Below are 72089 nucleotides of genomic sequence, written 5' to 3'. Positions count from 1 at the left end.
CCTCTCATACAGACATGGGTGTGCTTCTAACTTTTTGTACTCTGTGTACTGCCACTGACCTGAGTTTGATCTGATGAACTCATCCCTTCATGCATCCAATATCTTCACTAAATACATCATTTTCTTGCTTCCTTTTAATTATGGCCGCTATAGTTTTTCGTTCAGGAAATGCTTCTCTTTCACATGAATATACAACTTCATCTGCATTTGGGGCTAATCTCATACCAAGTCTCTTCTGGTGCGACCAATTTCACAAAGGCGAGCTGCCCTTGCGAGACACATACTTTTTCAACTGCATAAAAGTCTTTAAATATTATTTTATGTTATGTTATGGGTATCTAGTCATTGCATCGAATACCTTAAAATCTAAAAAAAAAGCATAGAAAAAAAGCATCTAATGCAGTTTTTTTTAAGGTAAAGGGTTTATTTTAATTGTATTCGGTTTTAAAGGTTAAAAAAGGGGTGTTGTGGGGGGACCCCCCCATTAAAAAAAAGAAAAAAACCTGCATTAGATGCTTTTTTTTCTACGCTTTTTTTAGATGGTAAGGCATTCAATGCTATGACTATAAACCTATGTTATGTTATGTTATGTTATTTGCCATTTATATAGCGCTCTATATATCATTGGTAGGACCTCAAAGTGCTGGTAGGTTGAACGCCCTTGGGGGCCGCAGTCCAGGTCAGTTGAGAGAGTAGGGTGTTGAAGGGTGGCTAGGTGCACCAGTTAAGTGTGAAGCTGATGTAATTGCCTGATGGTAGCTGCATCCTAGCGTTAGGTGTGGTGGTATTAATATTGGTTCAATGTGTGCAGTCTGGCGGGTGGACAACAAGACTGGGTTATGACTGCGTTAGGCCTGTGAGACGCTTATGTGTGCAGCTAGGCCGGTTTGTCGTGGGGTATAGCCGTGTTTTATTAGAATGATGAGGTGTTCATGGGATAGTGTTCGTATGTGAGCAGCAAGTCCGAATTGATCGAGGGTTATAGCTGCACTCTAATTGTGTGATGATGTAGAGTAGAGAGTTATCATAGTGATATGATATGATAGTTCATCTATACGGCGCGCAAACACAATGCGCTTCAAAGCACCTCACGACAGGGGAGGGAACATAAAACCATGTCTACTGGCTAATATTTCCTCTTGAATCTAAATGTGGCACTTGCAGACATTTACAGTCTTGTCTGGATGTGATGGAGGCTAGTGTTTAATGTTCTATCTGGGTGAGGCTGTCGCTTACAATCATGGTTCTATCTAGTTCCGGTGCAGGCTAATAATCCAGTAACCTCCTGACCCCAAAATGGCAGCCGAAAGACTTTGTTTTGGGATCAACACGAACCTCACAAAGCAGTGGAATGGGGACATCCGATCAATTAGCACCAACCAAGGGTGCTGTGGCAACGAGGAACTTAGCACAGTGGTGGGGCAGGTGCATCCTTCAGTCTCTGGAACGCTGCAGTCAGGAGCAGGCGCTCAGTTCAGCCAAGGCCAGGTGCTGCTGCTGTCTTCCCAGCTGATATTCGTGGGCACTCCAAACAAATGCCAGGCTGGGACTGTTGTGCCTTTTTTGATCCTCGTTGCCAGTATAAAGTTAACAGATAACTCAAAGCTGGTAAGACTCTGCAGCAGCCCAAACCTCTTTAGCAGGGCAAACAATTTCACACCAACTGTATACATAAATACCACAATTGTAACACAGGCATCTATTATGTATGGAAGTGCAATGTGAAGGTAACAGACATAACACTATGCCCTAAAGCCTGTGATACAGGAGAAGAGGCTTCAGTGCAATATGAGATTTTCGGGGATGTATGGACTTGCGCTGATATGTGGGAATGCGCCCGTTTCAACGGCTGTTTGTCTTTCGAAGCACTCTCAGTGGATTGAGCAGTACTAGAAATGTGCGTCTGTTCAGCGCATGTTTAGGTGTGTGCGCTGTCAACATTTATGACCCATGTTTTATATGCACAATGATTTTTCGCTCTATTTGTTTTGTTGGGCTGTCATAATAAACACGTGATGTGGGAGCAGAGGACTGCTTCGAGGTAGATTGTTTCTGTGCTGCGTCGCCAACAAATGTTTCATCAAAAGGTTTGGGGTCGTATGCTCATCTTTGGAGTGAGCGCAAAAACCTCCATGTCTTTCATGTGCGTGTGTGCCACTGTTGCCGGGTGTTGTGTCCATAGCGATGCTGCCGGCATGCCATTTGGAACTAACGTACTAGTTCTATGTGCTTGCCTCCATAAGCTACCAGATTTATGGCTATCTGTCATGTTGCGACCCTGGAAGTGCTGGCAGCGATGGAGAATCCCAGCACGGGTGATAACACAGCATTGTGCATCCACAGTGAGCGGTCTAGCTCGCATTCAAGATGGCAGCTGCAACTTTATCTATGTGCCGTGTAATAGGCACGGTGCGTTGTATCCGACTTACTAGGATTTCACTGCCGTTACTCTTAAAAGTTTTTTCCCGTCATCTTGCCTCAGTTACTCAGTGTTTCACCTCGCCGGATCTCTGCCGGTTTTGTTCCAGCCCTCCTTTCCGTGCTTGTACTCTACTTGCCTTTTGTTCCGCATTTCTCCGCGTCCTGTTTTTCTCCACCGACTCTCATGTGGCTTTCTGTCGGACTGCTCTTCCGCTCCTTCGTGGGCAGTTTTACTTCCTATGCAGTCTTCCAGCTTTCTAGTTTTGACTAGTCTCAGGTTTGTTCCTCCCAGACTTGTCTTTGGGTTTCTGACTATCCTATACCTAACTCATCTTGTATCCTTGCATTCCCGGTGCACACCTGTGTATCTTATATCTCTCTTACCTCTTCTTTGTTCCGAACTTCTGCCATCTTTCACTCTCTGTGTGCTTATCCCTCTTTCACTAGGTTCTTTCCTTACGCAGTGCAGTTCTTCTTCTTTCCGGACTGCATAGCCCTGCTTCTGTTCCTGGCCAGACTTCCTTCCCGAGGCTGACTGGCTTTCACACTTTCCATTTCTTCGAACTCTCTTCCTGAGAAGACTGCTTACAGACTTACCGTTGCTCTTCTTGAGGAGCCGCCATCTCTGCTGGGGGTTCTCCCAGCTAACTACCTGGTTTATTCTAAGGACTCTTTGTTTCATTATCAACACCATCGTATATCAAGGACTTCTAACGCATTCAATCATCCCGCAAGGACTCCCATTTTGGATTTCTTTCCTTTTGTAAGTCTGGCCTACAAAGTCTTCATTGTACCATCACAATCAGGGTTTTTTGTGCCAAGAGGCTTTTTTCCTGTGTTAGGGGACTTGCTCCTCGGAATTCCCTTAGACCTGGGCTTCATATTAGGTCAAGGTGGCCTCCGGGGAGCTCGTCCCTACCTTCACGACAAAAAGGAGAAGAAGGTAAAAGAAAGGAAGGAGAAGGATTCCAAGAAGCCTCAAAGGAAGAAGCATTCAGAAACACCCAGCAGTACGCCTGAAGATCAAGGTGAGGAGGAGATTCGGGAGGGGTCACCCGTGCATGACAATATCTCTCGAAGACTGGACCTGTTTTGGAAACATTTGCTTGTAGATTTTTTCCTGTAGTAATGCATACATTGCCCCGTACTCTGTCACAATTTCTATGACTTTGCCTGCTATACTAATGGGAGCATTGGGCTTAACAGCGTTTCCATCTCCATATTCCACTGAAAATACTGAATCAGCAAATACCTCTTTAGCACACAGAGCCTCTCTGACCCAGATCTCCCTCTATTCAAGCATAAATTGATCTCTAAGATGTTACTCAAGATTGTTTCCAAATTCACATGACACAGCTAACCCTCAGAGTGTTGTGATATGTTGTTCTATAAATTCCCCCTCTGTTGTGTCCGTTTACCAACAGAGGGGGGTCCGAGTCTGGGTTCCCTGAATGGGGAAACACCTTGGAGGGCCCGGTATTTCCCCATTCAGAGAACCCAGACCTGGACCATCCCCATTCGCATTTGAGCCCCCATAGGGCTCAAATGGGAATGGGGAGCATGCTAACAACGGTCCTGTTAATGATGGGCCCGTTGTTAGCATGCTGGGCCGCTCGCGGGACACGCTAAGGACGTCTGGTAAAACCAGGCGTCCAGAGCGGGTCCCGCAAGCTGACCTCGTAATAGGGTGGTAAGGGGTTAACGGCTCCGGCACCTTTACCGGCGCCGTTAACCCCTCACCGCCCACCTCGTAATGAGGCCCCATGTGTCCCTTGTACAACATTTTTTCAATGGAATTGCTGGTTCACCTTGTATAGGTACAAAACAAAATTGGAGGCAGAACGCACTGCATCCTCAAGGGATTCCTTGATGGATATTCGTTGCCTGCCAGTGTCCCAGGTTGCCTGCTATATATATATATACACTGAAAAAACTTTGTTAAATGGATGTTATGGTTAAGTTGCACTAATAAAAACCTATGAAATTCAATGAAAAAACTTTGTTAAGGGGACATTATGGTTAAGTTGCACTAATAAAAACCTTTGCAATTCACTGAAAAAACTTTGTTAAAAGGACGTTATGATTAAGTTGCACTAATAAAAACCTATGAAATTCAATGAAAAAACTTTGTTAAAAGGACGTTATGATTAAGTTGCACTAATAAAAACCTATGAAATTCAATGACAAAACTTTGTTAAAGGGACCTTATGCTTACAAGTAAAACCGAAAACCCCCTGAAATTCGCCAGCAACCATAACTTGCGCCACCACCATGCACTGCTAAGACTAACACCCAGGACATCAAAGATGTCATCACAAATGTCCCGGTGTAGGAAGGAAAATCCTTTTCCAAGATGGCCCCCATGGAAAGGGAAGGTGGTGTTCCATACAAGGCCTCTCTTTGCTTTCCATGTCAGCCTGCCGAAGGTAAAAAGAGAACTCTGTGTCCATATTACCACAAGCACATTTTTCTTCCTTTTCACATCTATCCCAATTTCGAATAACTTCACCACAAAGTCCCAGGTGGACATGGCCACTTTAACCCCATGTTTTGTCCCTCGTGGCCATGGCCATTAGCCAGATTGTCCGGATCATGACCTTATTCCATGACCCGTTCAATCTGGCCACTGCACATGGCCACAGGCTACACCTCGGTCACCAAAGTTATATCACAATTTTTTGTACCTACATTATGGCACATTTGCAAAACCATGCTTTTAGGTCCTTCTCAAGGCTCCTTGCACAAGTTTGCTGGTAATCCATCCATGTTTTATTTTTTCAAAAGTGTCAAATATATGCACATACAATCATCATTTAACCTAGCCCCCACTTGACAAAATCCATTCAGACTTTACGAAAACATTTATATCTAGATCTATAATCTTTTTGCAAACCTTTGTGTAGATTTGTCAAATGGCACCACATTTATAAGCCTTTACAATATTTTGGGACCCCCCCTCTAATTCTGCTCCCTCTTGACAAAATCCCACATAACTTTGCACAAACATGTATATCTAGATCTATTATCAGTTTGCCAAATTAAGTGTATATTCGTCCAATGGCACCTTATTTATAAGCCTTTACATTATGTTGGGACCCCCCCTCTAATTTTGCCCCCTCTTGACAGAATCCCACCAAACTTTGCAAACACATTTGGGGATTAGGTCGGGAATATAATTGCAAAATTTGAAGCAGTTTCATTAAGTGGTGCCAAAGTTATAAGCCATTCAAGAACTGCTTTTCACCAACCCTGTAATGCAGAGGTGTCTGCAAACTTCACAGGACCGTTCGCAAACATCCAAACTGTTTGCGGACTTTCGCAGTGAAAAACACCCGTTTTTTTGCTTCTTGCAACCATATTTCATCCCATCCTCATCACCCCTCTCCTCCCCAGATATTATTTGATAAGTTTGACAAGTGCAATGTTGTGTTTTTTAATATGTTTTTACCGCGATGTCTGCGGACACCGGCCGATGTCCGCGAATCCAAGATGGCGGGCATTTCCAAAAATCTGATGCACCTCATGCTTCACTCCAACGAATCAGCGAACACGTTGTATGTCCGCGGACATGGCGCAAGTCTATTAGCCAATCAGTGTCCTGTCCACGGAGCGAACAGGGAAGTGTGTCCGTGGAGCGGACATAGATATCAAACATTTTTTTGCCTTACATGTTGGTTGTTTAAAAAAAGACTACTGGACCCATTTACACCAAATTAACAAAAGCATGCTTTTCGGACCAAGCTGCTGCTCCTGCCGAACATTTTGTGAACATCTGTCCAGCGGTTTGGGCTGTAGGTGTGAGCAAAGTTTTTTCCCATTATGTCTATGGGAAAAAAATAAATTTTGTGACCCCCCTGACCAAAAAAATTCAGAGTGTGCCATATACTTTTTTTGCAAAGTTTGGTGAGGATTCGTCCAGGACGAGTGAAGTTATAAGCCACCCAAAAGGTGCTCTTCCTATGGGTTTAGCAACTTGACCATAACTACATAGCCGCTACCGCAGATTTGTGAAATGAGATTTGTGATGACATCTTTGATGTCATGGGTGTTAGTCCTTCCAGTGCACATTGGTGGCAAGAGTTATGGTTGCTTAGCTTACCATAAGTGTCAAATTCCGTTTTTTTTTTTGGTTTTACCTGTAACCATAACCTTCCTGTAACGTTTTTCAATTTGACTTTCATAGGTTTTCGCTAGTGCAACTTAACCATAACGTCCCTTTAACAATGTTTTTGTTAGTGAATTCCATAGGTTTTTAATAGGGCACTGTAAGCAGAACGTTCCTTAAGCATAGTGTTTTCTGTGAAGAGGATAGGTATTTGGTACAGCAACATAACCATGACGTCCCGTTAATAACTATTTGTTACTGATTACTTGGCTGCCCTCATGATAAACGTGTGGAAAGGACAAATTGTATGGTGTATGTATCCATTTGCACTACCCCTTACTTTTCCGAATACTGTTGGTGTACCGTAGCAATTACAGATGTACATAGTAAATGTTGTTTAATCAGTAGGCTCTCTTTTTGTGTTAACAGTGCATGATAAATATGTGCCGCACACTACTGGCTGAGATGACTACAGATGAGCAATATGGACATTTCCTAGGGAGACTGGACATGGTTGGCGTATGTGCAATCACACTGCAAGTATCCGTAGGACTCCATTAGTGACTGCATGTCTGCATCTTCGAATTCACTTTTAAGTAATTGTGGAAACACACGTGTTTCCGTTCCACACCTAGAGCCATGCATAGGTCATCCACTGTATGCTGGTAACACCGCCCTACCGGTTCATGCAGTAGGCTACCGCTTTTAAAGAACTGCTGCCGACTTCGTGGGTAGCTCTGCAAACTTACCAATGTGTGGCTAAAGCACTCTTAACTGTATAACGGCCACTGCTAAACAAGGAACAACAACCTGCAGTGTCATGTGGGCGTGTTAAATGTCACACTACTTTGATTTATCTGCTACTTTCCTTTCCATGACCCCGTGAAACAGACACATTTTGTCTGCACTCAGCAGTGTGACGGAAAGTATCAAGAGGTCGCCTGCCGGTCGTAGAGTTGAAGAAAACATGTAATTGCAGGTGGGACAGTTTGTAGTAAGTCTGCAAAAACCTTCCTCATGCACATACTAGTGTATGTAAAGGCAAGTAAGGAAACAGCAGAATATGCAGAGCGCAAACATTCTTAGTGGTGGTTTGAAAAGCGCTGTAGCTGCATGGGTCACACACAATAAATGGCTTCCTGCTGCACGTAATGAAGCTCTGTTTTGCATTGTTGTAAACATTCTTGTATTCCACAATGTATGTATATCCGTGAATGCCACCCCTAACACTCATGGCGTAGCATAAACTGTTTGTACTGCATGTCATGACAGCTGAAATGAAAGCACAAGGGACCAGTGGTCAGGCTACCGCCCTTCCAACAATTACATCGGGTACTTTCATGTACAGCATTTGCCACATCTGCTGCGGACAACAAGAGGGGCACTCCTGTAGGGCAGCAGAGCTGTAAAACCACCTTTGCAAACCATAAGGCGCATATGCTGCAACGCGCCACTGTGCAGAGGGAAGGTACTTGGAAGTGTGTGGGAACGGTCCTCACAGGAGCATTACAATGGCTGCCGCCTGTGTAGGTGAGGGCCACCCAATAATTCTGTCTCCTGTCACACCCCTATAGTATCCATACAGGTGTTGCCCCTTCTGTATGTGACCTTTCCTGCCGTTCCTTCTGTGGCGTGTGTGAGAACACCATAATAAATGAAAATTAACTGGGAAAGGAAAAAAGGTATATAAAGAAAGCACCTTTCACAGATCAACAACTGAATTGACAATTCACGCGAGGACGGCGGGAGGCGTGGCAGTGTGGTAAACACTGTTGTTCAATCGTTTAGAAAGGGGGTCGCTGTACAAAGAGGTTTCTTTACGTATTGAAGAGCGTTTTCAAGAGAGTCAGTGCGCAACACGTACTACAAAAAAATATCACTACTTTCAAGTTGGCACCAGGGCAATTTAGATGGGGTGTGCAGAAATCGGGATGGCTGGCATAGTAAAATGAACATTATAGCTGGGGAAAAGTATTTGTGCTGTGAAAAGTCATATTCCCATTGGCAAAGAATGCCATAGGCACTTGTCGAACAAAGGCACAAATACACTTCTTTGCAATGTACCGCGCTGTCTGCATTCACGGACCAAAGAGAAAATGACGCTGCCAAATGGGTGGCTGCATAATGCGATAGAAACTTATGCAAGAGATCGGAAACAAACGCATGAACTAGGAAAGTGCCCCCTTCATCGCAAACGGCACTGAAACTCGTGTAACATGTTTTACAATTTTCCCTCCATTTTGAACAACAATAATATCGGCATGATTGCGTGTCACCAAAGTGTCAGACAGAGAAACCAAAATCAGGCACTTCATTGTAGCTACTCCATAGCACTACACATGTATATTATAGATTGCAAAATTAGTAGGCGCCGCACAGTGTTTTCCATTCACTTTCAGTCAATGTATGTCGGAATCCCCTAAAACCTGCCTGCTGTGCCTTATGAAACATACAGCCATAACTGCACCCTCTGCATTTCTGTCGACAAATACACTGTGTAGCACAGTCTGTCCGTACACACCATACCCACAAACTTTATTGCCCAATCCCATAGCCTCTGCAGGCTAATTTCTATGGCAGTCATCTTCAAAAGGGGCGTATGTACCATGTGCCACCCTGCAACTATGGCGATATTTGCAGACTTTCCATGCTGTGCGCATGCTGGAGTGGGGGAATAACTTTCAACCAGGGGAGCGGACGTCCTTAGTTGTGGTGGCTCGTAAAATAGACTTTTGTGAGCCTTTTCCTTTTTTTTTCTTTTTTTTTTAAGGTGCTTCCCTAGAAATATTTTTTTGCGGTTTTTATACGTAAATGTGTTTTTTCGACATCAGCTCACATTCTTACAATAGGGCCTTCAGTGCCGTTTTTAGATTGTGAAACAACATTTCATTGCCATTGTGCGACAAAGACATGCCATTTGCCTTGAAAAGGTGTATGTATCGCGAACCAATGTTCTCATTCTCACAGGAGAACATCCCAACAACCATCAAGAAGTCACGCTTCTGTTGATGAGACCCTTTCCGACCTCTGGCTGGCGACAGGAATCATTGGAATACTTCCACACTATTCTCGGGGGTGTACATGAGAAAATCACCTTGGCAGTAGAAAAAATGCACTGCTTTCATCATAATCTTCAGTTGACGGAACACACAGGCACAAGGCATGTAACCCAAAAAGAAGGCTCCAAAGTGCACAATCACAAAATGTACAGTTGTACAGTTGCCAAAGAGGCCACGCATCAACATTCTACAAGCAGTCTGCCGAAACAGCACGTATCGTCACTACACCACAAAGCGTCCACTCCCTCCAAACCGAAATTGCCAGACAAATCTTCTTAGAGGGCATACATGCACAGATCTTCCACAAAACCATCACCCATCACGAAAACTGTGCGTCTTGCCATGTTTGCCAGCCGCAGTACACAAAGTAAAAAGTGAATGCTGTCCTTTCCTGTGACACACACCCAGAACACCTGATTGGCCAAAGGCCATAGTCCCATTCCCATTGGCCACCATGGTAAGAAGCGCAAAATGTGCCACATGCCTTTCCCCAATGACCATGAGGGCCACGTCCTGGTGAAGCAGGAGGACTCCTTCTCCCTACTGGTATTCTTTCCTGTGACATACACACTGAGCACCTGATTGGTCAAAGGCCCTAGTCCCATTTCCATTAGCCAGCATGCTGAGAAGACAAGAATATGGCACGTGTCTTTCTCCAAGTACCACGAGGGCTGTGCCCCGGTAAAGCAGGAAGAGTCCTTCTTCCTATTGGCGCGCTTTCCTGTGACGTACACCCTGAGAAGCACCTGATAGGACAATCACTACAGTCCCATTTCCACATGCCAGCATGGTGAGAAGTGCTGAATGTGGCACATGCGGGTCCCCAAGTACGTCGAGGGCTGGGTCCGAGTGAAGCAGGAGTCCCTCTTCCTATTGCAGCACAGCCTAAGCATCTGATTGGACAATCCCCACAGTTCCATTTTTGTGGCCGCCACCCACAAAATCCTCGGGTCTGGTTTTCGTGCTGCATACGGGTGTGGGGGAATAACTTGCAACCAGGGTAGGGGTAGTTCGTGGTAAGGGGCAACTCTTAAAAGAGCCTGTTGTTTTTTTTTGTTGTTTAGATGCTTCTACAGAAACACTTTTTCAGTTTTTATTAGCTTTTGTGTTTTCTTGTGCTCACATTAGTACAGTAAACTCTTCACTGCATCCTGTAGATGAGCAAACAAAACTGCATTGCCAATGGGTGACAACAAAATGCCATTTTCTTGGAAAAACTCAGCATTTCCACAACTAATGAGGTCATTGTTGCAGAAGAACATTACACGAGCGGACAAAAAAGTATGCATGCTTCTGTTGATGAGACACCTTCCTGCGTATGGCTTGGAACAACATCCATGAGCAGTGGGCCATACTCTTCGTGGAATTATGGATGAGAAAAGCACCTTGGCTGTGGTAAAAACCATCCTCACGACATCCAGCAATCTCCTCAGTCGACGGAACATATCTAAGCAAGCCAGGTAACCCATGTGCTTGCCACCGTAATGGATGACGATAACATCTACTACTGGAAAACTGGCAAGGTCTTTGAAAAGTGCATGCATATCGGCGAAATTGCACTCATACACAGCATTCCACAATGCGTCCACTCCTTCCAAACCAAAATTGCAGTCAATGTGTCTTCGCAGGGCATAGTTGTGCAGATCTATGACAAAGGGATCACCTACAGTCAACACAATGCGTTTCGTCATTTCAGCCACCCTCACTAGGCAGAGTATAATGTATAACAGTTTCACCTCCCCTTCCTGTTAACCACACCTACACTACCTGATTGGCTAATCCCCACACTGCCATGGCAATTGGGCAAGGTGGTGTAAAGGGCAGATTTTGGCACGTGCGCCTCCCAAAGTAGCATGAGGGCCACACCCCTGTAAAGCTGAAACAGTCCTTCTTCTCTTTGCACTATCTTCTCTGCAGCCCTACTTTATTGGGTTACGTGTAAATAGGTACACACACATCCGCCAATCGCATCGAAGCCGCCATCATCAAACACTGTCACTCCTTTAGAACACTTGAAATTTGCCATTACACATTTACAGTACAAATGTCGTCCCATTACAAAGCATGTCCACTGCAAAGTTCAATGAAAGTATGCACGATTTCTCCATCCGCATACGTACACATAGCCACCCAGGATGTGGCATGTGTATTCCTGAAATTACTGCATAATCCACTACCTTTTCGTGATAGTGGGGGGGGGGGGGTAAACAATATCAAACTGGGTAGGGGATCCAGTCTTCCATTGTAGATGTATAAAGTGTTTTTTATTTTTTTGACGTGCATGCAAGCAGCTTTTATTGGATTTTCTCTTTATATGCCTTTCTGTTTGCCTCTCCTCACATTTTTACCACATTCTGGTCAACGCTTCTTGCACAGTGTAACGGAAAACGGCATTGCCAATGGCGCTCAAATAGATGTCATTTCTACAGAACCACTGCATATTTTGCGACCTCATGATCTCATAGTGGGTGGAGAACATGCCAGCAGTCTGCATAAACTCACGCATAATTCTGTTTATAGCACACCTTCCGACCGGGGACAAATTACACTGTCATGGACCCATACTCGTCTTGGTGTTATGCATTAGAAAAGGACCTTGGCAGTAGGAAGAATATGCATCACTGCAGTCAGCAACCTCTTCAGGTGACGGAATAATCTTCCACACAACATGTTACCCAAATAGGGACTTCCATAGTGCACCACAACAATGTCAACGGCCGTGATGGACGCCACATATCTGCAAAGGCGAACCATCCCGCCGAAACTGCAGTCACTGTGACAGCCCCAGAAAGCGTCCACTCCTTCCAATCCGAAATTACCAGCAGCGCCTCTTTGCACGCAACACCTGTAAAGATGGCGCACAAAGGTATCACCGACGATAAGCACTGTGTCTCTCCATCTCAACCACCCTCATGACACAGTATTGGGACGAAATGGTACTGCCCCTTCCTGTGTACCACGCCCTAAACTCCTATTTGTCTATTTCCCACAATTCCATTTGCCTTTCCACCCTGCTCGTAATGGCAGGATGTGCAGGGGTGCTTTCCCATCTACAGTGAGGGCCACGGCCCAGTAAAGCTCAGACAATACTTCTTCCCTTGGCACTGTCACTTTTTGCAGCACTACCCCAATGGATGCTGTCAAATTTTCAAACACGCATGCAGCAATCACATACAAAGCCTCTGCATTGCACACTGTGATTTCTATACACCACTCCATATTTACCGTTAAACACTCTCAGTACACGTTCTGTTTGATTGCAAAGCCCCTCCACCAGAAACTTCTGCTAAATAATGCACGATTGCAGCATCCACAAACATCCTAAGAGGCACCCAGCACACCTTTGCCTATGCACAAAACGTTGCAGCCCTTTCCACATTCACCACAACACTATACATCCAAGCAAGCGACCATGTGGGCACTTAACATTACGCACAAACATTTCATACATAGCAGCACTTCTACCCCACACCATAAAATGGCCATTCACAAAAACGTGTCTCACTTAGAAGAATCCTCAAAAATACCACAGCAGAGCAACCAACCACATATAAGCTGCACTTCAACCATACCCACTTCCATCCTCACATTATGGACACACTGCACCCTGTGGCCACACTACACAACTTCTCCCTGCACCATCTCCTGCAGCACACCAAATACTGTAGCACGTTGCAACTATCACCACAACCATGGAATGCACAATACATGCTTTGCAACTCACTTGTAGTGCTGTAGCACTTTGACAATGTGCTCCACACCCATTTTTCAAAGATCACCACCCTTTGCCTCATGCACTGTGAAACCTGCATTGCTCCAGTGGGTATGCTCCTTGCACACATTCCCCACACCGTAATGCAACCATGCATGTCAGCATGTCACCAACTACCACTATGCACATACGCTCCACTGGTACCAGCACTCCTAACCAACCTCCACACCGCAATGGACATGCACAGCGTTACATACAAAAGTTACCATAATGCATAAACATTACACTGTCTCTGGCACCCCTACGCCCTTTCATTCACATACTATTGTCTTACTCACTTCCACTCAGAAAGTATTGTGTCAAAGCCAACTTAACCACAAAATGTTTACAACATTGCCCATACTGCAAGAATTGTGCACACATCACACTATCCAAGCACATATAAGCTGCCCTTCAACCATACCCTCTACCATACTGACAGTATGCAAACACTGCAGCCAGTTCCCACACTGCGTGACTTTTCACTGCAGCATCTCCAACCGCAGCGTACCACCATGGTGCAGCAACAAATTGCAACAGTTACCATAATTTACAAACAAAACACTCTCTCCTGCATCCCTGTGCACTATCAATCACATACTATGGGCGTACCCACTTCCATTCACAAAGTATTGTGCCACTGCCAACCAACCCACATTCTGTTTGCAACACTTGCCTATAACGGCTGAAATGTGATCCACAACCATTCCTTACATGTCACAACCCTCTCACTGATTCACAATAAAAAATGCATTACTGCGGTGGGTGTCCTCAAGGCCTAGGCTCTTGAGTGCATGTCCTACGGCCTACAATGCACCCAATATTGTAGGCCTGCAACACACCAACAGCAACATAATGCCACCATGCATGTCAGCATGTCAGCAACTACGACAATCCACATACACACCACTGCCACCAGCAGTCCTACCCAACCTGTACACCGCCATGGCGCTATGCAGCATCAAATTGCAACAGTTAACATAACTCCCATGTGGGGAGCTAACATTATGCACAAACGTAACATAGGTAGGTAGCGGCACTTCACCCTAAATCCCCCATACCATAAAACACCCATTCATGAAAATAGGTTGCAATTAGCAGAATCCACAAACATACCACAGCCTCCACCACCCCTACCCACAGCCATTCACAAAGTATTGTATCACTAACCACAACATTTTCACAACATTGGGCCTACTTCAACAAATCTGCACACAGCATAGGCCTTAAACACACCCAAAGCAACATAATGCTACCATGCATATCACCATGTCACCAACTACGACCATCCACATACACACCACTGCCACCAGCACTCCTACCCACCCTGTGCACCGCCACGCAGCTATGCAGTAACAAATTGCAACAGTTAACATAATGTACAAAGAAAACACTCTCTCATGCACCCCTGTGCACTTTCATTCACGTACTATGGGCATACTCACTTCCAGTCACAAAGTACTGTGTCATTTCCAACCTACCCACATTCTGTTCGCAACACTGGCCTACTGCAACCAGTCTGCACACACCACACCATGCAAGCACCACCCTCTTCGGAATGCAGAATCAAACATGCGTTCCAGGGGTGGTTATGTTGCAGCCCTACAATCTTGAGTGCATGCTCTACACCCTACGGCCTTCGGCCATGCACCCAATAGTCTATTCCTTCCACAGACCCAGCGCACCTTCATTCAGCCCTTTATGGCACCATGTGCCCAACTACCCCATTCCATCCACAGCGCACAGCCACCCGCGCTCCCACCCATCCTATGTCATTTGCAATTCAGTCCCTGTCTGCAATTGACCTGACACCACTCACCACGAAAAGAGGTCGCCGCAAACAGCTTGCGACAGAAGCTATGCGGCTGTTATGACATCTGCCTCCAGTCAGCACACAAAGTACTCGCCTATGTATGTCACATGAACCACTTCTCCCTCCACCACCCGTTCCCTCCCTTATTGCTGCCAACACATTCCGTACAGTACATTTTCCAGACCCTTCTGTCACTGCACTGACCTCCGATACACCATGGCACTTTTCCAAAAATGTTGATGCACACCACGCTTCCCTCCAGCCAACCACCGGCCACGTCCAAACTTCTCTGACAGCCGGCCGTACCACGAGCCAATGACACTTCTGTCCACGGACTGAACAGGGAAATGGATCCGTGCAGCAGACCCAGATATCACACATTTTTTGAGACATGCATTTCAGAGCTTTGCAACAAAAGTGCTAGTTGGACGTCCACCAAACACACAAAAGCACACTTTCTGTCCCAGACCCCTGCCGCAAATTTGGTGAAAATGCGTCCAGCCGTTCCGCCTGTAGACGTGCGCAAAGTTTTTCTCCATTCAGTCTTTGGAAAGAAAATATGTAGGACTCACCTATAACTTTGGCCCCCGCACAAAACCTCGCTAATCTTGGCAAAAAAATTCAGAGCCGGCCATATACTTTTTTTGCAAAGTTTGGTGAGGATTCGTCCAGGGGGAGCAAAATTATAAGCTGCCGAAAAAGTGCTCTTCCTATGAGTTTAGCAACTTAAACATAACTACACAGCCACTACCGCGGGCCAAATATATATATATTATATATATTCAATGACAAAACTTTGTTAAAGGGACGTTATGATTAAGTTGCACTAATAGAAACCTATGAAATTCTATGAAAAAGCTTTGTTAAAGGGACGTTACGGTTACAAGTAAAACCGAAAAACCTCAGAAATTCACCAGTTATGCTAAGATAAGCAACCATAACTCACACCACAACTGTGCACTGCTTAGACTAACACCCAGGACATGAAAGATGAAATCACAGACATCATTGCAGACTTTTCGGACAGTATCACGTGGCCATGCGCGCGGCATGATGACATGTTCGTAAACATATCTGCACTTCACGAAAGGGTCTGTGCTTTGCGGACAATTCGGAACTACATTTTTTGCTGATCTAGGAACTTCCAAGCTCAAAATTTAAAATGTAACCTTGCAAAGCTCCTACACCTATTCTTACTCATTATCCATTAACAATCTAGCACAGAGCACACACTTGGGAGACTATTAGCAAAACTGCTATTTATCTTTAAAATGGCATCAGCTATTATCATCCCTCTTCCCCAAGAGCCACCACACCATCAGCTGGAGGACCTACACAACAAAAAAAGCATAGTGCTTCCAAAGACAATGACTAGGACCAAGAAGATGAGGTACAGGAAGTGCCTACCTCTAGCACCCACAGAGAATCATGGGTGTGGTAGTTCTTTACCACTGTTGGGAATGTACCAAAGGCTAAAGCTACTTAAGTGTACTCAGTCGCAGACTACCTGGACAGTACTCCTCTGGGACCACCTCCATGCGCCGTCACACCAAATCCAACCTCTACAATGCTCTCAGAAAGTTTGTCCCTTTCTTAGCAAGTAGTAGGCTGTCTTCCTCCACCTCATCTTCCTCAACCAATACCATCTTCCTCAACCAATACTGTAACGACACAGACTACTGTATGGTAGGCATGGTATCATGAATAGACAGACACAAGTGATCACAGGTCAAGGGTGTTTATTAAACTGTTTAGGTAGGGTGGAAAAAAACACCTAATCTAAACCTAAATCTAAGATGGGACCAAGCTATGACCATCAAATAAACATAAGGCAGTCCTAGTGGCGTCTTCTCAAAAATAAAAGGGCCTATGCTAAAAAAGAATATTGCCAATCCTTACAACTAAATACCAAAAAGAGTGTGGAATAGGATTCACAAGAAAGAAAGAAGTGTTCACAAATAATCAGGATGCGGTAACTGGGTGGGTCTCCCTTCCCCACGTTTTGGAACAAGGTGGGACTTCTGAGCACTGCATATGCTCTGACTTTCCCAGCATGAGACAACAGTTCTGCTGCCGGTATCAGGGCTGTCGGTGATTAGGTCTCTTTTCTACAAAAATTCTCCAGCCTTCCAGGACCTGATAGGCTTGGATCCCAAAACAGTTCCTATTTATATCAGGACTTTCGGGATGTAATTTCCGTGCTTCCGAGGCCTGATAGATTCCAAAAATAATAAACCAAAATTCCTTTTGGATTACACTTGAGGGGATGATTCTTCACCCCTAAGCCCCGCTCTTATGGGATCAGAACCCTCTCCAATATCAGCCTGCCTCCTGTCGAGTTCCCTGCGGCTTGTATTCAAAAATTACTTCTTGATAGCCTTTACGGGTCATTGGGGTGATGACTTCTCACCTCTGGATCTCCCTCTTCTGGGTTCAGATCCTTTTCAAATGTTTGCCTCCCTCCTGTCAGGTTCAAGCTGGCTTTTGCAAAGATATTTTCTCCTTGACATTCACAAATCTTAATGTCTTTTTAAACAGTTCAGTGGACCTCCCTCTGCCGGGTTCACTTTTGTCAACCCACTGTTTCTTGAGTCTTTAGACTTTGCCCCTCTTTATTGGCATCCCTCCTTTGGCTTCACTGTTGCCACTTCATATTTCCTTTTGCTTTCTCTTAATGCAAGATTCACTTCCCTTGCTTTCTCTTGATGCAGGATTCACTTCCCTTGCTTTCTCTTGATGCAGGATTCACTTCCCTTGCTTTCTCAACAATTTGTCGGTCAAAGACTTTCAACTGTACAGGGATTGTGCTAGACCCCTGTATGACCACTTTGACCTTTCTTGGCGGTTCTCCTATGGCCTTCTGTTATCAGTAGTTTCACTCAACATGGGATTAACCAGAGTCTCTCAAGTGATCAGCCACGTGGTGCCGATTCCCTCTGCAGCTGGTCTTCCCTTAACAATTACAGTTCTTTGAACTTTTCTCAATGTGCCACTTTGTGACTTTCATTCAACACAGTTCAGTTTCTTATTGGATCTCCCTCGACTCAGCGGCTGTGATGAACTGCTTTGCTTTCCTTGTGTCTGGAATCAAGACCGGTACCACGATAGCAGGCATCTCCCTCGGTCCTGCTTATCAGAGTAGGCACGCTCCATGTACAGACATCTGCTGCAACACACTTGAGCTTTTGGCCATGGTTTTACGATTCCTTCTGTGGAGGTCTCGCAGGCCTGGGTCAGAAAGGGCAAGGTTGCTTCTCTCCTTGTCAGCCTTTTGATATTCGCTGCCTTTCTTCTCCTGTTGAACTGCCATGCCTGGATAGGTGCCTCACCATGCGGTCTGCCTTGCTCGTATTGTACTCCCCCTTTTATCCCTGTGGGGAAGGGAAAGGGCCATCAGGTGTGTGTGATTCTGGTCAGTTGCCTGACTTTGCCTGATCCTGGTGTTGGGACATGTCAGGTAAACGGCTTTGGTATTTGTCCGTCGTCTTCCATAGGGTTTGAAAGTGTTCGTGTTAGAAAAGGGGGGTAGAGTGCTTGAGTATCCCTGAGGGTAGGTCGGGAAAAACTTGTTAAAAGAAGGGGATACCGCATCTCATCTGTCGGTGTCTCACTTCCACTCCAGAAGATCCCCATCCAGGTGATCCTCCCTCACTAGTCCATCCCTAGGAACTTGATCCAATAGCGATGGTTGTGTCCTGGCCACCTGGATGACAGACCCGCCAGGACTGTTCAGGGAGACACCTTCAGGTTTCTCACATACCCTTCCCCTATGCAATGTGGATATGTATGTTCTTTGCCCAGGTCCTATGCTATTAATACCTGGAAGAGAACAGGGACGAGAGATGTCCATGGATTCTCACATATTCCACTGATCGGTTTTGGTTGTTATGGGTAAAGGTTGGGTGGTTGTACTGGTCTCTCTGCAATAACCTATGAATTGGGTTTTAGGGTCTTTTGTGGGTTTTAAAGGTTCAGATATTTCCCAATTCCACATGGGAGAGTTTTGGGAGTAATAGTTTGCCTGCCAGGAACTCTGGGGTAGAAAATCCCCATAAGGAGGTGGAGTCTCTTGTAAAAGAGTAGAGAATATGGGGAAGTCCCTCCCTAGAATAATTTCTTCGGTGAGTTATGGAATGATGGCTGATGGTACTTCACATGATTCAATCTGGATTTCAATATGTACAGGTATTTTTGAGTACATTTTGTTGTCTCTGTGTACACATGTAACTCTGACTAGGGCAGCATTATCTAGGTCTTTTATTTAAATCAAATCGGCTCGTACAGCCATTTGTTTACTCCCTGAGTCAATTAAGGTCTGTACTTGTCTCCTGTTTATCCATGCCCTTTCATAGGAGAAATCGGTAGGAATCTGACATAGACAGATTCTAACAGTCTCTAGTTCCTCCCACTCTTCGCCTCTCAAACACCCTATTTCCATAGGTTCATCCTTTATATTCTTTTGGCAGTGTCTAGCTAGGTGTCCTCTTTCCCTACAGGAGAAACAGACCAGAGGAGGTCTTTGCCTCCTTTTGCATCCTCTCTTCTACTTTCATCTTTAGTTTTCAAGCCAGTCTTCCTGATTTCCATTCTCTCTCATATTAAGCCTTACTTACTTTGGGACAACCCCCCTGGTGTATCGTTTCCCTGAGTTGGAGGTCATTGGACATATTTATGATCCTTCCATTCCTTCCAACAATGGATCGAGTGGAAATGTATAGCTGCCTCTGAATGGTTTTGTACAGTTTCTATAGCTATGGCTAGGGTAGTTCGATTTAGTTGCAGAATGGCCTTCTGCAAAACAGGGGGTAAGGAGATAGTGAATTGTTCAAAAGTGATTCTTTTGTCAGTTCTTCTAATGATTTATCACTAACCCAGAGGGCCATTGTGTTTTTAACACATTCGCCCATTTCTAAGGGGGTTCCCCTGGGTTCAATCTAATAGCCCTCAGTTTCTGCCGATAAAAATTGCAGGTTTGCCCCACTCCTTTAAGCAGCCCTTCTTTGATGGATTGAAAGGTGACTCCTTGGGCCAGATTAAGTAGCTGATAGGAGGTTTGTAATTCGATTTTCAGGAGAGGGGCTAAATAGCATCTTTTAAAGGTTCTCTTCTCATCCTAGTTGTTCAGCTAGGCATTGGTAGTTCAGAAATAAATGTCCTAAATCATCGCCTTCAAGATACGGTTGGAACACCCCCTGTGATAGTACTAGGGGCCTTGCTTGTAGTCCTATCCAGGTGATCCTCCCTCACTAGTCCACCTCCAGGAACTGGTTCCATTAGCGATGGCCATGTCCAGGCCACCTGGATCACAGACCCCAGGGGACCCCTTTAGGTTTCTCACACTACTTCTGTGCGGCACAAAATCCCACCAGCTACCTTGCAAGCGATAAAAGAGGCTGTTGATCCATATCTTTCAAAGACAACAGTACTCTGTATATACTGCACCACCACCACCTTTCACTGTTAAAAAATAGAACTAAAAAAATGATGCTATAGACTCCACCTACTTTATATTTCTCAATTAAGTAGATAGACTCAATAAGATTCTCCAACATTTCCATTAGCATTTTGTGTTATGCTAATGGGAATAACGGGTGTTCATCCACCGTTTCAGGGGCTGAAACAGGGAAATCGGCCCGCCAGCCCAAATTATTGTCCCAAGAAAAGTGAGGGCGGATAATGAGTGTTCTGGGCCGTTATCCCCCGTTCCAGCCCCTGTAATGGGGAGTGAAGGCCATTAGCACCCCGGTTGACAAAACGGTAACCCAGGATGCTAAATAAAAAGGATTTTCCTTCCAACAGCGGGACGTGCATGGTGTCCCACTATAGGAAGGAAAATCCTTTTCCAAGATGGCTGCCACTGAAAGGGAAGTGGGGCTTTGTACGGAGCCCCTCTTCCCTTTCCATGGTGTCCTGCAGGCAAAGAGAAGGAGTGAATGCGGCAGCGGCACCCGCTGCTACCGAAATAAGGTAAGTAGGGGGGCTGGGAGGAGTGAAAACAACTAAACAACGGGATGGAGTGTGGGGGGAAGATGGTGGCGGGCAGGTGGCTTGGAACACATGCTTGTATCGGCCTTGTTCAAGCCCGCGAAGCCAACTGATTGGCTCGCTTTCCAGTCCAGAGTGTTAATGGACAATTGTATACTCGAGAAAAATATAAAAGGACAGAAACTATTTTCTGTCCCAAATATTTATCCCTAGCATACAATAAGTACCATAATCAATTAACCTTTATAACTCAGTCCCCTTTCCAGGCCATGGATCATTAAAAGACCCGCATGGCAAGTGCAGACCATCACACGGGGCAGCCCTTCTACCGTTTCTAATTTTATATTTGTAACACTCCTTCAATGCCTGCTTTCAAACAGTCACACATCCATCCACCAATCACTTCCAAAACTGTACATATAACCCTCTGACCATACTAAGCTTCCACACACCAACTGCAACTTAACAATCCTTATACAAAGAAAATGTACACAATGCTCCTATAAATGCACATAAGCATTGTGCATTGAGAGAAGTGCATAAATATAAGGTGCGGTACGAATGGGAAAGTGCTCATGAGAACCCAGGAGGGAAATGCCAAGGGATGCCAACGTGGGACGGTACTGGCTAACTACTGGAGCAGAGGCATCCCAAGGGTGGGATGCATCTTAACTGTAACATCCCTTTAACAACTTTTTTTTCTGTCAATTTAACAGGTTTTTATAACTCAAAAAGTTTCATGATGTTACATTATTGTATATAAGTTATTCATAATTTCTCTTTTCATATATATGTAAGAAATATAAACCTCCTTTAAGAAACATATTTTTGCAAAACATACTTATGTCTGTCATTATCAGCAGCACATGCTGGGGATGGAAATCATTGTTCAATTACCTACAGCATAAGGTTCCACCATGACCCCAGCCAAACCAAACTACCCCTATTATTCACTGCATCTACGCTGCATTCTAGCTCAGTGTTCACTATACCCTACTAGTGTAACCAATGGCCAGTGCTCATGACTTCCAGCCATGGCCATTCTCCAAATCCATGGGGAATAGGCTTCCGTCATGCCGCATTCCCCAATAAGCAAATCAGAGTACACATTTGTGTTTGCCGAAGGCCAGGCCCACTACCAACACACCAAATGTATATCACTAGTTTTTCTACTTACATTCTTACACTTTTGAAAAATGAAACACAAGAAATATTTTCAAATACATGCTTTCGGGTCCTTGCTAATGCTTGTTGCACAGGTATGTTGTAATCTAGTCCACCACTTCAGGCTGTAACCGCAATCAGAATATTTTTTTCCATTCAAACCTACCACGTCAGCCACGCTGCATGCCCCCATAACCAAATTACAGTACACATTTCTCCTTGCTAATGGCCAGGCCCTTTGCCCAGACACCAATGTTATATCACTGTGTTGTGTACTTTTACACTTTCGAAAAAAATAAAACACAGGACATATTTGCAAAACCATGCTTTCAAGTTCTTGTTGACCCTCCTCGTCATCATGGCCAATAGCCAGATTCTTCAGATCATGGCTTTAGGCCATGCCCCAGCCAATCTGGCCACTGCCCATGGCCAAAGGCTACACCTCAGTCACCAAAGGTATATCACTATTCTTTGTACCTACATTAGGACGCTTTTCAAAAAAGAAAACACGGACACATTTGCAAAACCATGCTTTCAGGTCCTTGCCAATGCTCCTTACACGAGTTTGCTGCAAATCTGCCCATCTTTTATTTTTTCAAAAGTGTCAAAATATACGTACATACAATAGTCATATTACTTAGCCCCCACTTGACAAAATCCATTCAGACTTTGCACAAACATTCAAGGTTGGGTCTATACTCATTCTCAAAACATTTGTCCACATTTGTAAAACAGCAACAAAGTTATAAGCCATCTAAAAATGTTGTCCCCTCCTGACAAAATCACACCAAACTTTGCAAAAACGTTCATATCTAGGTCTACAATCATTTTGTCAGATGACACCACATTTATAGGCCTTTAAAATATTTTAGGACCACCTCCTCTAATTTTGTTCCCTCTTGACAAAACAGCACCACACTATTCAGAGTCAGGTCTAGAATGAAATTCCAAAATTTCATGTGGTTTCATTGAGTGGTGCCGAAGTTATAAGCCATCCAGTAACTGATTTTCACCAACCCTGCAGTAAGCATTGATGTCCCTGAACATCTTTGATGTCCATGAACATCTCAGGGCTACCCGGGACTGTTCACGGACATTGGAGAAGAAAACATGCTAGTTTTTTTAGCTTTATAGCTTTATATGACCACATCCCATCCTCACCACCCCTTACCTCCCCAGAGATTGTTTCATTAGTTTGTCAAGAGATATGTTGTGTTTTTTAATATGTTTTACCGCAATGTTCGCAGACAACTGGCACTGTCCGCGAATCCAACATGGTGGACTTTTCACCATCCAATCAGCGTGCGAGTCCGATGTTCGCAGACATCATGCCGCCCTCTAGACCAATTCGGAAGCACATCCATGGGCCAAACAGGGAAGTGAGTCCGCTGAATTAACCCAGATATCCCAAATGTTACTTTGACCTACCTTTTGGTCGTTTTAAAAGAAAATACTGGACAGATTTACACCACATTTACAAAAGCACACTTTCAGTAACAAGCCGCCACTCCTGCCGCAAATTTGGTGAAAATCCGTCCAGCGGTTTGGGATGTAGTTGTGAGCAAATTTCTTTTTCCATTGCATCTATAGGAAAAACCACTCATTTTGGGACCCCCCCTATACCTTTTCCCCCTGTGCACAAAACCTCACCAATCTTTGCAAAATCAATCCGACAGGGTCATATACATTGCTTGCAAAGTTTTGTGAGGATTCGTCTGGGGTGGGCAAAGTTATAAACCGCCCAAAAGGTGCTCTCCCTATGAGTTGAGCAACTTAACCATAACTACAAGGCCGCTACCATGTAATAAAGGGTTTGAAATTGAGGGGACCTGGGAGCTATTAAGCTCCTGCTTCTAGCCAAGAAGAATATAGTTAGTTTGAAACCAAGTAGTACCAAGAGCTACTTTTGGCTCGGATGCCGAAGAAACACATATATTTGAATTTAACTCTGTGCATTTGGGACAATCTGTGAATCAACATCAGGCCACATCAATAAGACATTTAAAGAATAAGGGGCCCTAAATAAATGGACAAAATGCTAGGTTTGCATCTTATGTGAAAGTTAGATCTGCGGAACGCTATGTTCTAGCTCATAGTTCCCCAGTGGTAGCTCCTGGTCACTAGTTAATACTGGATACCCAAGAGTGATTTTTGCTCCTGCTTATCTAATTCAATTCCGATATATATCTCCTAAGAACAGTCACTGCACTTTTATTTAACTGTTGTATACAATAACAATTTGATCTTGTTATTTTTCAGTATATTGTTAGTGCATCTTTTCATTCAATTTTTACTCAAGGACTTCTCCTTTATCATACGAGGTAATCTTGATGCAGGTCACACATTTTAGGGCTGACATAATTTTGGGGATTTTAGGGCTGACGTGGTGCTCAACAGTGGCCTTAGTGTTTTTGTTGACGTGTGTTGCTAGGCGACAGTCTTCAACGCATGGTGCTATCTACGTTGACAGCAGGGGCGCATGCACACGTAGCTTTGTGGCCCTGTTTTCTCATGCTCGTGTCTGGTGCTTGAGGGGGCCTCTGCCTATTTTTTGTCACTGCCCGGCGTGTGTCTCCCTCTGTTCCACTCACCTGGATGAAGCAGGGAAGTTACACCACTTGCCATGTTACAGTCCGGCTTCGGCTACAGTGGGGCACACATAAAACCAGTATAGCAATCACGTGACTCCGAGTGTAAATAAATATATTTATTAATAGGTATGTTCATGATTTTGCCCCAACGTCTCTCAGATCCACTCCAACCACCCTCATTCTCTCACCTCACGTTCTCTACATCACAGATTCCAGACCCTGACAAGCCATCTCTGGAATGTGCAAGGATGGCACACACCCCTTTGGTAAACACAGTGGGCAGAGGCCAGCAGGGTCACAATACATATATGTATTTAAGGGCAGATGCAAGAATCGCTTAGAGGACCTGGTGCAGCGCCTCCCACTCTAAGGACTGCAGTATCTCCACAATGATGACAGTCATACTCTGGACGTAGCCAGTTGCAAAGGTGTTTGCAAGGCTGCTTCCAGCTTCACTAGTGGGGATATGGCATTCCCTCTTATGGTGGGTGGAAAGGGATGCACTCGTATATGCACATGTCTTCATGACCACACATTTTATTATATAAAAGATACTGCATAGGTTTTGGAGGTAAACAGGCTGTATTTTATTACAGAAAATAACAAACCCTGCCAAGGAGCCCACGTGTCTTTTACATCAACCATAATCATTTACCATGACCTTGACTCTAGCATCCCTGCTGACCCGCCAGCTGCCGGTTGGACCTTCTAGCTGACTGCGCTGTCCCAGGGTTACTTACAGAATCCATGTCCAGCCGAACAGTCCAACGCCCAAGTCTGGGCTACATTTCCACCCAATGGACAACCCAAGTGGCCACCCCGACCGTCCACAGCGGTTTGGCCTATTGGACACAAGTGGACCCCTAAACCCAGGTAGCAAAATCACAGTTCATCTTAGTTCAACATTTTTGTCATGGTCCGAACATTTTTATAATCCATTGTATATGTACCTGTCAACAGTGCCACAGGGCTGATTGGGCTACTGTCCAACAGCCCTCCGAGTGCTAAGATACAGGAACTCATAAATACCCCCCCAGTAAAACATGAATGAAAACATCCAGCTCTTCCTCCTAGAGACGGACACAATCCCTGTTTAAAAACTCAGGGGAGGAGAGTCTTAATAATTTATGCCTACAGCTGCGTAGCATAGGAGAGCGCGTGAACTTGGCCAATTCAATGTTCAACTTCTTTACTGACTTGTTCATAGCTGCAGGGTTCACACCCTTTCCCCAATCCTGTTTCAGAATCATCTCAGACCAGACTACGACTGTGTGCCAAGAAAGCAAACTCTCTCAACATAAATTCCCCAGCACAGTGCGGCTATTGTAGTAGTGCAGTTAAGTTCAGAAGCATCAGAATTTCATGCTAGGGCTATTTTACCAGCACAGTTTAGCTCAAAAGCAGCAGAAGAACACGGTTAGGGCATTTTATGAGTGCAGTTTAGTTTACAAGCATCACAATCTCAGACTGGGGCTATTTTAGCAGTGCTTTTTTAGCTCAGAAGCAGTGGAATCTCACACTGGGGCAATTTTACCAGGGCACTGTAGATCAGAAGCAAGAGATTATCACACTTGAACTATGTTACCAGTGCAGTTTAGCACAGAAGCAACAGAACCTCCTGCTGGGGTTATTTTACCAATGCAGTTTAATGCAGAAGCATCAGAATCTCACACTGGGGTTATTTTCCCAGTGCAGTTTAGTTCAGAAGCATCAGAATCTCAGGCTGGGGCTATTTTACTAGTGCAGTTTAGCTCGGAAGCAGCAGAAGGCCACACTGGGGCCCTTTTACCAGTGCAGTTTAGTTTATACGCAGCAGAATCTCACACCAGGTCTATTGTACCAGTGCAGTTGAGTTCAGAAGCAGCGGCATCACACACTAGGGTTATTTTACTGGTGCAGTTTAGTTCAGAAGCATCAGAATCTCACACTGGGGCTATTTTCCCAGTGCAGTTTAGTTCAGAAGCATCAGAATCTCAGGTTGGGGCTATTTTACCAGCGCAGTTTAGCTCGGAAGCAGCAGAAGGTCACACTGGGGCCCTTTTGCCAGTGCAGTTTAGTTTATACGCAGCAGAATCTCACAATAGATCTATTTTACCAGTGTAGTTTAGTTTAGAAGCGGCAGAATCTGACACCAGGTCTATTGTACCAGTGCAGTTGAGTTCAGAAGCAGCGGCATCACACACTAGGGTTATTTTACTGGTGCAGTTTAGTTCAGAAGCATCAGAATCTCACACTGGGGCTATTTTCCCAGTGCAGTTTAGTTCAGAAGCATCAGAATCTCAGGTTGGGGCTATTTTACCAGCACAGTTTAGTTCAGAGCTGTGGACCCATGGACGTCACCATCTGAAATATTATCACAGCTTGGAGGTTTCAGAACTAGAATCACAAGTGATTGTGACTTTTGATGTGTGAACTAACTCTTGCATTGCAAGGCAATGCACTTTGCGTTGCATTGATGAGTGTGAATTGACAGCAAAAGCTTTAGTGTAAGCAGTTGGGAGAAGTGGAGAGGGAAAGATTTGCTGTGGAGTCGATAGGAGGACAAGCTTTTCGCAACTGGGAGGGGCCATTTGAATTTGTTTAAAGATATAGCAAAATGCCATATTATTGTACGATGTGTCCCCCGGGTGATTGTTCAGGTATTCAGGACATCCATACGCCCAGTGCTATGCAGGGCACCCCACTGCAGATGCTTCACATGTTCTGATGCTGTTCTTCACTCCCCACGGCTCCCTTCACTTTCCTTGGCACGGCTGCCTCGCTGCCCAAAACATATTTTCCATGTAAGGAGCCGTTGAAACCACCAGGCAGAAAGGTCTCGCGGGGAGAGGGATACTAAAATAATTCCGAAACGCGTTCCACAGCGAGAGGGTCTATATGCCCTTGGAAGTTTACAGTCCTACAATCAATTGTAAACATTTCAGTATACATGGAGACGGTCTCCATGGTTGCATAGCAACATCGGAGAGTTGATTCCAAACACATCCAAAGAGAGGACTAAAAATAGTTCATGCGCAGAACGAAAATATGTGCACACATTCAAACAATCGCACGAATACTGTAACTTTTCCCAGGCAATGTTTCGTGTCCTGGTGAGATGGGCTGCTCCCTATGGAAATCAGCTAACGACACTCACGCGGCCATGTGTACAGAGTCACATCGTTGGCCAGACCGTGGCTTTCTGGCCAGTGCCCCCGAGATGGCCATTTGTTTCACTGCAAGTTGTTGCCCCTAAAGTTGAGAAGAATGCAGTTAAGCACATGACGCTCATACGTTAATACACATGCATGCACTGAAACTCTAGAAGGCGAAGGAGCTTGTGCTGCAATGAGGTGCCTCTGGGCGGCACCAACAGCAGTGGTGCACTGCATCATGGGGTGATATTTTGTGCCTGAAAGCATCAAACGTGGCCGCGTACTGGAGGGGGGTCTCAAAATCTTCCTCTAGGGCAGAAAACATCCCTGCACCGCCCAGAAGATCTGAGAACGTGTGTGAACCCGGAACCTTTGGTGCACTCAGTCCATCTTAAAAGGGAAACACGGCATTGTTTAAACAGTGCACCATTTTGTCTAGTAGTCGAACGTTGTTTCCTTTAAATAACCTACATCTGTGAAACACACGTGAATTGTCTCTTGCACGAGCTGAGAAGGGTGCACGAGGATTTCATGGTAAGTCCCCTCCCCTCCTGAAATATCTGTTTATTAGAGGTTTTGCAGAACAGACGTATCTGACCAGACGTCAAGTATGTCCTCAATCAAATTGGCCAACATTGTTTTTAAACAATAAAACATCCAAACGTGTGGAAGTCGTTTGCTAAACATCAATGACATCACTTCTGTGAACTTTTGTTAACGTTTTTCTTTTATCTGTGCTATGTTTCTTTTATCCGTCATGCTTTTTCAGCACACATTTTGCAGTGAAATTCTGCAAATTGCAAGTTTTCAATAAGCAACTGTTGGAGTTCAATGTGTAAAATGTCAGTGCTTGCCCCAAACTAGTATTTGTGTCAGTCTCTACAAAGGGCAGCTTTAACTTTACCACTGCGGCTGCATAATCAGCTACGTGTCTATGTGAAGGCGAGCATCTGAATAGTGGGCTGCTTAGAAGTCAAACTTCGAACAAAAAGCTGTCTCTGGCCCCATCTCGCCCCCTGAATTACCAGCATAGTCTTCTTCTTTCTAAGCTGTCTCTGGCCCCATCTCGCCCCCCTGAATTACCAGCATAGTCTTCTTCTTTCTAGAAGGTGTGGCCTGGTTTCTTTCCACGTTAATAATTGTCTTCTTTCTGCTCGTCACAATAAAGTGCCATCTCTTTTCATAATGCTGCATTTCTGTGCAGTTTTAGACACTGTGGATCACTCTTCTCTTTGTTCATCCCTTTCCACTCCTCATATCTCAGGTTCTGCTCTGTCTTTACGTCCTCTATCACAGAGCTTGCTCTGGAAATTGGGCAGGCGACTCCCCCCCTGTCTTCCACTAAAGAAATAGAACCCAAGGAGGGGGGAATTACCCCACAGGTAATGCCCCTGGGCATGGGCTTTAACATAGCCCCAGGGGCATTACCGAACAGTAATGGCCCCCCACCCCAAGAGTTATATTGCTATTAGTACCCTGGCACGTTGTACCAGGGTGCTAATAGTATTTTTTCTCAAGTTGGGAACCGGCGAGGAAACCGTTTCACAACTCAAGAAATAAATAAAATAAATGATTAAAGATTAAAAAAGATTTTAAAAAAAGTAAACAATGAAAATGGCCACCATGGAACGGAGCCAGTGGAACTACACGTAGTTCTTTCTCCCTTTCCATGGTGAAGAGAGACAAAGGAACGTGTCCATCATTGCGTTGGCCCGCACCCTATTTTGACGGTATAGCCATGAACGGTGTACCTCACTCATCGCATCTACCACCATTGTATCACCGATGCGAGAGACATTATTCCCTGAGACAACTTTACAGACCCTACCCGGATGACATCACTGAAACAATAAATCTGCAGGCAATGGAGCCCCTGGATGAGCTGTAATCATGAAAGAGACAAATGATGTCATTGCTGAGGCCAAAACACTTAGGTGCATTAGACACAAAGCATAAATGCATCCAAACACAAAGTTACATGAATATTAGGCCAAATTGCACTTAGACACAAAGAACACGCTTGCATCCACTAGGTTAGAAGCCATACACTCTCCTTTCTATACTGAGAAGCAAGTCGCACAAGAATACATTTAACAGCTTGCTTAATGCAGAATGCAACTAGAACGAGTGGCCATGTGAACCAAGATGGAGGACACAATCACACTAGGTGAAGGGGAGACATTGAGAAGCCATAGGACAGCAGAGAGACCATGTCTTGCTGAGCCAGCGAAAAGAGCTAAACCTGAACAGTGCAGATAGCAACGTGAACAGTTTGCCAAGGTAAGGGGGGAAGGACAGGTTTGAATCATCATTGAGTAAGTACAGACAACAAGGAGATCCCAGACGACGGACATAACTTTATCTGAAGAAGCAAAGGAACAAAGGTAGGTTCCCACCAGCTCACACCTGACACTGAGAGGAAAGTAGCTCCAACAATTCACTAGAGGCCAAGGAGTTAATAACACCCACTGTAAAAAAGGCTAAAATCTGTCTAAATCACTGAGAAGAATAATTAAAAATACTGTTCCCACACACGTAACTTGTGGCTGGAAGAGAATGCCTGTTCATTAGAACCAGACATACGCAGACAGAGACCTTTGTTCCCATCTATCTTTTTGCGATGAAAGATACAATAGAGTATGAAGTTGAAAGCTAAATGTCCTGGCTCAAGGCTTACAGAATAAGCAAATGGTAACTTTAGTGGGATGTGCAGCACCTTGGGCCGTCTTCATCACCTCCATTTGTTGCTCATGTGCTGGTAGCAGTCCAAAGAGGCAAAGGCTGAGAAAGCCATCCCTGCCCAATCACCATCCATCCCTAATGCTCACCTTAACAGGGTTGCACCCACCAATCATAAAACACCAATTTGACCTGTTTTTGTGGGTGGTCCCAAGTTACCTGATAGCCCTGGGCCAATTAGATTCCTAACCCCATATAGAATACATACTCATCTGTAAATCTCACCCAATCCCAACCCACCCAGGTTTATGCAATGTATCATTTGTCTCTGACTTCATAGCGAATTAAAACATTGTGGCAAGCCTGCAACAGGACGAGAGAGACTTGAAGATCCCCTGATGTCCATCACTGTTCCTGTTTTATCTGAAGATTGTTAATAAAACTACTTTTGTCACATTACTGGACTCTTCCGTTTTCTGTGTGTGGGATGCCCCCTGCCTGTCTGCTGCATACCCGAGAGGGGGCGTCTTCCCCATTCTCAGCAATGGCAGTGTAAGTGATTCCAACCCAGCACTCCACCTAAGTCAATGCCTAGCGTGTGATGCACTGTTGAAACCCTTAATTATTTATTTATGTCTATAAGTTCTTTTATTTCTGAATGATGTACCCTTATTTCACTTCCCTCTCTTTGAATCCCCCCCGGTCGCACTGAACCAGGAAGCAGGCTGTTTTGCAATGTAAAAAATATTTATTTTATGGATTTGCACAATATATATATCACCCTACTTTAATGGTTATACAATGATCACCAATGGGGTGATGTCACAATAAATCTCTTTAATCACACAGAGTAATGATAGGAATAATAATGCAACATAGAATAATACTAGGTGTGGGTTCAATCAAAATGCAATGTGATCACTCTTTCCCCCTGCACACCACTCAATCCCCCCAATATGCAATATAAAGTGATGGAGGAGAGAAACAGGTTTCAGGAATACAAAATTCAACAAAGGAGTATCAATCCCAACTTCCCTCCAGCAACACAGAGAGAGAAACAGGAATGATTGCAAACTTGTCAAAAATGGTTTAAAGTTGGCTTTGCATGAATGGTAAGAACACTGAAAATGGATTTAATTCACTAACATGCTTTCAATACTAGTGGGAGCCGCTTTGTATGGTTTCAAACAAACACTAGCAATGATTATTGAGTAACTAGCAAGTGAAAACTTAATTCTGAGGTCGGATGCAATGAACAGCTATTTCACACGTGATAGATTTGAGCCAAACGAAAAATCTGCTGCAAACTTTTCCGTGTGCAGTAAGTGCGATTGCGGAATAACTATAAGGAGTTGGGATGCAGTTGTGGGTGCTGAGGATGTTAGCTTCAAGTAGCTTTAACTCAATCAGCTCTGGTTCTGCAATCAGCAAGGCACTCTGGACACCGCACAGTGGGACTGGACTGGATCTGACGGGTTCTGGTTCGCAGCTATCTGGTCACAGCTTGCTCTACTGGGTTAGATCTTTGGATTCTGGCAAGAATTCTTAGCAAGAAAGCAGCAACAGCACAGCCAGACTGTTATTTGTTCCCCTTAGATGTCTGGGGTAAAATCAGGTTTCTGGATTTTTAAAGGCCAAGCTGAGAATGGTTCAGCTTTGGAAATGGGCCTTTCTGCTTTCAAAGTTCTGGAGTCTGGAGTATGGATTTCTCTTGCAAAGAGCCCCGCCAGCAATCGGTTGGTGGGTGAATGTGTGTGTGTCTCTCTAGGTCCTAAGCTATCCCTATTTATGTATTTTCTAAAGGGGTGGGCATGCTGAATTATACTAGGCACACCCCTAGGTATTCTATTGGTTAGGGTTTTTCCTCTCCCCTGAATTGTGAGAAGAAAACAGGGTGTCATCATGACAGTGTGTTTTATGGTCCGGGGGAAAACCTCCCCTTTGTTTCTGCACAGGAAATCTATTTTTCATACAAGACTTATTTACAATTTTACAAACTTGCTAGCGATAGCATATTTTTATCCCATATTTGGTGGACCAAGTATTCATCTGAGCCCCCTCGCGGTGAGATCTTGGGTCTAGATTTGGCAATTTTTTGCACTTTTGGTCTGGTACCCAATGTCGGATTTATCCCCAATTTTGCACACATGTGGCATTATATCTGGGCATAATCATGTGAAGTTTCATGTTTCTGGCATCACCACAATTGCTACAAAACTACAAATTCTGTAGTCATGTCCCTGAACATAGCACAGAGTTCTGAGTACTTTTAAAATGTGACCAGAAATTTCACATTAACAATGCTGTAACTTTACAATTTTTACAAATTCACACAGTTCTGTGTCAGTCTTTTCAAAAATATACTTTTCTGTGCTTTCAGAATAAACAAAACTGCCTGTCCCGCACCCAAAGTTTTGGTGGCTCAAGAGCAATCCCCGCCTCTTTCCTCTAGCAGGGGTTTCTGTTGACACTTGCATCTGTATATTCTTTTCAGCCAAGGAAACCCTTTGTCTCTCCCAGGAGCAGTAGAGCAAAATCCCCTCCCCTCTTCATTAACACCTGACTGGGAGTTCCTGGGCTTTGATGAGAAGCAGGAGAGATGCCTTTTGTTCGGGCAACTGTGGAATGTGCTTTGAAGTTCGTTGGCTTGCATCAGATTTACTTTAAAGTCAATTGTTACATTTTTCTTTGTTGAAAAATAAACTTATATTTTTGAAAACAGGCAAACAGATCTCTAATTCCAGTTTTTTGAAACATAGAGATTAAATAGTTGCCTCCTATATTGCTTTTGATAGCAAGTCACTTAATTCCAACAATTTGATTTTAACTGCACAAGTTTAAGCTTCCAATGTAATTAAATGACAGCTGTCACACAGGTGGCCGATGGTACTGCGCCCATATTTTACAGATTTTCACAGACAAACACACTTTTTTAATGTGGATAATTCTATGATGGATTCTGCTTCTCCTGACATTGTATACTTATGTGGATTCCTTAAATAAGGTGAATGATAATACCCAGCAAGGATGTTGGATATTTCCTGATGTTTTGAACCATTATTTTGTAATTTCAGCAGCCAAGGAAAAAAGGATTTCAGAGCACCTTTGGGTTTCCTTGCAATAAAGCACTGCATTTCATGAAGTTTCCATTTGCACTCTGTGGGCAGCCCAATGACAGGTTTCAGCAGTGTTGTATCCTGTTCCACCACTGACACAGGCAATGTAGATTGACAGCCAACTTTCTGGTTTCACAGTGCAATTTTCATAGGTTTAGCGCGCATACGGCTTTTTGCAGCTATTTTGCTGGTTCTGGTGCCACCGGCACACAGTGATGTTGCAGGGCAGAGCTTAGTGGGTCAGTACATCCCACAGCAGCCAGTCGCAGATCCGGAACCATCATCGATGCACACTGGGCATGGGACCACAGCTGATAAGTCTTTGTGGGGCTGGTAACCACCCGGTGTGGGCCAATCAGATCGATTGTAACAATTTGATTGTCCCTCGCCGGATCCTAATCAATTATGGTGTTCGAGATGGCTCAGTTCCCAGTCCTCTATTGTCTTCACTTTATGCTGTTCCCTTTTCATTCATGATCACTTCTAATGCCTTATGCTGTCTTTGATGAAATGTCTACTGCTCTTTAGGAGTACATGGATGCTTGGTGTATATAACTGCTACTCATCCCACAACACTACTAAACCAGCAGTGATCACAATTATAAAAGTTTTTTAAAAAGTACAGCCAGGCAAGTATATCTCTTTCGCAATGGGTAGAGTCAGAGTAGAAGCGGGCGAGTCTATTGGTCCCTATGGATCGAGTCCATCGAGACAGTTGATGCGATCCTGTAGAGGTGATCAGTTCAAATCAGGTGGAGAACTGACCGGTGATGGTCAAGCTGGCCTCTAAAAGTGGTGGAGTCAATTCGTCAAAGTCCAGTGATGGAATGAGATTGTTCAGTTGTGATCAGCACAAAAACAGCTGGCACACTAGAGAGGTATGGTTGACTTAGCAACTCAAGAGCTCGAATCGGATTGAAAAGCAGTGAGTGTCAAAACCAACTCCAGGGGGCTGTTAGTGACTTGAAACCAACTCAAAATCAGTTGACTTGGATTGATAGAGGATTGAAGTAGGAGTAGGAAATAGAGCCCAGAGCTGATCCTTGACTCCTAGGTTGCTGGGAGTCCCTGTCCAGAGATAAGGGGAGTCTTTGTCTTGCCTGCCTTTCTTAGCCAGGAAGGTTGCCAGGGACACTTGTATTGGCTTTCATCTCCAGTGAGCAGTCTCCTGGCCCCAGTGTTCAGGCAGAAGGTAGGCCTTGCCCACACAGTAGTTTACCCCAAATATTCATTTGGGTTTGGTGAGGGAAGGGACTCTCTCCCTTCTTGGAACCATTATATTCACCTCTATGGCAGAGGACTTTGGGAAGATTAGACCTCGATAGAGGTCCAGGTGAAATTCCTCTTCTTCTGAAGTCCTAAAATGATTCAACTAAGGGGCTGGACTCACCCCCCTAAATAGGCAATCTGCCACAGGGGATTGGTGCCCTCCTAGTCTTCTGTATGGGCCCAATCGTGGCTGATGTGAGCAGAGTCATTTGCTTGGTGATGTGATACCTAGAGTGCTTTCTCTGCAGGAGGTGGAGAGGGGGCACAGGAAATTAGAGTGGCCAAAGCAATACCAAGATGCTGGACCCCTCTTTCTGGTCGTTTACATCATGAGCCACTCTAACCACTCCCTCTAATTGTCTGTCTCGTCTTACAAGCACTGGTTCCCAGCTAACCCAGTGGGAAGAATTCCTGTCCTTTGGGGAAGGTGGCAAGCCTTGACAAAGAGATCAAAACTGCACCAACATTGTTTGTTTTGGATGAAACACAGTCCCAGACGGGTGACACGCATAGGGCTCTGTCATTGAAATGAGCCATTTGTAACCAAGCTGACAATAGAATGACAACAAATGTTTTGGCTAGAACAATATTATGTTCACATGAGCTGGTATTATACAAATATAACATTTGTATTAGGGTTGCCAATGTTTAAAAGCAGACTCTGCTGTTATAACTTTGAGTTCCAGCTGGTTGTTTGCAGGAATGCACATGTTACTTTTGCAACTCCCATCTTCCCAAACTACAGGGCACCTGCTGTGGGTTGTTGCAGGCAGGCTCTGTAGAGTTACATATTTGCACTATACTTTTCGGCATGAAGCATTTATGAAAGTGAGTCTGATTAGAGCGTTCAGAGGCAGAACGACTGTCATTTTGGATTGCTAACATAAAAAGCTCAGTATAGTCCACCATCACAGATGCCATTCTGCCACACTATAATTTCTATGCAGACAATTCTCAAATCTTTTGTTCCATCCTCCAATTTTCGGATCATCTTCATGATACAATGTATATCTGGCTTTTTTAAGTCAGCCAGTGGATGCATTCCTACTTACTTCATCTCAAATCATTAAAAATGGAAGTCTTATTCTTTCCTGCTCCTTAACTCCCTGCTTGTCTTCCACCTTTGCATGTTCTTTTTCCCCCACCTTGCTTCTGCTAGAACATTTGGTGTTATTGTTTAACCATTCTTTCCGTGGTTCTCCCAGTTCTGCTGTGGCTTATAACTGTTGGTTACAACTCTGCAACATCCATACAATTCTCCCTTTTCTTACTTTTCAGGCTACCAAGATGCTTCTTCTGACTTTCATATTTTCTTGTCTTGATTATCATCTCCTTGGCTTGGCCTACTAAGTACTGCGTTTTCCCCTTGAGTCTATTTTGAATTCTGCCATGTCTCTCTATATTTGTCTCCCTCTGTGTTCTTATACAATTGTCCTTCTCTTGCTTCTCCTCACTGCTTTCCTTGTCCTTCTTCACTGTCACTATCTCTACAATGTTGTTCAATGCGTCCATGGACTGCTCCTCCCTCTATCCTTTCTTCTGTCTTCCTATAATCCATCTTGTTCTCTCAGTTTCTCTTCTAATCATCTCTGATCTGTTCCCCGTCCCCCATTTACGCAATCACATTTCCACTCTTTTTCTATTCTTGATCCTAAGGTCTGGAATGCCCCCATCTCTCATTACATTCAGTGGCCACTTCTGCTACATTCTGCTATTTAGGTAAGATCCCTTTAAACCTTGTATTCTCCTTTACTTATTTTTCTGTCTAATTTCGTACAGCGTTTTGATGAAAACGCTTTATAAATTCAAATACGCAGACACCTATGAAGAGAACACATGCCTCCTGTCGGTTGAATTACTTGTTTGTGAAATGACTGTGCCATTTGTCACTTACTTAAATGTATTCATAGTTTCTTCAGTGTCCTCAGAATCAAGTTGATGTAAGATAGTGAATGTCCACATGTATCCCACAACCTAAGTTAATGCACAGACCGTAATATCAATGCGGCCCATGGTGAACATTAGAATGTTGGGCCTGACAAAGCATGTCAGGAATTGGCCCCCTTTGCAGAACACCACGACTTCCCTCTTAGCCTCAGCCTGGATGGACTGATGCAGCACCTCTCTGTCATACGAATCACATCTTGTGCACCTACACTGGCACACAATTGATGCAGCAACAAGAATTCAGTGCCAAGTTTCGCGACCATCTCTGACATCCACACATGACAGCCAACATAGAAGGCATTCTATCAATGCATCTTCCCATGCATGCACAGTGGTCTCTGCCTACAAACTCCATACTTGTCCTAGAGGATAGCTCAGGGGCAACGTGCTCATCTTGGAAGCAAGACAACGTAGAGAAATACAGGTTGGAGTCCCGGTCCATGCTTGAGCGTGTTATAAAAGATGAAGTAATTCATTAATACAAACCAGCATTGTTACAAGGCCACACTGGTGGCATATTTGCGCAGAGCAAACCTCTATTCATGCAGCATAACATGCAGCATGGGACCACTATTTGTGGATAGTATAATCGCTTTGTAGATTGATGTGTGACATAGTGCATATTCCAGGCACCACAAATGTGAAGGACACTTCTTGTCAACATTATGTCCCATCCCAGTTCAAAGTCTCTTAGGGAGGCCATGAAGACCGTCCTTGTACGGACCGACACGACAAGAGCAGAATCTTGCCATCTGGAGAGTCGTGCGCCCCGCGTACAGACGACTGAGCGCACAATGAGAGAGATTGAATTTCTAAGCTCATAACCTAGCACAAGACAGAGACATATTTTTGTGTGTTCCTCTATTGGTGTCCATTTTCTTTGGAAGAAAACATTTGTGTGATGGATGTTAGCATATATATATATACTGTGCTCCTGTGTATGTGCTAATCTTATTTTTCTGACCTGCGTAAATTCACTGTTATAATCAAATCAGATAAATTAATCTTTAAAACGTTTTGTAAAGAAAAGGGACCAGTGGTTGGAACTTGCCGAAGTGTATTTTTAAGTGAACGACAGCTTCATGATACTGCCCAATAGTGATCATCTCACTTTCCCATAATTCAAAACGTTAATGTATTGACAACAAGCATGCGTTTTGATTTTAATTGGATGGACAACTTAAATCCTTTACATGTCTCTGAAGTACGTGTATGTGATGCAGAGGATGTTCAGTGATGCAATGCCCTATTCCCCTCTTCTACTTTGTGAACCTTTACAGCTCTCTCAACAATCTCATTGGCCAGAACCAGGGTAATGTGGGGGGTGGAGGGTGGGGTGTTGGGGGCGAAGCCATTTCCTTTTTTCTATTTTTGTAGGCCACCTAAAATCGGGCAAAAAAAAAATGCTCTTTTGGTTAGGCGACCTACAAAAATCACATAGTGCCTAAGTATTAGATAGGATCCTTACATCAATCCCTCAGACTTGATTTATTAAATATCTTCATGTAACCTTATCAGACCATTTTGGTCTAGTTTTCTTTTTCCTTAGACAAGCATTGATCAGCTCCTACAGTTAAGATCATTAGCACACAATCATGGAAGCAGATCACTAAAAACAATATATTAACTAAATGGCTTACTCCGCCATCAAACTGCTATCAACCAAGAGTGATCCCCATCACAAGGGTAAAACAGTCACAGTTAAGACATATACCTCCTTTGTCTTTTGTGGTAAGGTGGGCAAAGTGAAGGCTATACTCTCAAGAGGGGTGTGAATGTGATTCAGTAGCAATCTAAACAGTGAAGTATAATAGTCCAAACTAAAGGAATGTCCAATCAATGCTCTATATAGAAATAGATATACTATAATGAAACAAACCATCTGCAAAAATAACAAAATAGGAAAACATTATACAAAACTCACCCCTGAGGAAAGGATACGGAATATATACTGATAGAAAGATGAATTTGCAGAACACTTATTCCCGATCCCAGTTCCTTTGTTTTAGGATGACTGACTTACTGGTGAAATTAATTACATTTATTTATTGAGCCTTTGTTAGTTGCCTATACAACAGAATGGTGTTTCCAGCCACCACAAGGCGAAATGGGAAGGGAAAAAGGGGAGTAAATAACAGTGGCAAAATAGTAAACATACATTGTGGTCCTACTAGGCCTGTGGCATTCGGACTTGCACGTGCAGTGAAGAGAGTGCAGGAGTAAGGAAGGGGGGAGCAAGGTATGGACAAGTCCTGGTGGGACCCCAGGAGGTAAGTGCAAGGGCAGCCAAGGGAGGATACCACTGCCTACGTGCTAGCATGGAGGAATCCCCAAGGTGGGATGCACCGCTGCCAGCCAGGGGGCCTGCACGGGCAGTGCTGAGGGGCAGGGGGGGGCTGGTATCAACTGGGAAGAGGGCCTGGGACCTGTGCGATTCATGAAGGATGAGGCTGCCAGTCTCAGCGGCAGTGGGATGATTAGCAGGGAAGGAAAAGCGTGAAGGAGATAGATAAAAGCAGGGGGTTTTGAGATGTTTCCGGAACTTAAGGAGGCCTGGCTCAAGTCTGAGAGGGGCAGGGAGGCTGTTCCAAAGAGAGGCCCCAGCCCAACAGAGAGACCTACTTGGAGAAGCTTTTGACAAGCATAGATTTGGAGGTAGAGGAGTGGAGGGCTCTAGCAGGGGCGTATTTAGGGAGGGAAAGTTGGTAATAGTGTGGTCCCAGAGCCCAGAAAGCCTTGTGCATGATGCAGAGGGTCTTGAATTTGATCCTTGCAGCCACCGGGAGCAAGTGGAGAGTTTTTAGGACTGGAGAAATAAGGTCCCTGGGCTTGAGGCCAAGGATAAGTCTTGCAGCCCTATTCTGGATTATCTGAAGAGGGAGTAGGGAGGAAAGGGGGAGATTGATGAAGAAGCTGTTGCAGTAGTGCAGCCTAGAAAGGACCAAAGCTCTGGAGATATTGAGTTTCTGGGGAAAGGTGAGGAAAGGGAGAATGCCTTAAAGGAGGTGAAGCTTGAAGCGGGCCTTCTTGACACAGTCCAAGATTTGAGGGGTGAAAGAGAGAGCAGCTTTTTAAAGATGACCCAAGGTTTTTGGCCTCACTGGATGTTGAGGGTAGAGGGCCCAGGGAGGGCAGCCATACAGTAGGAGGGGAAACAGGGTGCAGGAGTTGCAATGAGAAGGATATCCATCTTACTGGCATTAAGACATAGATTGTTGGCTGCACACCATGCCTGGAGGGCGGTCAGGCAATCAGGGATGAGAGAGGAGGAAGTAGAGGGAAGTTTGAAGGAGAGCTTTGTGTCATCAGCATAACACTGGAAATGGGGAAAGAAGAAGGAGAACAGGTGAGCAAGTGGGGTGAGATAGATATTGAAGAGCCACAACAGTAGGATAGAGCCCTGGGGGACGCTGCAGGTAAGGAGTAAGTTGGTGGAGAAGGGTCCAGTTTCAACTGGGAAGGGCAGTTGGTGAGGAAAGAGGTCAGCCATTCCAGTGCCCGGTCAGTGATGCCGAGGGTATCACAGAGCCTTTTTATGAGGATAGAATGTTTGACCGTGTCAAAGGCAGAAGAGAGAGATCAAGGAGAATGAGAACAGCAGGAGGTTTAGAATCTAGATTTGCCAACAAGTCTTCACGGGTGTTCAGGAGTTCAGATTCCGTGCCTCTAGATGCCCGGAATCCAGAATGATGTCCATGGAGGCAGCCACCAAGTTCAGTATGAAGGATTAGTTTGGGAGGACCAACTTCTCCAAGAGTTTACCCAGGAAGGGGGAGGTGGAGATAGGATGATAGTTAGCTGTGCAGGAGGGGTCAGCAAACAGCTTTTTGAGGAGAGCAAACTGCTTTTTTAGGAGAGGGTGTACACAGCATTGCTTGAGGGATAAAGGCAAGGAGCCAGTGGCGAAGCAGTGGTTACAGAAGTCAGGAAGTGCCGGAGCGGGGGAGGAGATGTTCTCCTTGATGGTTCTAGCAGAGTGGGGGAGCACCTGTTTGGATGGGACCTTCTTAGAGCGGACAGCTTTCAAGACCTCATCAGGTGCTATGGGCAAGAGGAAGGAGAGTGCGGGGGTTGGAGGGAGGGGGGTCAAGGGAGGCAGCGGAGCAGGAATGGGAGAGGGGATGGGGTGGTGGAGGGATGTCCTTACTTTTAGATGAGAAATGGGAGGCCAAAGCGGTGCAGAGGGCTAGGGAAGGAAGGAGAGAGGTGGAGACTGCAGTTGTATTGGCGAGTTTCTTGCAGATTTTGAAAAGTTCAGCCATGTTGTTAGTGACTCCAGAGATGCGGTCTTTGATGTTGGTCCACTTCTTGGAGCGGATAGAGAAACGGTATTGCCTTTGGAGCAGGGGACAGGCCAGTTTGTCAGAGGATGAACCTGAGGTCTGCCCCTTCTGTTCAGCAACTCAGCACTTACGTGTCAGAGAAGCTAGATAGGAGTCATACCATCAGTTGAAATTGGAAGCAAATCCTCATGAGAGGGGCAAGGATGTCAAGGGTGTTGGAGATGGAGAGCTGAAGGTGAAGTTTAGCAAGGACGGAGTCTGAGGGAGAGTCAGAGGCAGGGATGGGAGGGGGATGAAAGTGGAGGCAAAAGCAGCGACTGTACTCGCTTCATCTGTCGAATGACGAGAAGGAGGCTGGCAGTGCGGGAGTGGGCTCGGTCAGAAGGAAGAGGGGCTCCAAGTGGAAAGAGTGGAGAGAGTGGTCAGACCAGGAGAAGGGGGTGGTGGCTGGGAGAGAGATAGGGATGTTGCCAGAGATGAAGGCATGCCAAGTGTGTCCGGCTGAGTGGGTTGGTCCAGAAGGAAGAATAGTGAGAGAGAGGAGGCCACAGAGTTTACAGAACCATGAAGTGGCTGTTTCAGGATAGTCGAGGTGAATGTTGAAGTCACTGAGGAGGAGTTTGGTAGTAGAAGCTGAATGGGAGGAAGTGAGGTCGGCCAATTCAGAGAGGAAGAGAGGGATAGGTTCAGGGGGCCTGTAGATGATAGCAAGGGTGAGTGAGAGAGTAGGAGAGACCTCAAGCCTACAGACAAGGCTTGGTGGAATAAACATTCTAAGACATTAAAATCCTGTAAACATTGTGAAGTACAGAATACCACTGAATCACTGTACCATCTTGTAATTGAATGCTCTAATTTATACAATCTAAGGCAACAGATGTTTAGCAAGTTTGTACTTAGTGATGATTGGCTATCCACAAGATCCTCTGGCAAGACTTGTAACTGGCATTGACGTCTCAATGGAAATAGCATTGATTAGATATCTACACCTTATTAATTTAATTAAAATATGGAGTAATGTGAGAATAAGGGATTTGAGTAAAAATAGATTGTATACTGTAATATGGTGCATGATTTTAAATTTCCACTTAGTAATTAACTGTGGAGCCAAAACAGAATCACATTCTGTTTTCATTAATTTTGTGTACGTAATAGGATCGATTTCTTGTTCTTTCATGGAATGTGGCATTTTGTAAATATTTCATTTTTGTGTTTAAAAATTCTGAAACTTTTTTCTTTTTGTTTAAAATGTTTCTTGTATACTAAAATACATGTTAATAACCAATCTAAAAAAAGATGTAGCTAGATGTAGGCTATGGATCATGAATCATGGGTGCAAGGCAGGTAAAAGCCACAATATCTGTCAGAGGGATATGTTCTGGTGCAAGAAGGGATTAAGGGTGACCTAACCAATCTCTAGGGCCCAAAGGTGGACCAACAGGGCAGTTAGGAGTGAGTAATACCTTCTTTTGTTTCTTGATGGTTCAATGGCATCAAACCAGGCTTCTTGATGCTGTTTGTTTGGTTCGACAAGGTTCGAGTTCAGCAGTCACAGTGTTCTATAAAGGGAATGGTGTCAAGCAAGGGTTGACCAGGAGCTGGCTGCATTTTCTAATGCAATGCTTGAAGAAGTGCGAATCGTGAGGGCCCCCAGGGTTGGATGGATTGTGAAGATGTTGGTGACTGGATGCATGGTTCTTACTGAATCGAGTCGATGAAGCTTTCGCAGGGCTGCGGATCATGAGGGCCACCATGCCTGGTTCGATGGTCAGTTCAAAGATGCTGGAGACTGGATGCACAGTCCGGTTGAGCCGTTCCATATGCCGTTCAAGGGTCAAAGCTAAATGGTCCACCAGGGTCAGTTTGTCTGGCGATGATGATCGACAGAGAAGATCCTGGCGGGTCAAGCAGTGGTTTAAAGACAGCAGATGCAATAAAGAGATTTTAGTTTCAGCCAAGGCAACCATGTGCTCAGCTAGCATGGTGTGGCAGCGAATGGCTTAAACATGCAGTTCAGTGGTTCAGGTACAGCTGTCACGTTGTTCTAGACAGGGAATGGATGCTGAACAAGGTCTAACAGGTGCTTATGGCTCAGAGAAGAGTGGATCATGAGGGCCGAAAGGTTCAGTTCAGCTGTTGGTTTGACAGCGAAGAGGATGATGACTGGATACACAGTTTGAGTCGAGCAGTTCCAGGACATTGTTTGAAGGTTGCGGTTTGAAGGATCCCCTAGGGTCTTGTTGACTGTCAATGAAGATCATCAACGAAGATGCTGGTGGTTCAAAGAGGCAGTTTGAATGCGGTAGGTGCACTGAAGAGCTTCAAGTTCAAGTAAGGCAACAACTTACTTGGATCACGTGGTGCAGTGGCTGAGAGGTTTCAACACACAGTGAAGAGGTTTGATGTGGTAGAGTGCCAAAAGCAGCCAGGGAGGGTCTAGTAGGTTTGAAGGCATCGAACGGGCTCAAATCATGCTTCAAAGTAGTTCAGTTGGAGAAACACAAGCTTCCTATTCTTTTTTAAGTATTTATCCAGCAGTGAATCAAAGAAGGAGTGGGATACTCCTTATTTTAAAGGCAGAAGCCCACAGGAGGTTGGACTAAAGCTAGCCTGCTTTAGGATTCCAATACATGTTCTTATAAGTGGACATTGCCCGCTAACATCATATACAAAGTGCTTTGTGCTAAAGGAAGTGGAGGGGACAGGATGGAAAGATAGAGGCAGAGAGAAACAAGTTGGTGGAACCTTCCTCCAGCTGTCAAGTGCTTCTTCTGTCTGAACTAACCCCACCCTCTTGCCTTCTCAATAAACTCAAAGGCCTTTAGGTATGCAGCATCCTGATGTGAGGCCACGCCTTTTGTGAATAGCTGTGCCCTTTGATTCATGTTTCAGGCCAGTTTCCTGTGGAGAGGCTGTCTTTCTACGGAGGGTGTTACCTGCCCCCACAAAGAAACAAAGAGAGGCAATCCTAAGAGGCAATCCCAAGGCTACATGGACAGACGTGTTGGAGAAGAATACACATAATCCTTTCACAGTTGAGCTGTGATTACAAGGCTGACACATGCGTGATATCAAATTTCTGATGCTGCAATGATTATGAGAAATACCATTCACCATACCATAACTCAGTTAACTCAGTTAACTCAGTTATGGCTTATAGTTAAGGATTTATCTGCCACCATACCAGGACTCTCATAATTATAGGGTTTGGCACAGAGGTGCATATCTTAAGTGCAGCCCCCGTGCTGTAGAGACTTGCCTGTCACTGCATCTGTCAATTTGGCAACTGTGACCTCTCATCCTGCTCTGTGCCACTGGTAGAGCAGGCACTGCAGATCAGGATAGTGATGCAGCAGGTACACCCTATGCTTTTGGCATTGAGCATATGAAAGAGGAATCTGATTGGCAGATTAACCATCCAGAGATGGAATTACACATATCATTTAATTTCATTGATAAAAATCCCAAAAACCAGGACTTCTACAATCCATCACAATCACACTAACCGAATTAAAACTGAAGTGCAACACTCTATGCTGCCAAAAATATTTCACATCAAAAGTTAATTTTAAATGGCGCACCCTTCAAAATCTTCAAGAGAAATGGTCTATAACTATGATACAAGTACAAAAATCGTATATATACATAATAGAAATACATATTTGCAAATCTATTACTAGGGAAAAACAGGATTATTTTCAAGCAAGAATTACAAACATGACTAATGATTCTAGAGAGCTTTTTTTTCTTATTGATAAAATTACTAATCTGGCCATATTGACATACAAAACATGTTCATCACAGATTATAGTGATAATCTTGATGACTTTTTTGCACATATAATTGAAAAGATTAGAACCAAGCTAATACATTGGGATCTGAAAATCCCATACTAGCAGAGGCAGTGATATTATCTCCAGACCTCCAGCCTCTGCTGGAGACATTTGAACCCCTATACTTCATTAACATCGATGTGTGGCTTCCTTCTGTTAAATGCTCTGGTTCCCCACGGAATATACTATAGCAAAACAGATTTATCCTATATTTAATACTGAAATAAAACATGTTGAATTCCTCCTGAGATTTTGGCTCTGTACACCAACCATGGAAAACAGCAGTGATCGGCACATTACTGAAGAACTTATCTTTCAACCCACAAGAACTGGGTAATTATAGACCTCTTGCTCAGTTTTCCCTCCTTGCCAAATAACACAAAAGATTTGTAATTGAAAAGGTTCATACATTTGTGGAAGGGTCTAATCTTTTAGATTCTGCTCACATGGGCTTCAGACCTTAATGGCGTATTGAGGTAATCAGAAATACCATTGTGACCAAGAGTGAGAGGAGGTGGATGGAGGTATTGCAGGGACCCAGATACTGTTAGATCCATTAACAGAGTTTGACAACGTTGACCACTCCATTCTCCCCGACACTTTGAAGGTCAAATACTTAGTTGTCCTGAGTCTTCTCTTCAGAAGAAAGCAATGCGCCGCTCTGAACTCCTTTCTTTCCAAAAACAAACCGTTACTGCGTGCAGTCCCACAAGGGTCTGCCATTTGTCCTCTTTTTTTAACTTATCTATTTTATATCTGGTGACATTACTATGTTCTAACAGTTTCTATTTTTTTAAACTATGCCGATGACTCCCTGTTTCTGATTAAACTGTCTCTCGACAGGGAACAAACTTCTTCTAAATTAATCCAACTTTGACTCATGGAATGCCTCTTTCTGGCCTGTAGACTTTAGGCTCTGCCCATGCCAATCACTATTGGTAAGGCACATGGGGGTTTTAATTGACTCTTATTTAACAATAAGGCCCCAGATCAGTGTTAAAGAAAAGTGGTAAAAAATTGCTTCTATTGTTTTTATTTTTTTATTTGTGTTTGGTTTATTCAAACCTTAATAAAACATCAAAGACAAGTAAAAAAGATAGAAGAACTTTGCAAAGACAAAAGAAAACAAATTCCAATTCACCAGCACCATTAGTAAAAATAAAAGTGCAGAGAGAAAAAAAAAATATGCAGTCATCAGTACAACCAAGCTTTACAGATAATCATTCAAAGTAAAAAAATAATAAATACTAATACGTATCAAATAAAAACAAATATTCAATTCTTATAACCTAAACCATCCGCCTAACACAATACATCTTTATAAGTAAAAATTAGAAGAGATTTGGCTCTGTATTACAAGTTTAAACGTTTGATAAATTGAATGTTCAGGCACCGTTTCCATGCCAATTCCTCTTCGTATAGGATGGAATTTACATTAAGGGGCTGAAAGAATTTAGCCCTAAGCGGCTGTAATGGCACACACTCCATGACCAGATGTTTTAAAGACTCCCCCTTTGCCGAACAGAACCTGCATCCGGCTTGGTCCAAAGGAATCATTGATCTTCTAACTAAGATTTCTCTGGTAGGAAGAATATTCCATCTGGCCCTAAGAACAATACCTCGGAAAAGCCAATCCGGAAATTGTAGGATAACCTTAGTGGGCGAGCCTCTGGCTCTATGTTCATGGTTCAAATGGAAAAAGGAGGGGTAGGAATGAAATTTATTTCGACAGTTTAACACCAATCAAAACCGAATAAGACATGTTTTACAGACATGGGGTTAGAAATCAAGCTCTCTATTGTTATTTTTAATGTTATTTTGCATTTATATAGCACCTTATATACCATTGGTATGGTCTGAAGGCACTGGTAGGTTGAACGCCCTTGGGAACCGAAGTTCATATCAGTAGAGAGAGTAGAGAGAGTCAAAAGGGTGCGTGTGGGCATTGGGTATGTGTGCAGCTCGTGCGGTATCCGTGTAATAGCTGCATTCTAGCGGTAGGTGTGCTGGTTGAGAGGTCAGGAGTACGTGTTCGTTCTGGCAGGATTTATCCAGACCGGAAGTGGCTGCGTTAGGCCTGAGGAGAACGCCTGGCTGGGGGGTGTGTTACCAGCAGTGATTACTTAGAATGATGTGGAGTGAGCGGCGAGTGTTGGTATGAGAACAGTTATACCGAATGGTGTCATAGTATCACTGTGTTCTAGTTGAGTGGTGATGTAAGGAGAGAGTAAGCGTTGTGGTGGGATAAGATGGGTTATATACCCTTTCAGATATTCTCTGCATTCCAAATCATACTATATACGTCGCGTGCTCCAGTCCGTTCCATGCACTCCTATCCACTGCATACATCCCAGTCTGCTCCATATATTTCGTTCACGCATTCATGCATTCCGGCTTGCCGCGTGCGTTCGAGTTTGCTCCGTGCGCTCCAGTTCGCCATGCGTACTCCAGTCATTGTGGGTTAAATGCTCTTTAAGCGTTCTCTGCGTTCCAAACCATACTTTATATGTTACGCAATTCTGTGCGCTTCAGTCCGTTCCATGCCCTCCTATCCACTCTTGTCTGCCCCACGTGTGCACTCTTGTCTGCCTCAAGCATGTACCCACTCACCCCCTCTACCCACTCAACACCTCTACGCGCTCACCCTCTCTACGCACTCACCCCCTCTACGCACTCACCCCCTCTACGCACTCACCCCTCTCTATGCTCTCACCCCCTCTACGCTCTCACCCCCTCTACGCACTCACCCCTTCTACGCACTCATCCCTTCTACGCACTCATCCCTTCTATGCACTCATCCCTTCTACGCACTCATCCTGTCTACGCACTCATCCTCTCCACGCGCTCAACCCCTCTACGCAATTCAACCCCACTACGCACTCATCCCTCTACGCATTCATCCCTTCTATGCATTTATCTGATCCCTGCACTCACTTGTGCCCCGCACTCATCTGCTCCCCATACTCATCTGTTTTAAGCGCTTGTGTCTTTCACGCATTCAACATCAGTATCCTGTCCTATATATTCATCTCTATACTCATCTGTTCTATACCTTCATCCGTTCTGTACACTCATTTACTCTGTACACTTATCCACTCTGTACACTTATACATTCATATTCTCTATCTACTCATCCGATTTATCCATTCAACCACTCTGTACACTTATCCACTCATACGCTCTAACACTCATCCGCTTTATCCACTCATCCACTCTATTCACTCATCTGCCCTATCCACTCATAGACATTCCAATCTCCTCGAGGATGGCTTCCAACCGATCCCTCAAAGTGATCAGTGTGTAAGAGATCCAGGTTTCTACCCATCAGATGGTAAAGTGTCTTTGGCGTTCCAGTTTTTGGAATACAAGGATATACAAGCCCACTGTACCCGGGCCCACATCGAGACAATACCCAATTCAAACCTGATTGCAGAGACAGGGATCACATTAGGCATACCCAACAATCTTCTCCAAATGCGACCCTCAATCCGATTGAGTTTTTCACTCACTCTCTCGGATAACAATTCGAGGCCATATATTAGTTTAGGTATGATTTTGCTCTCATAAAAAATTTGAGCAGTTTTCAGGGAGAACTTTCCAAACTTTCGGTCAATCTTGACCACCTGAGCTTCGAGTAACTTGGCCTTATGTAAAATGGGCTCAATTAATACCTTGAGACCCGGGTAGGCTGAGAAATTGAACCCCAGGTATCGCACTGCCCTAGCCAATATCAGGGGAGTCTCACCCAACTTACCAATAAAGCCTGAAGTCTTTACCCTTGCTTTCCTTAAGGATAAGATTTTAGTTTTCAAAGGATTAATTGTTAACCCATTGGCTTTGGCATATGCTTCAATGTTGGTAAGAGACTGTTGCAGCCCCACCCTAGTGTTGTCATATATTAGTAGGTCATTGGCATATGCAAGCCAAATAATTTTATCCTTGCCGATCTTAGGGGCCAGGAGTCCTTCTTTAATTAGCAAAATGGCTACATCGGAAAAGTATTGGTTGAATAGCCAGGGCGCCAATGAAAAGCGCTGTCTGACCCCCTGAAATGATCTGATTCTCCTCGAAAGATCACCTCCTTGATTTAGACGAACCCGGTACCCACAGTTTTCATAAACCCCCCTAATTAGCCTAAAAAGCCCTGAGGGTAGGCCCCAACTGGCCAGTTTTTGCCATAATCTGCGTCGATCTACCCGGTCGAAGGCGGCAGTCAGGTCGATTGAGGCCATGTACGTGCAGCCCCCTGATGTCAACCACGCCGCCTCTTGCACGCACTTCAGGGCAAGCCCATTAATGTTGTTCGAGTGGCCCCTTCTGAAGCCTGTCTGAAATTGATCCAGCAGGTGGCACCTATGTGCCCACTCCTCCAGGTGTGAGAGCAGGAAGGATGAAAATATCTTACAATCCGCATCGATTAGAGAAATAGGTCAATAATTCGACAGATCCGTCCTGCTACCACACTTGAAGAGCAGGACTACATGAGCCATGTTCCAGAACACAGGGTTCACCCCTGAGGAAAGGATGTCGGTAAACTCCAGGCACAAGAGATGGGCCCATAAATTTGGATTATCCTTCAAGGTATTATTTGTCAGGCTGTTTGATCCAGGGGCCCTTGATTGCTTCCACCTAGAGATACATTTTTGGGTGGTTTCTAATTCCACATGGGGATTCCACCTTTCCTCTTTAGTTAAGTCCAAAACCAATCGAGGGTCTATTTGAGACTTGACAAATCTTTCTCCTAAGAACTCAATCCAATCTTGTTCGGATATCGAGTTCGATTGGCAGGTGGTAAAATTGGCGTCCATCCCGTTCACCAAATACCAGAAGTCACTCACGTCGACAGCAATTAGGGTCCCAAGCATCTTTTCTGCATCGTTCTGAAGCATTGCAGACTTAATTGATTTACAGTAGTTTTTATATGTTTATTTGAGCTTCTCAATCGACTTCTTACGTGTAACTCCGTCATGATCAGTACACTGAATCTATTTCACAGATCTCCGTAGGTTCTTTTTTGCAAGTGCCACATTGGCATTATAACAGTGAACATGCCTAACTTGACCATGATATATGGCTCCACTCCTCAGGACCAACTCGTCAATCATCTGACCAACAAATGATTGGAACTCAAATGCATTGAAGTTTTTGAGTTTCCACTCATAAGTCGAGCAATTGAGTACAAGATATATGTTGGAATTCAGACGTTGAATATTCGGTTCAGTCCATCTAACAGCATTACGCCCTACCTTAGCAGTCAATTGTAATTTTTGCTGACATTTCCTGATATTAACAACCCAATTAAATTGTGCAGTGAGGATACAGTGGTCACTCCAATCGTTCTTAAAAATGTGAAATGCCAGACAAGAGTTAATTAGAAGGTTATCAACAAATATATAGTCAATCAAGGATGAGCTATCCCCTCTGTGCCACGTATGCCATTCACTAATGTTCCGTAAATCATTGGTTTTTCCTACCAGAGGGAATAGCCCCCTACCGCCCATATCTATACTCCACTTCTGTCCCACCAGTTTCTTCTCTGAGTTACCCACATGAATCTCTGCCGGTTTCCACAATTGATGGGAATGAACACAATCTGCATTCAAATCACCCATAACAGTAACCCTTCCATTGGGATGAATTCCCATCCACTCATCCACCACCCGGCAGATCCCATCTATGAACGGATCAACTGGTTTGATTCCCTTATGCCAATAGATGTTAAGCAATAAGTGATTAATCAATACATCCACAGACCTGCAGTCAACCCCCCAGGCACCAAAAGGCAGGCCCGCCATAACCGCACCACTGTGGCCATGAGAAATGTCCACTGCAGTCAAAAGGCCACCTGAGGTCTCCCCCCCATCCCATCCCTAGCAGGCTGGATGAACACACTGTATCCATCAAGAGTGGGTGCTGATGTTAACCATGTCTCCTGCAGGCAAATGTAATTGGCCATTCTCAACATATTCATACAAACAGTATTAGAAAAAAGATGGACATTGCCTCGGGTGTTCCAAGATTTTAAACATAGTGGTACACTCTTCCAAAGATCTCCTAGGGAGATATCCTTCTCATGGGACCACATTTCTTGACACTCCACTCTGGGCCGATTTGTCAGGGATAGCTATAACCTTAGGCTGATTAACAATAGGTTGAATCACCCCATTCTGATGAGTTCCAATACTCGGTTCATTGATCTGAGAGATTTCAAAACCCAATCCAGCAACGCTTCGCTTTGGGTAAGAATAGGTTCTCTTACCAAGGGAGAGGACAGAAACATAATACTAGTACTCAAATCCTCTCTCACTGGGAATGAAACCCTCCCAATATCTGCCGATGACACCAGGGCCAAACTTGGGATGGCAGCAAAAATGGCTAGAATATTTGGCCGATTCATATAAATCCTATAGTCTGGGCCCAGGGTACAATGGATCTTAACTTGGTGAATTTTACGACCACCACCCTTCTCAATTTGCTGTGTATCAACTTTCCCTTTAAGGGCATCAGAGTAAGAATAAATACTCAATTGGGCACTTACAGGAACATTATTCCAAACCGTTGCTTTCGTGTGTTCTCTCACGCTAGCACTTGTGGGGTAGTGGAGACACTGCAACAGATCCTTCATCCCAGCTGATACTCTAGGATAGTTGGATTCAGGGGGGAGGTCGACCACCTCTTTAAGGAATGTTGATTTTCCCATTCCGGAGCCAGCCTCCACCCGGTCCAGATTCAATTTAGGGTTGAGACAAGAGAGCAGGGGTAGAGATTTAGAGATACCCTCTTTAACCACTGTGGGTAGAAGTGAATCATTTACTCCTCTAAAGCCCTCTGTGTGTAGTTTATCCGATCAAAGTGCTTTCTGTTATACCTGCAGGCCCAATTTCTCCTGCCACACTCTTCGCTGGCGGCGGCACAGAGGTAGTCGCTCCTTCGGGTGGACCGCAAATAGACTGGAAGTGATTTGAAAATGGGCCCTATCTATGGATGCCCCTCCCTGCTCACCCCACATCACAGAGGGATAAGGGATAGAGAAGGAAGTAGCAGGAAAACTTTTCACCTTCATTCCATAACTCATATCAGTTACCGCCCTACCCTCTGAGGATTCCATGCTCGTTGCAAATAGATCAGTAGTAGGAATTGGGGGAATAGCTGCTCCCTCCTGCCTATCAGAAACAATTGGTACATTCTCAGAAATGATATGAGCATTTAGCGCTGGTTCAGAATTAGGAATCACATGTTCTGGTACAGGAGACAGTTTGGCACGGAATAGTGTCCGGTGGGTCATTCTCAGAGAAAGAATTCTGTTTTTCCTAGCCCCCGTTCTCCACTTTAATGCTTTCCCTTTCAATACTGTGGTGGATTTTTTTTGAGAGCGGGGTACGAGCTTGCACTTTGGGTAGACCCCATTCTCCTTCCATTTCCCCTTTAACCTCTTCCCCACAGTAGGTTGGTCATTAGTGAGGTCAATGGTAGCAGCAATACCAGTGCTGCCATGGGCCTGATGGACAATTTTCGGGTCAATTTATCTTAGAACAGTGCTCGCTTCCAAGGGAGTCAACTGATTGTTCGAACCTAGGTTGTCAGAGTTTTCAATAACAGACCCCAGGTCATTATCCAAATTTGCCATCGACTGCTGCTCATTCCTCGATGCCACCACCTCCCTCATCCCAAAATGGCCAAAACGAATCTCAGACACAATTTCTGAAAGTTTCAAAGTAACATCGGCCAAAGTAGCGTTAGTAGATTTCAATTCCGCCCATATGTTGTCATATAGGGCAACAAAAGAACTTAACATCATATTTAGGGCTGATACAGTGGGTTGAGACAGGCGGATACGCTCGTCCACCTCTCTCAAAGTATGATGTAACACTGAGGAGCTACCTTGTACTCCTGCGTCGTCTCCTGTTTGGGAGGGTGGCTGTAGATCTTCTTGGTAATGACGAGATGTTTCTTCGTTTATTATGTCAACCAAGGGAGTTGGAGAGTCAAACGTGGGGGCATCACAAGGATTCGGGGGCTGAAGTTTAGAGAGTTCTAGGTTCAGAGCCTCCATTTCCCCTTCCGCTTGATCAGCCATTTCAATTATCCTGATGTCTGTCAGGTCTTTAAGCCCCCAAAATTAGGCTGTGAAGCCATCACCGAATGATCAAGCATTGCTGTCCCCTTCAATGCTGGCAAGGCTTTAATCTCTGTACTGGTCGTTGCAGGTTTGATGAAATAATGGTCCATAACCCTTTGGCCAGAAATAGGACTCGAGGACAAAGTGAAAGTGGATATCCGAGATGCTAATGAATTAGTGGGTGCTCCCTAGTTCCCCTTCTTCCGTGAATTCACTTGGGTAGTATTGGTCATAATTGAATTACTTTCCACCCTAACCTGTTCCCCCTCATCCCCATTGCAGATGGTCACTGCTGGTTCTAGGGGGGAGGTGGGCTCCCTGGCGTAGGGGCCAATTTGACACCCGGATTTTGAACCCCACATGCTCTTGCCTCATCGTCTGTAGTAAATGTGACCCCTGTTTCGGGGGGAGAGATATATTCAACTAAAAAGATGGACTTCGCATATTCAGTGTTGATGTTTTGGGGTCACCCAGCTGAGGTCCCCTTGCTCCGCTGGATGCCACCATGTGCTCCTGTGCCGGCGTCAGCGTGCCAGCCCGCTCCGTATGCCTGATCTCATTGGGATAGCTTGAGTACCAGCCCACAAGGTACTTCCCGGGTCAAAGGGTGAAACCAACGATCACACCCCGCAGTCCCCGGGCCTTAGGGTACGGTTACAACAAGCGTAGAGAATGTGTTGATGGGCTAATCAAAGAAGCACCCAGCAGGCAATTTGAGGGGGAAATTCCTGCACCTCTGGGATCCTCAGGCCAAGGGTGCACAGATATATAAGATCAGTCAATGGAATGAGAATGGTGCACTAGTTCACATGCTTGGGCTTAACTGAATTGTTAAACAATGTGCAGTTTTTGCTGCCAGCCACAGAGTAGGGGAGAAGCTCACACCTTTTCTGATAGCAAGGTCCGTAGTGGCAAATGGCAACAGTGGGCCCAGCACCCAGTGCACCGGCCCTATATGCGCTCCTCATGGGCTACTCACTTGCCTCTTGCCCCCTGCTGTGTGGCCGCCTTATGATGCGTTTTCGCGCGCTTTCACTTACCGCTACTGCTGTTACCTGCAGACTCCTTGGTTCACTCCTTGATTAACTGACTCCACACACGACAACACCACAGCGGAGGACCACAGCGGAGGACAGCCCGTTAGGAGCCGCTTAGGAACCAAGGAAAGCCGCAGAGTCAGCCAGACAACATCCCGAACACCACTGTGATTCGAGGAAAGCACCCTGAGTGAAGCCGCACTGTAGAAACAGGAAATCACGTAAACAGCTGCTTCCGACTCAACCCCCTTTCAATAATGGATTGACACTATTGCTTCTATGATCTAAAACATCATAGATATGTGCTGCCAATACTATCTATTTCTCATCAAGTTATGGCAGGGAATGCCTTCATTTTGTCCGGACTTGATTTCAGCAACAGTATTTACTTTGGCATTCAATCTAAGCTGAGGATGCATCTGCAGAGAGTACACAATGCAGATGCTCGTCTTCTGCTAAATCACATAGATGTGACCACTTTCTCCTGGTTTGAAGGCGTTTCACTGGCGTCCATTGAGGATAGACTCATTTTCAATACAATGTGTTTAGTACATGAATCCATAAATGATCCTACACTCTCTCCTCTCATCAATATATTTTTGAGATATCACCCTAACGGATCTCTCTGTTCCTCAGCAAAATCATTTTTGGTTGTTTCCGGATATAAAAGGAAAAGGCTAGGGAGAATCCTTTGCTATTCTGGCAGCAAAACACTGGAATTCCTTCACGGAATGAGCCCAATCATTTGGCCTTTAAAAAGTAGCTAATGAGCACTCTATGTGGACACCATTAATGTGTGGTCAAAGGGCCCTCTTCACCTCACTTTCCCATATCAGCGCCAAGATGCCCTTTGGGGGACTGTGTCACTGTCACGTTTTTTAAAACCACCCAGTGGGTGCCAACTTCTTATCTCCCAGGATTAGGGCAAATCCTGTGCTGTAATTCGACTCCATCTGTCTGTGGCATTTGATACCATCGACAATTATGTGCTGCTCACCTGACTTCACATTCTGGCCAGCATCAAAGGCAAACCCCTATCCACATTATTCGTGTTCCTCCATAACTGCACCCACCAACTCAAACTGAGTTTACTCATACCCACTATTCAACATCGACATTGGACCTCTTAGCAGTATCTTGAAAATCTGTGACATTGGTTGTCCATATAAATGCAGATGACCCCCATATTAGTTAACATTGGGAGAAGGTGTGGTAAGTCATCATCACTGAATGCCTCCTCTCTTATATCCAACACTGGGTGGGGATGATCCGGCTCTGGCTGAATGGTCATAAATCTGTGATCCTGTGCTTCGGCCCCTTGGATCCGTTTCTATTCGTTTTTTTGTAATCGCCAGAGTCTCTCTACACAGCACCAAAACTATGTAAAAATACCTGTAGCCTGGGAATCGTAGTAGACAAAGATATCACTTTCTTGTTTCAGACCTCATTCGCATTGTGTTGTGCCCTATGGTTGCCTAGACCCCACTTGCATTGTGTTGTGCCCTATGGTCGCCCAGACCCCACTCGCATTGTGTTGTGCCCTATGGTCGCCTAGACCTCATTCGCATTGTGTTGTGCCCTACCTATAACGCCTATGCCCCCTTCACGCCACTCCCCTGTACATTACCTTAGCCCCAGCATGCTACTCTGCCTGACTGCGATCATGTTCCCTTTCTGTGTCATGCAAAGTAACATACCCTGCACTGGCAACAGTTACCTAGCCTATAATAATGGTTTAGTCAGACCCGCCTGCCCAAGACACCACCCGATCACCTGCCCTACACCATTCCTGCCCACCACACCAGCCTTCCCCCCGGATACCAAGTCCGCCCTTCCCACCCATAGACATGCACACGTTCCGCATGTCGCAGCTAACACACACCTAGCTGTCTATAAGCAGAACCCCATCAACACGAGAGCATCTTGCCCTACCATTGACTACAACACCTCTACATTAGCTAACCCAACCAACTCCCGTAACACTACCCTCATCCCCTCCGATCGGAATTCTAGACTTGGCGCCAGAACCCACCACAGACCTAGCAAAGGCCCTACCAAATCACTCAATAAGATCAACCCTCACACTGTAACACCCATCAACACTATCCATCCCAGTCTTAAAGGAGCTCTCCTAAATGTCAGATCATTAGTCGCCCATGCCACAGAAGTCGCTGACATTATTCTAACAAACAACCTGGACTTCCTTGCGGTAACCGAAACATGGCTGCACGATGCTGCAGGTCCATCTCTTACCCTAGCCATACCTGATAACTACACCATCCTTAGAGCAGATAGACCGAACGCTCGAGGTGGCGGTGTAGCTATCATCTTTAAGTCCACGCTTGACATCAGACTATCCTCTGCTCCCCCACTCAAATCCTGTGAACACATTACAGTCAAATTTCAAACCTCCCCTAAAAGTACTATTACGCTGCACTTAATTTACCGACCCCCGGGCCCTCCTGGCTCATTTGAGGAAGACATCACTTCACTAGTTGCTGAAAGCTCCAAACCATCAGCACAATTGATTATACTCGGAGACTTTAACCTTGGGTTTAACGACCCCCTAGACACCCCAGCCACTGCCCTGGCCATGGCATTAGAGGAGCATGGCCTCCAACAACTTTGCTCCAAACCCACCCACTCGAAAGGCAGAATCCTTGACTGGATAACTACCCTTAACTGCAACATTACTACGAAAGATCCCACACAACTTATCTGGACTGACCACCACCTCCTCCCGTTTGACATTCTTACCAGCAACTCAGCACATAAAAGGCCTATCATGGCACCTGCCTGCCCTACTAGGAAAAAGAGCAATATCACAGCGGAAGCCCTAATACCTCTGGTGATCCCTACTTTAAACGCACTACCCGCCACAACGGACTTGAACCAACTGGTCAACGCCTACAATGAGTCCATGGCCAAAGCCATTGACATCATTGCCCCACTGAAACTGCGCAAAGGAATACCCAAAGCGCACCTGAACACATGGTTCACCCCGGAGCTCAAAACCCTGCGTCAACAAAAAAACAAACTTGAAGCACTCTGGAAATCAGTGCCTTCTATAAATAACAGAACCAATCTCACCAACATCTCCACCCTCTACAAAAATGAGATTATACGGGCCAAGAAAGAATCTCTCAATACTAGGATCTCCCAGGCAAGCTCCAGTACTAAGGAGCTCTTTAACATACTAAAGGAATTAGAAAACCCCATTACCCCCACTGACTCTTGCACTAAGGATAAACCCTGGTGCACAGGGATTCAGAATGCCCTAGCTAACAAAATCTCAGGGCTCCAAACTAAAATCAACAACAAACGACAACAACTCACTCTCGATCCCACCTCCTTCCCCACGCCCCCTCCACCTACTGCCACTAGTTCAGGCTTCACCTTCAAAAAGGTATCCATATTGGAGGTTCAGAAAATTATAGCATCCCTTAAACCATCGAATTGCAAGGGGGACGGCTGCCCCGCACAGATCATAAAAGATGCAGCTAGGGATCTCTCCCCATTTATCACCAAATTAATAAACCTGTCCTTCGCCAACAACATGGTCCCCAGTAATCTGAAACAGTCCTGGGTCCTACCGCTACTAAAAAAAACTACTCTCAACCCTGACATCCCCACGAATTACAGACCCATTACCACCGTCCCATTCCTACTAAAAATCTTGGATAGAGTGGCTTATTTACAAATCCAGGACTACCTTGAGGCCAATCACCTACTAGGAACTCGCCAATCTGGCTTTCGACCACAACACGGGACAGAAACGGCCCTTGTTGATCTCAAATGCCAGATAGACGAACTCAAAGACAAAAACAAGGCTGCCATCCTTCTACTCCTTGACCTCTCCGCTGCCTTTGACCTGGTCGACCATAAAATCCTGTGAAACCATTTGTCTCTGGCAGCACACTTCTCCCACTCTGCAGTCACATGGATCCAATCTTTCCTGGACAACAGAACCATGCGGGTCTTCTCCCCCCTAGCAGCGGCTGACCCCATCCCCATCACCTGCGGTGTCCCACAAGGATTCTGTGTCTCACCTACCCTTTACAATATTTTCACCAAGCCCTTATTCGACAAGCTGGACAATCTGGGTGTCACCTATACTAACTACGCAGATGACACCCAGATACTCCTCACCCTATCAGGCAACTACAACAAGGACGCCAAATGGATCAATGAAGTCTTTTCCATCATTCAGGCATGGATGGCCACACATGGCCTATGCCTGAATGATGACAAGACTGAATTGCTTCTTGTCGGCTCACCAAACACTATCAGTAAACTCTGTCCCGGCTACACTAGCTTCACTATTGACGGTAACACCATACCCATTGCCAAGAGCGTAAAAACCCTCGGTTTCTACCTAGACACGAACATCAACCTAGCTAAACAAATCAACATGACCGCCTCAGCCACTGCCTACACCGGTAAACTAATCAGGGCCTGCAGACCACTGATCTCCCCTAGCAACTGTCTCATCCTAGCCAGAGCACTCATTCAATCTAAACTGGATTACTGTAATAGCCTCTATGTAGGTGCCAACAAAACAGTAATCAATAAATTGCAAGTTTTACAAAATAACGCACTCCGTGCCGCCCTCAATATTCCTAGAAGGGAACACATCTCCGCCACCAGAACTGCCTGCAAATGGTTGTCCATCCAACAGAAAATTGACTTGAAAACCATATGCCTTACTTACAAAGCCCTCAATCATCTTGCCCCACCCTACCTCTCGAACAAATTTACACTAAGACAGAACACTAGAACCACCAGATCGTCCAACTCATTACAACTAACAGTTCCCAAATACTCCCTCAAAAGAGCTGGAGGATCCAGCTTCCCAACTTTGGCATCACAACTCTGGAATTCCATCCCACTGGATATTAAATCTACACCTACTTTCCAACCCTTCAGAACCAAGGTCATTTCCTGGTTAACCAACAAATAACTGTCCTACCACATATGTATGCACTCCGAATGTCCAATTTTATGTATATTGTTTGAATACTATTATCTATGCCCTATCAATACTGTACTATTGTCTTTTACCTGTAACCTGATGTTCTAAGCGCATATATACCCCTGGGTCAAGAGCGCTATATAAATAAATAAACAAAACAAACAAACAAACAAACAAACATAAACTCAGTCATCGGAAACATCCACCACCACCTTCCACCACTTCCACCTATTTGGAGGGAACAGCTACCTCCCAAACCTTTCTCATAAAATCTAACTAGTCCTGGCAGTGGTATTCATGTGCATAGACTACAGTAATGGTTTAAACAGAGGACTCCCAAGGAATTTCCTACAGAAACTACATTTAGCAGGTGTGTGACGCAATGCAATGCTGCATAGTGTCACCTGATTGAAATAGAAAAACAGTAAACAACCAGTGGAGGATATGGTGACATAATTCTCCACTGGTGCATGCTATGTGGGCAAGTGTCCCTCACCTGTTCTGTAGGGATTACTTGGGAATTGAAGCTTGGGACTTTGGACCAGGACACCAGGCTGATCCCCTTGCTCTCTACACACATGTGCATACACACACACACACACACACACAAGAATACACACAGACACAAAGACACATGTGCGCGCGCGCACACACACGCGTGCGCACCCTCGTTCTGACAGATAATACAATATTTCATAAACAATGAAGGCAAGTCTCAATTCCCCAATATTAGGCATGTTCGTGCACTTTAGAAGATGGTGATATCTGATCTGCAGAGGCAGAAACTGAAAAGCGATGTGGGAGTGGCTTTGCCGAGTTGAGGGCGAGTGCGTCCAGCAGATGTACTTTTCCCAATGCTATAAAGGTGCACATACTCAAAACACATCAATGATAATTTGGGCAGAACAAATACCACCTCGGATGTTGATGCACAAATGCTGGACCAGTGTTTGGTAGATACGTAGTCCCCTGTAGCTGAGCTGACAAAATAGGCTTGGAAACAAATATACCCTCACATCTTCAAGCATAAATACTATGCAGTACCTTGTCACTTAGTAAAGCACGATAAGAAGGATTATTGGTCCAAAAAGAATCTTCCCCTGAGTCAGGACAAATATGTATACATAACAGAAAGCTAGACGTTCCTCTAAACCTGGAGTGATGTGCTTCAATACTCAGATGCTGAATATTTCTGTGTTACTTCGGGAGCTCTGACTTTTACGGCCGTCCTGCCGCCAAACACGATGGCAAAGCGTGTTTCACAATTATTCCTGCGTTGTCAGCTAATCATAGGAACACAACCACAGGGATTTCGCTATTCTGTTGCATGGAATTGTAGTTCTGGCCCAAAATTGAGCTACAATAATGCTGTTTCTGTCAGTAAGTGGCCACCACTGTCCACGTCTTGGCTCTTTTCACTGCCCTCGCCCTAGCTAGGTCCTGGTGAAGGATGTCTTGTGAGGCTAAATGGAACATGTTTGTCTTTGGAATTTCGATGTTTGGAATTTTCCTGGGGGCCAGAGGTTGTCCGGGGGAATGTAGACCGTTGGCACAGAGGTTCTTGACTCCTGATTTTGGGCCTTGACAATACACAGTCCCAAGTATTGCTAGCAGCACAAACAAAGTCTCGGTCTCTGAGAAAACTATGCACTAAGAGACAAAAATCCAGGGACAGTCCCTGAGAAAAAAGGAAGCTACACAAGTTATATTCCTTTATCATCACTGGTCCCCACATTTCATTGCACTCATGGGACTCTCCTCACAAAACGGCATTCTTGCTGCCCTTAGAAGGTATCTAGATATTCAGGTCTCTATCGTGGGAACCTCTAGGCTGGATCGTGAAGACTGCAGCATATGATATGATATATGATATGATTTGGTATTTATAGCGCACTTTTACACAAGTGTTTCTAGGCGCCACAAGACAAGGAGGGGAGACAGCAGGATGACAAGACAAAATATCTTACTATGCCTTGTGACATTCAGATCGTGCAAGTGCAACGAGAAAGTGCAGGGGAGAGAGTGAGGGGAGAAGTGCAGGGAAGGGGTAGGGGGAAGTGCAGTCAGGGCAGCAGGGCTCTGAGTAAGTGCATGGACGGCAGAGGACTACATGAATGCAGTCCCAGACCGGAAGTGCTGGGTAGGCCAGAAGGCAGTGCAGGGTGACTGGTCTAGGGGTGATATGGCACCCTGTGTGAATCTGAGGGCAACCATGCCACCAGTCAGGATGAGAAGACAGTCAGATTAGCAGAGGAGAGGGAAAGAGAAGGAAGAAGAGAAGAGGAAGGTCTTGAGCAGATTCTGGAACTTCAGGTGATCTGGATCAAGTCTGTGATGGACAAGGAGGCCTTTCCAGAGAGTGGCACCTGCAGAGGAGAGAGATATACTCCCCACTCTCTGTTTGGAGAAGCATCTGACCCGCAGAGAGTATGAGGTAGCTGAGCGGAGGGCTCTAGATGAAAGGTATTTAGGAAGAGATTGTTGGATATAGGTAGGAACAGGGCCCCAGAAAGCCTTGTGGATGATGCAGAGGGTCTTGAACTTGATCCTCGCGGCCACCTGGAGCCAGAGGAGAGATTTTAGAGCTGGAGAAATGCGGTATCTGGGCTTGAGGCCAAGGATAAGTCTTGCAGTCCTGTTCTGGATTAGTTGAAGAGGCAGAAGGGTAGAGTTAGGAAGATTGAGAAAGATGCTCTTGCAGTAGTCCAAACTGGAGAGAGTTCTGGAGACAGTGAGCTTCTGGGGGAAGGTGAGAAAAGGTAGGATACCTCTGAGGAGGTGCAGCTGGAAGTGGGCCTTCTTGACAAGGTCTGTGATATGTGGAGAGAAGGAGAGAGTGTAGTCAAAGATGACATCGAGTTTTTTTGCCTTGCAGGAGGGTCAGGGGAGGGTCCCAAGGAGGGTGGTCAGTGGAAGAGAGGAGAGGCAGGAACAGGGGTTCCAATGAGAAGGATCTCTGTCTTACTGGCATTAAGGCAGAGGTCGTTAGATGTGCACCATCCCTGAATAGCGAATAGACAGTGAGGAATGAGCGAGGAGGGAGAGGAGGACGAGGGTAGCCTGAAATAGAGCTATGTTTCATCCGTGTAACAATGAAAGTTAGAGGAGTAATTAGAGATCAGGTGGACCAGATACACATTGAAGAGCCAGGGTGAGAGGATAGAGCCCAGGGGAACACCACGTGTGGAAAGAGAGGTGGTGGAGAGAAAGGACCTAAGTTGGACCTGGGAGGGTCAGTCCAACAGAAAGGAGGTCAGCCACGCCAGAGCCTGACCAGTGATGCCAAGGTTCACACTGAGACGGTTGATCAGTGTGGTGTGATTGACCATGTCAAAGGCAGAGGAGAGGTCAAGGAGGATGAGGACAGATTGAGAGCTGGAGTCAAGGTTGGAGAGCAGATCTTCACGGGAGTTCAGGAGAGCAGTTTCCATGCCTCTGGCCAATCTCAAGCCAGACTGATGGTCATGGAGATAACCAGCATAGTCAGTGTGGAGGTTTAGCTGAGAGATGGCCAGTTTCTCCAGGAGTTTGCCCAGGAAAGGAGTGATAGAAATTGGATGATAGTTGGCTGGGCAGGAAGGATCAGCAGCAGGCCTTTTCAGGAGTGGGTGCTCAGGGAGTGCTTGAGAAGAGAGGGGAAAGATGCAGTGGCAAAGGAATGATTGCAGAAATCTGCCAAGGCTGGAGCAAGGGAAGCAATGTTGTCCTTAATGGTTCTGGAGGAGCAGGGGGACACCTCTTTGGATGAAACTTGCATTGACTGAACTTGTCTAGAAACATCATCATGTGTTATAGGAGAGACAGAGGAGAGAAGGAGAGGAGAGGGAAGGGTGGCCGGAGGGGGCCTGAGTGAGGTAGAGGGAAAGAGATGAAGAGGATAGCGTGGACAGGATGTCTTTAGTTTTAGTGCTGAAATGAGAAGCCACTGCCGTACAGATGGTCTGGAAAGGAACAGGAGTGGTAGAGACAGCCGTCGGACTGGCTAGCTCCTTGCAGATTTTAAAACATTTGGCCGTGCTCTTAGAGGCCGTGGAGACATGGCTTGAATGTGGACCCACTTCTTGGAGAAGATGCAGAGCCTGTATTGCCTTTGGAACAGGCGGCAGGCCAGTTTGTCAGAGGATGTGCCCGAAGCCCTCCACTTCCGCTCAGCAGCTCTGCACTTGCATTTCAGAGCAGCCAGGTCAGAGTCATACCAAGAATTGCACTTGGAGGCAGGCTTCAGACAGATCCTCATGACAGGGGCAAGGATATTGAGAGCATTGGAGATAGAGAGATGAAGTTTGGAAAGGGCTGTGTCAGAGTGGGAGTCAAACACAGGAGTAGAAGCGGGAGAGAAAGAAGATGTGAAAGCAGCAACTGACAACCACTTCATAGGACAAATGACTGTGATGGAAGATGGCAGTGCTGCGGTAGGTTTTGCCAGGGGGACAGATAGCTTCAGGTGAGAGGAAAGCAGAAAGTGGTCAGTCCAGGAGAGTGGAGTAGTGAGAGGGGATTATCTGGCCTTATCAGAGCATCCAAGGTGTGTACGGCTCAGTGTGTCAGGCCAGATGGAAGAATAGAGAGGGATAGAGAGGTTGTGAAAAGGCCGAGAGTGGTTTGAGGAGTCCAAGTGATTAAATCCCAGAGGAAGAGGAGCTTAGAGGTAGAGGCAAGGAGAGAGGAGGAGAGATCAGCCCATTCAGAGAGGAAGAGGGTGACCTGTCCAGGTGGCCTGTAGATGGTGGCCAAAGTCAGATGGAGGCCAGGAGAAATAGAGAGCCTGCAGAGAGGGCATTCAAAAGAGGAGTAAGCCTGGGTGGGAATGATAGAGGCATGGCCCCACTCTGGAAAGAACAGGGCCACTACACCTCTGGGCTGATTGGTTCTTGTTTCGGAGAGGATCTTGTAGCCCTCAGAGAGGAGAGCATCAAAACTTGTGACAGAGCTGGCCACGAACCAAGTCTCAATGAGAGCGAGAACATCCAGATAAAAGTCTTTGAAGAGGAGGCAGAAGTCAGAGGAGTGTTTGACAGCAGAGTGAGCAATGAGAGTAGCTATGTGGACCAAGTGACCACCTTTGAAAGACTTCCGGGGTGGGGTACAGGAGAGAGGCGCACCCAGTGGAAAGGGCAAAGGGGCCCGAGAGAAGCAAGAGGTAGAAGGAGCAGGCAGATGGCCCAGAGAGGAGGAAGAGGAGGGCACCAGAGAGGAGGCAGCAGAGGAGGAGGTGAGTGGCAGGTGAGCTTGTGCGGTAGAGGCTGAGGGGCTAGAGAGGTGGTAGATAGAGTAGCAGGAGATGGGAGGAAGTTGATAAGACAAGGGAGATGCGTATCCAAGAGGACGAGTTTGGGCTGAGTGCCCTGCAACAAGTATGTCCTTTTTATATAGACATTAATGATGGTTTTGGAGAACAGGAAGGAGGCCAAGAGGACCACCCATCTTGTGCCACCATTAATAGTAAGTGAAGAGAAAGGAGAGGGAACAGCAACCATATGTAGGGTCCATAAATCAGGAGAGGAAACGACAAAGAGGATGTCGGTGAGAATCTGTCTGGAGTAGGCACTGATGTGTGTGTCTGAGATGGGAAGACCTAGATTGGAGACCAGGATGTCCTTCTTGAACTTCTTCCTTCCAGACCTTGTGAGAGGGATAGGATAAGTGATAGAAAAGCAGTTGGTGAAGATGGGTGGGACAGAGAGCACCACAGAGAGGTGTAGGAAGAAAGGAGAGAAAATAACGCGAAAGAGACAAGAGCGGAAAGGAAATAAAGCACAGAACTACACTACACTGAATGCACCGGGTGGGGACACTGCTGGGGGAGGGGCGACACAGAGGGAGGAAGAGTAAGGAATGGACTGAGAAGCACAAGCACGTAGACTCAACAGTGGGAGCGAGCACGCAGGGGAAAGGGCAGAAGAGGCAGACAGATATGAAAGGGGCCCCTAGGGACCCTGACGTCTATGGAAACAAGGCAGGTCACCACACACGATAGAGACGCCAGACACGAGGTTGTATTCCCAAAGCTAGGGTTTTATTGCAAAGCAAAAGTCTCAGTTGGCCAACTCGGTCTCACGCCCCGCGACGTGTATCTCTAGACCTCGAGGGATGCAAGAGAGAATTACGTACATCAGTTACATATATACAAAATGCATATCAAACAATCAGCTATAACATGGTTAACACCCCCCCTTTATTGGGTTTCTTTGAACTTGGTGTGATGATGGACATCCCCGACCAGTATGACACCTTCAAACATCTATTCTAGTAACAATTTGCAATTTGTGAGTGCGAAGGCATCTTTTGGTTATTGAATGGAACACGGCGCTTCTGTTCTTGGAAGCGAACTACATACGGGGGGGAGTTGCATTTCGGACCTTGCTATCTATCAGGTGCTATTCGCGTCCTGTGAGCCAACATGCTCTAGCGGGCTCAGCAAGGGGGGCCGTTAGAACAGCATAATTCAAGCCTTTAGCAGTATTATTCTAACATATTCTACCATATAACGAGACTAGCTGGCAGCTGTGAAATGGTTAAATGCCCTGCAGCTCTGCTTCAAGGCTACATTCGGGAGGGAGTCGGGCATTCTTCCTGGCGCTGCCTACGTTTGTGTTTCAGCGAACTCTTGTTATCCTCACGGCCCTGCGGCCTTGTCCTTTTCACATACAGACAACAATGTTCCACAGTCGAGCAGTGTAAGCGGAAAATATACTGCAAAGCAATAGGAACAGAAAGCAATGAGCAATGGTTAGAAAACAAAATGGTGATTCTTGCTCCATCAAAATGGCCGTTCATTGGCAAACTCGAAAACCTATATTCTGTCGTATCGTGCATGAGACGGTTGGTCCACGGCCACCAAAATGCGTTTGCGGTCTCAAAGTAGAGGTATCCGTATTTCTAGACTGACAGGTAGAATACAACCAACAATTACCAACAGTAAGCACACAGGGTGTGGGGGGCTAGAGAGGGAGAGAGACCTAGGGGGCACAACAGAAGCAGAATGTAAATTGCAACCAACAATAACCAACAGTAACAGAGGGGGGGCTAGAGAGAAGGGGAAAAAAGACCTTGGTGGATTAACAGGAGCAGAATGTAAAGTAAAACCAACAATTACCAACAGTAAACACAGTGGGGGGACTCTAGAAAGGGCAAAAAGACCTAGGGCGCAAAACAGAAGCTAAAGTAAAGTACAACCAACAATAACCAACTGCAAACAACGAGTGGGGCCTAGAGAGGAGAAAAAAGACCTAGGGGGCACAACAGAAGCAGAAGTAAAGTACAACCAGCACAGCAGTCATGACTTCAGCTGAATGGCAGAGGATGGCAAAAGTGGGAGAATGAGCCCATAGAAATTTCTCTTGGAAAGAGGACAACAGCCCCCTCTCTACTTCTGGGAGACTCCTCTGTTCAGGCTCTTCTCAGGCTCTTGTGAACTGAAACAAGCATCAATGTTCCTTTTGCTTGAGGGTCTGCTCATGGGTCCCAGGCTCTGTTTTTGCATTTTCCTCCTCTGATGCTAGCCACAGTTTATTAGATGGTCTGGAGGGAAAATACAACCAATCGTTATCAAACTTACCACATAGGGAAACTGCATCCCACTTGTATAACTGACAGTCAATGTCAGAGTGTACCTGATATAGCAGACATATTGGAACAATCCCTAGTCTTTCCTCTCTGTCCATACAGGGTATGACTTGGCCAAGACCATGGACTAATTTATATACAGTTGCTGTTGGCGGTGCCAACCCTGCTACAGGGATGCGTCTGGAGTCCTATGGTGAAGGTAACATGCAGAACATCATCCCCAAGGGGTTCCCTGTATATCTTGCATAGAGGAAGCATGATAGGCTGTGCAGAGGTTTACAAACATGGGGCCCAGCTGAGAAGGGGCTCAAAACCCCTGGCGTGTCTACCTCATGTCCCTCTGCTTGCCCATGGGTTGACCACTTGTGCCGCCAGCATGCCCTGAACTCACAGGCAATGATGTAGGGACCCATGCAGACGTGGATCTATTTCCTTATAGGGTTTCAACCTAATTTCCCTTGTCTGTCCAGGACTGGGGATTAATGCAGAGGCTCCTCCAACATTGCGCATGGCAGGGAGGCTTGGCAGCACATACATGAAATGATATTACCCCCCAAAATGTCCTAAGAAGTTCGGGCTACTCGCCCCTTACTCTCAACGTGTCCCACTGTAGCTACTAGGGTGGGTACAGGGCGTGGCTTGTTACAGCTCTGATGTCACTGCTCGGACATGTACTTGTGTGTAGCCCCAGAGCTGTGTGCTTGCAAGGACAAATCCCACTTTACGAAATGGTGTCTTATCCGTAAGACCCTGGATATATTCAGTCTATGTAAGCAGGATTTTCCAGCCGAACACCCTGTACCAAATCCTATACACTTGCAATCAGGGCTTCCTCTCCATCTGTTCGACCAAGTGCCCCCTAAGAAAGGGAAATGGCTGTCTAATAGTGTTTAGTAAAGGCCTAACGACCAAACCTTTTCACTCAGCATCCAGACCTCAACTTCCCCCATTGCCGCTTGCAAGTCTTGGATCTACTTCTCTAGCTGGTCAGACACCTACGCCCTTCTCCCCACCCCCTACGCTCGTGACATTTGTGGTAGGAGTTATTCCACCCACAGGTTTCACCATCAGTAGAGCACCCAAGAAGAACATTTTTCTTGACAATCTAATTGGGAGTATTGCTTTCCGTTCCACTTGCATACCCACTTACCCTCTTCCACCCTCCCCTTTCCTAGTCCTCTGAAGCTGTCTGCTATGCCTTTGTATTTGCAGTTCATATATATTATAATTATATAATTGTTCTTTTATAACTTGCTTAATGCCAGAGATTAGTTTCTAAGCACAGGATCGGGATTCAAACCTATGTTGGTCTGCATTGTCTTGCTTCCAAGACAAACGTGTTGGCTCTGAGCTATCCCACCTCACCTTTGAAATTTATACAGCGCTTTTGCCAAAGTGCTGCACCGGAAAATCATCAATGATGCAAAGTACAGTGTGCAATGATAACAGAAAATATATCTTATTCAGGAGAGCAAGAAGGAGGATAGGATTTAAGACTAGACCGAAAAGTAGCTAAAGAAGGAGAGGCACAAATGTCAAGAGGGAGAGAGTTCCAATGTTTGGTGGACATGAGTGGAAAAGATGGATTGAAAGATTGTCGGCAAGGTGTCTGAGGGACAGTGAGAAGGAATTGAGCTTCTGATCAAGGAGGACGAGGAGGTGAATTGCACATAAGCAAGATAGAGTGGTAAGGTGGTGAAAGTCACGGATACATTTGTGGGAAACGCAGAGGAATTGAAAAAAGAAGCTGAGAGTCAAAGGAAAGTCAGGAAATGGAAATCAGTCACGAAGAAGAAGAAGGTACTTGGAGAAAGATGAAAGTGCCGCCTTAAGGCAGAGTTGACAATAGAGCATAGACGAGATTTGAGAAGCAGGGAATCTGAGCGGCAGCAGATACGCAGTGGATGGTAAATTGGGCGGGGAAACAGAAAAAGAAAAGATGAGGGAGGGTGGGGGAAGATGGTGGTGCAGGTGGGGTAGCAGGCTGTGGGGTCCCTGGAACGTGGGCTGAGATTAGCAGTTTTAGCCTGCGATCCAAGGAACCATATTGGCTGCTCCCCCCGCCCCAGGTGCTAATAAAGAATAAATGAAGAGATGAGAGAAGAACGAGGAGTAGTGTAGAGAGAGAAAAGAAGTGGGCCAAGAGATACACTGAATTGTATAGGAAAAGTAGGGGATGACTTCTCAGCCCCAGAGACAGAGTTACTCTGCTCACTCAGATAAGAAGCTTTGTGTAGTACTTAATGAGAAACTACAGATAAATAAATAAATTAGTCTCTTAGAGACACACTCAGGGTACAACTCCTGCCACGTTTTAATACCCGCTGTAAATGCTGCACAAGGAGGGCGTTTGATGAGGAGTAGCATCAGTAGAGGTTTCCCAGAAGAATCTACCACTGGCTTCACAGTGTCTATGACCTCTAAACACTACAGGAACCCCAAAACCAAACTAGCAGGGTAAGGCATTCTCCTAGTGGTTCAGGCGGAGGGCACAGGGACTCCACTACAGACTTTCACATCGAATGCCACCCACACTTGAGAGTAAGCTCTGGTTCACCCAGTCCATAACATAGCAGGATAATTACCAGTTTAGGGCCTTCTCAGGGTCCTACTCAAGGGCCCCTGTAGCAGGCCCCAGAACCAAATGGGTCTTGCCCTCATGTTCTTTTTTTGATGCAGCCGCTTTGGCCTTTTGACATTCTGCAGTGACTGAAATCGACAGTAATCAGCTGTTCAGGCATCACATTAGTGTAATGTAAACACCAAAACCAGCACAAATAAAAAAAGGTTGAGATAGCATCATAGGGGTTTTTATGGGAGAGCCACACGACTGCCCGAGCTAAAGAAGCCAGTTCCCATTATTCACCAAACTTAAATTGCAGAAATCAGGATATTGCATGGCCTGCTCCTGAGGCTCTAAACCTGTTGCATGTCCTGTTGTTGACAACTGCCTTCTGTTCTGATCAAATACCTGTGTAATACCTCCTGTATTCACTATGGTATACAGAATTTGTGCATTTACTACGGCACAGCTCCTATAGCATTCTCACCTTCCTGCAGGGATTACATTGATCATGTGCAATAGCCAAGGTTTAAATGCATATTGATAAATGTGTGTGCTGCAGTGGTTCAGAACATAGCTCAGCGTATTAAGCACTTATTGCAGAGATCTGTGTGTATATGCAAAATTACAATACCAAATGCAAACACAGCCTTTTCTAGGTCTGAAGTTGATAAACCTGCATGTTTATGTGCTTTATTTTGTAGCACACCAGGTGCTATTATCAACAATGTACATGTACCTGCAGCAGATAGCGGTTGCTTTAAAAAGAAGCATAGCATAGTGTGGTGAAGGTATCGAAATGGGTTTGTTCAGTTGGGGGATTGTAAAACCTAGACAGCCACCTCCAATTATGAGCATAATGTGTTGGAACAGAGAGGCAATTAGGTATCCCAATTCAAGACTGTGGAACCAAAGCGTTCATGCTTGCACACTGGCTTTGCCAGCAGATGATACAGTGATCCCGGACAAATCATCATATCACTGGCATTACTGTGCTGTCTTCTGTGAAGAGGTTTGCCTTCTCGCAAGCTGGTGGCATTGTTTAGCCCATTACCTGATCTTTCTTTTTATGTAGGCCATTTGAGTGGGAGGAGTTCTAGACAGAAGAAATCGGACCAGGTATTGTAGGCCTCTGGCCAGGATCATGTATTATGGTCAAATGGAGAAGCCAATAGTTGCTCCTCCTCTGGGAAAGCGATGATTGCATCGGTCTGGCTCATCTAAGGCACCAACACACCATAAACATCTAAGGATCTCATGGAAGTGGAAGAGATTTCCAAAAGCTGGATCTGTGTGAATAACACCAATTCATAGATTTAAGAAGGTTTATAAATTTGAAATGGGTAGAACCAATTGCAATGTGCCCACAGTGCTGTGTTTTCAGATGTATCCCCTTGTGCTCAGTTCTTTTGAATGCCCCCACAGCAGCCTAAGTTGAGAGGGTATCATTACTGCGCAGACCACAAGAGAAGCAGAGGCGTCATAGGGCCCACATTTGCAAAGATTACCAACACCAAATGAATACCCCTACGTGCAATGGATGCCTATCAAGAACAAAGACACTGCTACCCACTGTCACGCTATATCTCCACAGATCTATGTGAAAATACTGCAATCATCACTGCAAATGTGAAAATATTGCATGTTCTACAATTATATTATGCTAAAATATCGATGGAGGGTTGGCCTAGGATAATCAGTAAAATGGGCGGATTTTAGAGGAGGGAGGGCTGTGGGGGGTTTCCCCGGCATCTATTTTTGCATAATTTTGTTGTAAAAAAATGAAATATTTTCCCAGACTCTCACCTTGTTGTTGTTCCTTCAACAGACATATGGACCCTTCAGATGGTCTCAGATCTCTATCCTATCTCTTCCTCTCCCATTAATGGTGGCACTCGGTGTGAGGCCTTCTTGACTTCCTTCCACTCTTCCAAGGTCATCATTAATGTCTACCTGAATGGCACTGTCTTGGTCCAGGGCCCTCAGCCCAACCTCCTCCTGTTTGATAGGCGGCTCCTGCATCTTATCAACTTCCTTCCTTCTCCTGTTACTCCTACTAGCACCTCTCTGCCACCCCTTGCTTTCACCTCTGTCCTCTTCCAGGCCCCTCTTCCACTTCCGGTGGGTGCACTGCTAGCCTGTACCCAACCACGGAAGACTTTAAAATGTGGCAACCTGCTCCACTTTGCTACTTTTAACTCTCACTCTGCTGTCAAACATTCCTATGACATCTGCCATCTCCTAAGAGAACTTGACCTAGATGTCTTGCTCTCACCGAGACTTGGTTCACGGCCAGCTCTGCCACGAGTTTTGACACTCTCCTCCCTGACAGCTACAAGATACTCTCTGAGCCCATAACCAACCGACCCGGAAGTGGATTAGCTCTGATCTTTCCTGAGTGGTTCCCTGCTTCTGTCATTCCTACGCAGAAATACTCCTTTGAATACCTGGTCTGCATGCTCTCCATTTCTCCTGGCCTCTCTTTCACTGCGGCCACTATCTGCAGGCTCACAGAGTGGGCTGACCTCTCCTCTTCTTTCATTGCCTCTACTTCTCAACTTCTCCTCCTCAGAGACCTCAAGATCCACCTGGATGCCTCTAATCCCACCTCTGGGCTTTTCCACAAACTCTGTGACACGCTCTCTCTCCATTATGTCCTCTGGTCTGACGCACACTGCCGGA

The sequence above is a fragment of the Ambystoma mexicanum genome, chromosome 4q, assembly GCF_040938575.1.
Source record: "Ambystoma mexicanum isolate Mex_15411 chromosome 4q, UKY_AmexF1_1, whole genome shotgun sequence".
NCBI lineage: Eukaryota > Metazoa > Chordata > Amphibia > Caudata > Ambystomatidae > Ambystoma > Ambystoma mexicanum.
The sequence above is the reverse complement of the archived record's forward strand: the minus strand, read 5'-3'. Positions refer to the sequence as shown.